Source organism: Oncorhynchus gorbuscha, linkage group LG25, assembly GCF_021184085.1.
Source record: "Oncorhynchus gorbuscha isolate QuinsamMale2020 ecotype Even-year linkage group LG25, OgorEven_v1.0, whole genome shotgun sequence".
Lineage (NCBI taxonomy): Eukaryota > Metazoa > Chordata > Actinopteri > Salmoniformes > Salmonidae > Oncorhynchus > Oncorhynchus gorbuscha.
In genome coordinates this window covers 11,999,174-12,070,578 of record NC_060197.1, presented here as the reverse complement: position 1 = coordinate 12,070,578, position 71,405 = coordinate 11,999,174, and the positions used below count along the sequence as shown (strand labels likewise).

General features: G+C 43.7%; 4 protein-coding genes and 1 long non-coding RNA gene across 5 annotated transcripts in view; 2 read left to right on the top strand and 3 right to left on the bottom strand.

Annotated features, from left to right (window-relative positions):
- The first annotated feature begins 8,489 nt into the window (after positions 1-8,489).
- On the top strand, positions 8,490-9,850 carry LOC124014065. The gene is made up of 3 exons (XR_006834957.1): positions 8,490-8,560; positions 8,982-9,087; positions 9,588-9,850. It is a non-coding gene; the product is annotated as an uncharacterized LOC124014065 (long non-coding RNA).
- Positions 9,851-11,214: 1,364 nt separating this feature from the next.
- On the bottom strand, positions 11,215-28,280 carry LOC124013645 (ethanolamine kinase 1-like). The gene is made up of 8 exons (XM_046328001.1): positions 28,005-28,280; positions 22,937-23,196; positions 22,092-22,232; positions 21,115-21,257; positions 17,559-17,642; positions 17,086-17,246; positions 15,044-15,117; positions 11,215-14,391 (listed from the first exon to the last, which is right to left on the bottom strand). Exons 1-8 carry the CDS (start codon positions 28,149-28,151, stop codon positions 14,319-14,321), a joined length of 1,083 nt encoding a protein of 360 aa, XP_046183957.1. The 5' UTR covers positions 28,152-28,280; the 3' UTR covers positions 11,215-14,318.
- Positions 28,281-40,342: 12,062 nt separating this feature from the next.
- LOC124014522 (NOP protein chaperone 1-like) lies at positions 40,343-43,054 on the top strand. The gene is made up of 4 exons (XM_046329624.1): positions 40,343-40,504; positions 40,770-40,853; positions 41,095-41,228; positions 42,326-43,054. Exons 1-4 carry the CDS (start codon positions 40,420-40,422, stop codon positions 42,512-42,514), a joined length of 492 nt encoding a protein of 163 aa, XP_046185580.1. The 5' UTR covers positions 40,343-40,419; the 3' UTR covers positions 42,515-43,054.
- A 2,178-nt stretch (positions 43,055-45,232) lies between these two features.
- LOC124014283 (mitochondrial 10-formyltetrahydrofolate dehydrogenase-like) lies at positions 45,233-64,902 on the bottom strand. Its single transcript, XM_046329106.1, has 23 exons — positions 64,710-64,902; positions 63,086-63,230; positions 60,005-60,239; positions 58,993-59,158; positions 58,755-58,856; positions 57,790-57,879; positions 57,479-57,613; positions 57,090-57,215; positions 56,834-56,925; positions 54,843-54,990; positions 51,806-51,925; positions 51,453-51,580; positions 51,111-51,261; positions 50,849-50,919; positions 50,565-50,670; positions 50,208-50,295; positions 49,887-49,980; positions 49,697-49,796; positions 49,487-49,585; positions 49,142-49,307; positions 46,893-46,998; positions 46,577-46,776; positions 45,233-46,317 (listed from the first exon to the last, which is right to left on the bottom strand). Exons 1-23 carry the CDS (start codon positions 64,755-64,757, stop codon positions 46,262-46,264), a joined length of 2,772 nt encoding a protein of 923 aa, XP_046185062.1. The 5' UTR covers positions 64,758-64,902; the 3' UTR covers positions 45,233-46,261.
- A 2,079-nt stretch (positions 64,903-66,981) lies between these two features.
- The window catches only part of LOC124013985 (sorting and assembly machinery component 50 homolog B), a 10,220-nt gene continuing 5,796 nt past the window's right edge, over positions 66,982-71,405 (bottom strand). Inside the window, exons 13-15 of the mRNA XM_046328605.1 lie at positions 70,348-70,494; positions 68,492-68,633; positions 66,982-67,676 (exon numbers count right to left, since the gene is read on the bottom strand). Coding sequence (XP_046184561.1) covers positions 67,631-67,676; positions 68,492-68,633; positions 70,348-70,494 — 335 coding nt within the window. The 3' untranslated portion in view covers positions 66,982-67,630. The remainder of the gene's footprint in view (positions 67,677-68,491; positions 68,634-70,347; positions 70,495-71,405) is intronic.

Sequence of the window (71,405 nt, the reverse complement as noted above, 5' to 3'; positions counted from 1 at the left end):
CGTTTGAAAGCGCTTGATGAAAGTACGTGTGTGTGTTGTGGTAACGCAGCTTCCGTGCCTCAATGTTTTTCCTCTCTTTCTTTTTCCCCCTTCCCCCTTTTCAGGAGTCTGATATTTGATATTCCACCTCCCTGGTTTCCTCTACATTTGGAGGGGAATGTTATTTTAATATCGCGCTCTTTTTCAACCTTTCCAACCCGACGAAGCCTGTATATCCGTGTTTGAAAAGGCTTTTGAAACCAGGCCATGCATTCTTCCGAGTGCTGAAAGGAAAAGGCTTCCATTGATCACAGCTGCCGAACAAAACAGCGCTAACAAATGGTAAACAACAGCCTGAGAAGTCTTTCGTGACCGATGGAGATGTCACCGGGCCAAAGAGCAGGCTTCTGAACACACCAGGGATATTCCTCCTGGGTCACAATGGCATCCACATGGAGTCATACTGCCGGAGTCATCACAGGGCCCGAACGTACACACACTCCCACATACACACGCACACACACTTGCACGCTTGCTAGCGTGTACACGCGCGCACACACCCGCAAAAGCCTTCAAGCATTCCACACTTAATTGAAAATTCAGCCAACTGCACCCTGTAAAGTAAACTTCTCAGAGTTGTGCGTCGTCCAATCAACAGCCAAGGCTAGGTCTCTAGGGTTCTGGAGTCCCCGCCCTCTAGAATTGGGCACAGATGACCTATTGTCCCACCAACACTGGGTGCGCACATATACACACACACACACACTCATTCACACACACAGAAGCACATACACACACGAGCACACAGTCACACACACACACACACACACCACTCAAGCAGATGTAGCCTCTCTCTACTCTTCACAGCTCCATAATATTTGGACTTTCCTTACAGCACAGTGTGTGTGACCTTGACACAAGTCATACATATAAATTCAGCCAAAAAAAAAAAAGTCCTCTCACTGTCAACTGCGTTTATTTTCATCAAACTTAACGTGTAAATATTTGTTGGAACATAACAAGATTCAACAACTGAGACATAAACTGAACAAGTTCCACAGACATGTGACTAACAGAAATGGAATAATGTGTCCCTGAACAAAGGGTGGGGGGTCAAAATCAAAAGTAACTGTCAGTATCTAGTATCTAGTATCCACCAGCTGCATTAACTACTGCAGTGCATCTCCTCATGGACTGCACCAGATTTGCCAGTTCTTGCTGTGAGATGTTACCACAGTCTTCCATCAAGGCACGTGCAAGTTATCTGACATTTCTGGGGGGAATTGCTCTAGCCCTGACCCTCCGATCCAACGGGTCCCAGATGTGCTCAATGGGATTGAGATCCGGACTCTTTGCTGGTCATGGCAGAACACTGACATTCCTGTCTTGCAGGAAATCACGCACAGAATGAGCAGTATGGCCGTTGGCCTTGTCATGCTGGAGGATCATGTCAGGATGAGCCTGCAGGAAGGGTACCACATGAGGGAGGAAGATGTCTTCCCTGTAATGCACAGAGTTGAGATTGCCTGCAATGACAACAAGCTCAGTCCGATGATGCTGCGGCACACCGCCCTAGACCTTAACGGACCCTCCACCTCCAAATCGATCCCGCTCCAGAGTACAGGCCTCGGTATAACGATCATTCCTTCGACGATAAACATGAATCCGACCGTCACCCCTGGTGAGACAAAACCGCGGCTCATGAGTGAAGAGCACTTTTTGCCAGTCCTGTCTGGTCCAGCAACGGTGGGTTTGTGCCCATAGGCGACGTTGTTGCCGGTGATGTCTGGTGAGGACCTGCCTTACAACTGGCCTACATACCCTCAGTCCAGCCTCTCTCAGCCTATTGCGTACAGTCTGAGCACTGATGGAGGGATTGTGCGTTCCTGGTGTAACTCGGGCAGTTGTTGTTGCCATCCCGTACCTGTCCCGCAGGTGTGATGTACCGATCCTGTGCAGGTGTTGTTACACGTGGTCTGCCACTGCGTGGACAATCAGCTGTCCGGCCTGTCTCCCTGTAGCGCTGTCTTAGGCGTCTCACAGTGCGGACATTGTAATCTATTGCCCTGGCCACATCTGCAGTCCTCATGCCTCCTTGCAGCATGCCTAAGGCACATTCACACAGATGAGCAGGGACCCTGGGCATCTTTCTTTTGGTGTTTTTCAGAGTCAGTAGAAAGGCCTCTTTAGTATCTAAAGTTTTCATAACTGTGACCTTAATTGCCTACCGTCTGTAAGCTGTTAGTGTCTTAACGACCATTCCAAAGGTGCATGTACATTAATTGTTTATGGTTCATTGAACAAGCATGTGAAAGTGTTTAAACCCTTTACAATGAAGATCTGTGAAGTTATTTGGATTTCTACAAATTGTCTTTGAAAGGCAGGGTCCTGAAAAAGGGAAGTTTATTTCTTTTTTTGCTGAGTTTAGTAAATAACTTGAAAAAATATTTGTTACTGTGCTTTTATTTATTTTCTAGAGAAGGTGGTTTTAAAACGCTAATGCATCACATCGGACTAATAGGAGGAAGACACATTTAGGCAAAAAAAATGTAGTAAAAATTAGAACGTTTACAAAGTGGGTTACTAAGGTTACTGAAATTGATGTTTGTGGATCAGGAATCTTTCAAGCACTCGACACATACAAAATACAAAAACCTTTCTATGTATTTATTAATTATCTATTTTCTTCTCCTCTCTTCTGTAGTCTTCTTTCTCTATATATGTAGACGTTTGAGTACATTCAGACTCAATCAATATCTTTCAATGAAGGGAAAATGATCTTGTTGGAACATAGGAATTACACGATCAAAGAAATGTCAGTGCAGTAATGTATAAATAACATGAACAAATAAATGATGTTATCATTTTAGATGCATTATGTTGATTACAATGACACCTGCCAATCAATGAGCACATATAGTAGCATCTCTCTTATGTTCTGTGTGGAGACCTGTTGTTTTCTCTGCTAGTTAAAGCAGGATAAATGTGTGGTAAAGAACTCACAGACTGACCATAGAGATACAACATAATATGATGTGTACTATCTAATTATACTGAACAACACTGGCTTTGCCTCATAGTATATTTCCCTCCATTTTGTCTGAAACAGAAATGTGCATTTTGGGGTACAATTTCGCACCTGTATTTCAAAGGAATGTCTATAATTATTTCAATGTTCTATTCTATCATATCTGCCATATTGTATTTTGCCCTGTGTTTAGAACTGGTACGATGTTTAAATATATTATCACAATTCTCAGTAAAACAACTCAAAATGAATAGATGAATCTAGGTTGATCCGTTATATTTATAAGCATTTAATCCAGATATTAAAAGCTAAATTGTTAAGAGGATGTGAATTGGAGTTTAATTATTGTAGTGCATTAGCATCTCTCATATCTAACAACTGGAGAATATATTGATTACATTCATGTGGTCTTTTTACTTGTGTTCAAATGTACCAAATTATCAATTGTAAATAAATCGTTTCTCTTGAGGCGATTGTGATATTATGCCGTCAATATTCAGAGGTATCTAGATAAGTGTTCATTAAGGTCTGCCTTAAGATCGATCTCAAGTTTAGTCACATCAGCCAAATGATATGACCTAAACATTTTTGCAAAGCTCATTGCTACCATCTGGCGGAAAAAGTGAGAAATGTACAACTTGTGTGTAGAAAAATAATTCCTTGCGCACTCGGTCAGTGCTCGGTATGAGGTGCAGGAGGCATAATGTTTCTATAGAGATCACTTTTATGTAGGGACTGTGTGTGTGTGTGTGTGTGTGTGTGTGTGTGTGTGTGTGTGTGTGTGTGTGTGTGTGTGTGTGTGTGTGTGTGTGTGTGTGTGTGTGTGTGTGTGTGTGTGTGTGTGTGTGTGTGTGTGTGTGTGTGTGTGTGTGTGTGTGTGTGTGTGTGTGTGTGTGCTTCAGCGGAGGCTGCTGAGTGGAAGAAGGCTCATAATAGTGACTGAAACAGAATAAATGGAATGGCATCAAACACATGGAAACCAGGTGGAATGGATTTAATAACATTCCACCTATACCTCTCCAGTCATTACCATGAGCCCGTCCTCCCCAATTAAGGTGCCACCAACCTCCTGTGGTGTGTGTGTGTGTGTGTGTGTGTGTGTGCATTTTATCAAGCAACTGTTTCCTGCCTTCTGTCTACCTATTCTCCTGTTCCCCGACTCCCACAATGCCCTGCTGTCCATTTGGCCCCCCTCCACTTTGCCAGAATGCTTCTGTGACCTCCTGACGTATCTCACCATCCCAGCTCCTAGGCCACACACACACACACACACACACACACACACACACACACACACACACACACACACACACACACACACACACACACACACACACACACACACACACACACACACACACACACCCCTCTTGGGCCAGACAGACAGGGCAGAGAGAACATGTCGTCTGTGATGTGGATTGTGTTTAATGTAGTCTTGTTGGGTGCAATCTGATTTGTTTCACAGCAGAAGGCCCCACAGTGTCCCCTCCGTAAGTCTGTGTCAACAGGCCTTTCGCTCAGTCCTCACAGGGACTGGAGATATGTCACTCCACAGGAAGTGTGTGTGTGTGTTTGGGGCAGGGTGTGTGTGTATGTGTGTGTGCGTACACACATTCGTGTGTCACTACTAATGATGGCTAGAACACTGGAGGCGTTCAGCGTTGAGTGGCTAGGGAAATTAGTCCCCGAATATGCATGAGCAAAACAATTAAAAAATAAAAACAATTATAGCAAGTTTATCTAATATGAGAGTCACTGGTAACGGATTTTACCAAGCGGTTCTTTTGCTAATACTGTAATTGCGAGGCAGCATTCATATTGGTGATAGGCAGCTCAGGGGCCTTACAATGCATTCATACAATACTAAACCGCTGTTGGCTAAACAATGTAGCTAAACTGGTAATAGTACAAGCTGAGTGTCTTACAATACAGCTATGTTGTTGTTGATGGATCCCACAACAGGGACAAATAAACTCCTGACAAAGGGGTTTAACTTTATTACTCGTCCATCCTCAATAGTGTCAGCACCACACTCTGTCAGTGGTGGTTCTCACAATAGATGCCAGAATAACGGAGTTAAGATTAGCCCCCGAGGCCTGTGAGAGAGGGAGAGAGAGAAAGAGAGAAAGAGAGAGAGAGAGTCTGTGAATGCGAGAAACTGACAGAGCGAGGGAGCGAAAGAGAGATTGAGATAGAGAGTAAGTGGTGAGAGAGTAACAGCTCTGGGAGGCAAAGCCTGTTTGATCCTGAGGGGATCGGAGGGGATGTAAGACGTTTGAAGCTGACAACCCCTTTGTGATGATAACACATGTTTTTATTGTAGCGCTTTATTCTCCCCCCTGCTCTCCTCCATCCCTCCACCGATCCATCTCTCTATTGTATTAAGCCCTTCCAGACGGAAGCCCCCTGTATTGTAACGTCAGTGCTAATCTGAAACGATATCTTTAGCTGTGTGAGTTTATGAACAGCTGTTGGTATTGTAAGAGCCATGTTAATCTGGTTCAGCATCTCTAGCCTGTCATTTAGCGCTTTGATCCTTTCCCATTATGGTGTGGCCTCTGTTTCTCACTCACACACACAGACACACACACACACACACACACACACACACACACACACACACACACACACACACACACACACACACACACACACACACACACACACACACACACACACACACACGATGTCGATCTGTGGTGGAATCTTTCCACATGGATGAAAATAAAATCTCTGTTATCGGCCATCTATTAGCAGATGTAAAATCATCTCTGTTATAGAGATCATAGAGATCTAATGAGCTGTTACACCTTGAGAGCACCATGAGAGCACCAGCTGTTCTGGAACACTGTGTGATCACGCTCTCCGCAGCTGATGTGAGCAAGAGCTTTTAACAGGTCAACATTCATAAGGCCACAGGGCCAGACAGATTACCTGGACGTGTACTGTGAGCATGCTCTGACCAACTGGCAAGTGTCTTCACTGACATTTTCAACCTCTCTCTGTTGTAATACCAACGTTTTAAGTAGACCTCAATAGTGCCTGTGGCCAAGAACACTAAGGTAACCTGCCTAAACGACTATCAACCCGTAGCACTCATGTCTGTAGCCATAAAGTGCTTCAAAAGGCTGGTCATGGCTCACATCAACACCATTTTCCCAGAAGCCCTAGACCCTCTCCAATTTGCATACCGCCCCAAAAGATCCACAGATGATGCAATCTCTATTGCACCCCACACTGCCCTTTCCCACCTGGACAATAGGAACACCTATGTGAGAATGCTATTCATTGACTACAGCTCAGCGGTCAACACCATAGTGGTCTCAAAGCTCATCAATAAGCTAAGGACCCTGGGACTAAACCCCTCCCTCTGCAATTGGATCCTGGACTTCCTGACGGGCTGCTCCCAGCTTGTAAGGGTAGGTAACAACACATCTGCCACGCTGATTCTTAACACAGGGGCCCCTCAGGGGTGCGTGCTTACTCCCTTTCTGTACTCAATGTTCACTCGGGACTGCACGGCCAGGCACCATCATTAAGTTTGCAGATGACACAACAGTGGTAGGCCTGATCACCAACAACGACGAGACAGCCTATAGGGACGAGTACAGAGACCTGACCATGTGGTGCCAGGACAACAACCTCTCCCTCAACGTGATCAAGACAAAGGAGACGATTGTGAACTACAGGAAAAAGAGGACCAAGCACACTCCCATTCTCATTGATGGGGCTGCAGTGGATCAGGTTGAGAGCTTCAAGCTCCTTGGTGTCCACGTCGCCAACAAACTAACATGGTCCAAGCACACCAAGACAGTCGTGAAGAGGGCACGACAAAACCTATTCCCCCTCAAGAGACTGAAAAGATTTGGCATGGTTCCTCAGATCCTCAAAAGATTCTACAGCTGCACCATCGAGAGCATCCTGACTGGTTGCATCACAGCCTGTTATGGCAACTGCTCGGCCTCCGACCACAAGGCACTACAGTGATTAGTGTGAACGGCCAGTACCTCACTGATCCAAGCTTCCTGCCATCCAGGGCATCTATACCAGGCGGTGTCAGATTGTAAAAGAATCCAGCCACCCTAGTCATAGACTGTTCTCCCTGCTATCGCACGGCAAGTGGTACAGGAGCGCCAAGTCTAGGTCCAAGAGGCGTCTAAACAGCTTCTACACCCAAGCCATAAGACTCCTGAACACCTAATCAAATGGCTACCCAGAATATTTGCATCCCCCCCTTTACACCACTGCTACTCTGTTGTTATTATCTATGCATAGTCACTTTAATAACTCTATCTACATGTACATATTACCGCAACTTACCGGTGCCCCCACACATTGACTATGAACCGGTATCCCCCTGTATATAGTCTCGCTATTGTTATTTTACTGCTGCTCTTTAATTACTTTTTTTCTTATTCTTATCAGTTTTTAAAAAACTGCATTGTTGGTTAGGGGCTCATATGTAAGCATTTCACTGTAAAGTAGCATTTCACCTGTTGTGTTCTGTGCATGTGACTAATCAAATTTGATTTGATTTGACCTGGGGTCAAGAGTTGTACACGAGACTGAGGAAGCTGGAAAGTGCAAATGGCTGTAAGTGAAGTGTTCAATTCCAATTCAAGGTCTAATTATACAGAGCAAACCTTTAATCTAAGTCATCTCTGATCTCAGTTAACATCTACTACTATGAGCATAACAATAGAAAACATGTGGTTCCTGTGCCTGATGACAGGCACTGGAACCGTGGAGCAACAAGGCAGGCTGTGTACAATTAACAGAAATATAAATATCACTTCATGGCCTGTGTCCCAAATGGCACCCTATTCTCTGTGCAACACTACTATGGTCACCTCGTAGTGCACTACCTATGGGTTATGGTCAAAAGTAGTGCACTAGGCTGGGAACAGGGTGCCATTTGGGACAATATTTAAGCAGCCATTAATCAGATATAAATAGTGTGAAGCCTTTCGTTGATTAATGAGGTGAGACTTGTGCTAATTACTGTTTCCTGGGCTTGTAATTAGGTTGGCAGAGATAATCAAGATGAATGAACACTCTGACCCCCTTCTCTTCTCCCCTATAAGGCTCCAGGCATTGTTCTCTACTGTTCTGTCTGTTTTGATTCACTGCTGCTGCTGCTGCTCAGTCATGTAGCATGTAGCAGCCCTCACCGTGACACATACAATACTCATAAAGCACCATGCTTATGAAGCCACAGACATTACCTATCTACTGTTGTCCCATCAGAACCATGCATGGCAATAGTCTACTTCAAGTCAGTTCTTCTATGCTGCTCTTATTGTCTATTTAGAGAGTACAGCTCAAATAATGTCTTACAGGTACTATAGAAAACTCTAACATCCCCCTTCCGTGGAGGGGAGCCCGCCCCTTATTGGCCGCCACACACTTTCATCAAATGTAATCAAAAACCCAATAATGACCACCTGGAAAGAGGCGGGACATTCCCAGTAAAGGGTGTTCACCTGCATTCATTAGGCCTCTTTCCACCTACCAAGCCAGTTCAACAGAGTCCTACAAATGCTTGTATAGAAAGTAAGTAATGTATGACTGTGTTCTGGCCAATGTCAAGTATATCCCTATTGTAAATGGAGCCCAAATGTATACATTGTTTGTAACTCAATGTGCTAATTGGAGGCCATATTTAAAGCATGCATTATTGCCACAGCCTGAGTGATGAAAATACTGATTAGCAACAATCAGTATTAAATCAATCAGGCTGTAGCAATAATACATTGTCATTCATCCCCAGATAAACCATGTTTTTCTGGTCATAAAACTATTTTAATAATGTTTTATATAATGTAATAATGTAATAATGTATTGCTTGAAATCCTGTTTTTATAAAAGTACAGTCTCTAACTGTTACAGTTAATAATAATACAATGTAATATGTTTTTATTTATTTGTTAGCCTTATTTAGGTTGTTGACCCACTCTTTCATATTGTGCCTCAGATGTTCCTGGGACTTTAAAATCAAGTGCCTCGGCAGCTTTTTGAGTTGGGCTTTTATTTACATTTTGGGCCCTCAACTGGGAAACCAAATCAACTGGACCCACAAGGTAGATTCCGTGACTGATACGTATAGGTTGCCTACATCACCACTACAAATACTATGAATTTGATTATATTGCTGCACTAGTGGATGTCATTACATTACATTTACATTTACGTCATTTAGCAGACGCTCTTATCCAGAGCGACTTACAAATTGGTGCATTCACCTTATGACATCCAGTGGAACAGTCACTTTACAATAGTGCATCTAAATCTTAAAGGGGGGGTGAAAGGGATTACTTATCCTATCCTAGGTATTCCTTAAAGAGGTGGGGTTTCAGGTGTCTCCGGAAGGTGGTGATTGACTCCAGTCTGACACCAACCTCAACCCCACCCTTGGCTTTCCAGAGGTGGTTATACTAGTTTACTGGGACCACGGTTGGGGAACAACACATTTTTCAATATGAAGGAGACATGTAAATGAACCTTATCAGTCCCAAACCAATATCTGCTTTTTTCACTCATCTGCTTTTTCAGCCTCACATTGAGGTGTTTTTCTTTTCAGGATGGGTCTCATGGATGTTCCCCGGGACCACGATGTGACTTGAGGGCTGCCATAAGGAGAATTTGTTTTTTGTTTTGTTATTTTGGACCAACTTTACTTGTGCTAAATAAATTTAAGTTCTTCATAGTACTATATAATCAACTAATTGTACATCTATGTGCTAAAATGACCCCACTTAATGTACACTAGGTGTAGTTGTAAGACATTATTTGAGATGTCTTCTATACACTTACAACGTAGAGACATGGAGAGCTACTTGCAAATAGTATGAAATAAAGCAGAAGTGTCACTACATTATCCCATGTGCACTTCAGCTTTGGTGTACTTTTTCAGTACTTCAATACAGACTTTCATCAAACTGGTGTCTTTTATATCAGTGCATGAATATGGTATTGCAGTACATTACATTGCAGTGTTATTATACTAAATCACCTTTGTGTGTGTATATATATATATATAACATGTTTGACATATTTACACACTTGTACTGTAGGCCTGAGTGTTTGTCTGTTTAATTGCACTGGGATGACTTCTGGCATTGCACACTCCAAGATTGTTCCAGTTGGAAGTGGTTCTTGTACGTTGACCTTTTGTGTGAAATGAGAACACGTTGACTAGCAGATATTGAATCCACAATGAACGTGTAAATCAGACAAGAGCTGGAGCAATGCTGTAGTTATCGCACCCTGGAACTGCTGCTCACACCAAGACGAGCTGAAGCCATGATCTGCCTGGCTGCTCTCAAAATGATTGTTTGAAAATATTGTGTGCATTTCCATATTGCTGCGTTGTGTAGCCTCCTACACAACTCCTAGCTGTCCTTCTGTAGGGTTCGAGTAGCCCTGGAATAGGATGGATATTCCCCAACTGCTTTTGCGTCAAGGACCGAGGGACCATGTACACAAACTCACGTGATGGATTGTTCATTCAAAATGAGCACCAACAACTTGTACAGAGCAATTAAATACAGGCAACTGCCAAAAGAGAAGAAACAATAGGGCGTTGGGCCACCACGAGATGCCAGAACAGCGTCAACACTCCTTGGCAGAGATTCTACAAAAAGTGGTGGAAAATGTCCCAGGCGCCGCTCCAGAATCGCTCATAAGTGTTCAATTGGGCTGAGATCTGGTGACACACAACCCCTCTTTTTAAAGTCAATGAGATCTCTTCTTCAAGCCACAGTAGCCAAAATAATAACTGGGCATTCTTAAACATGGGATGTTGATTGCTCATTTACCTCAGGAACCACACCCGTTTTCTATATACACTATATTTTAACATTGTCTTATCAGTTAGACACTCTTATCCAGAGCAACTTAAAAGAGTAGTGAGCATATCCATTTTTTATACTGATCCCCTGTGGGAATATAACCCACCACCCAAGTGCAGCAAGAGCCATGTTCTTCCAACTGAGCCACACTTCATATCCCTCATTTACTCGAGTGTTTTTATTTTTGGCAGTTACCTGTACAAACGCAACAAAGCTTGACCTTTCATCTAATGTTTGGCGCCATCTCCTGGTAACCTTGTGGTAAATCTGTAATTAACAGGCAAATACTTCCAGTTTGGAGTAATCGAACAGACTAAATATTACCAGAGGTGCATATATTTAAAAAAAGAAACAGGACCGGCTAATAGACTTTAATCTCCTTTCACAGCACTTGTGTACAGTATTCAAAAGTTAAGATTATTTCACAGTTAAACAAAAGACTACTTGATGTTAAGAGCAAAGTTTAGAAAAAAAACTATGTACAGTCATTCACATTTGACAGTTCAAGCAGAGATATTACATTTGATTTGGAAATGTACATATACACATATGCTACAAATGCCAGAGAAGAAATAAGAGTGGAGCATTTATACAAACTTTAAAGAAGCAGACCAGTATTGAGTAAGGTGAAAGTATGTTTTTTTAGAAATTGTTTTTTTTTAGTGGTCTTTTGTTCATTTCAGAATGAAACTCAACAGGGAACCACAGGGCACTATTTGTGCACCCTGTGTGGTTAAAAACATGGCAAGGTCTGCAGATAAGGACAACACACAAACGCAACCAACTTGAGTCAAGTGTAAAAACAAACCTTTTCATAAATCCATGCACAGATGTCTGTAGAGAACTTTCACAAAAGCGGAGTAACTTAAGAACGCACATCTCTCAAGTTAGGATCTGAACAACAATCGACTTCTGACCCGTCCTCCAGGGAACATACACCTACCATCTCAGACACTGCAGTCATAAACCCAGAAAACAGACATGATTATCAGTCAAACAAAGCCACATCAAAATAAAAGGCATGCTCAAAACAACAAGTGAACACAGAGTTAAGACCGGCATATACCGTAACGCCTGGCTGACTTCCCAGTTGGTGGTTCCTTCGCTATAGTCGACGGGGTTCACTCAACATGTAGAGGGCTGCACAGGTCAGGAGCGCAGGGTATAGGGCGGCGTCGGTCTATAGACTCGCAGCCGCTCCCTGAAAAGGTGCCTTGAAATGCGGTTCTCACAGGTGCTAGCAACCCCGTAGGACCACGGCTGCAGGTCTGCAGACTGATACCGTTGGCATGGAAGTGCCGAGTATGAATGGAAAATACAGTCTAGTCTTCATTCGAAATAGCCCCCTATACACTGCACCACTGTTGACCGGCGCCCCATGTCAAAAAGTAGTGCACGATGTAGGGAATAGGGTGCCATTTCAGCAACCTATCAAGAGGTCTCTTCATCCCGGCGTCTGTGCAGTGACAGCACAGACCTGCCCTGACCAACGTTGAATCTGTTTTAACACACTCCTAACATACTCCAAGAACTCCCAGTCAGAAAACTAATGATCACTTAAATAGGTATAAAACTGCACTTTAAAAAGTAAATATTGTACATTATCAATAGTATTATTTCTAAATGGAAAAATACAATGTGCAATTATGTACAAGCAAAAAAGACCAGCACTTTGGTGTAGGTTGGTTTTTAACTATTAGATGGAACTTTTTGTCGTAAAGAACTTCTAGGGCCAAGCAGCACATACATTATAAACAGATTAAGACATGAACTACTATACTGTTAGAATCTTTCAGTTAAAGATGCATCTCTAAAAGACACTCCCTACCAAAGCCATTGGTCCTCCAATCATAGGTCTTATCTCAGTTGTCTCACAGAGAGTTGCACTAAACCATCTCAGACAACTCACCCTGAATTGAATTACGCTGCTCTATCGATCCCGACATACATGGTCTGAAACTGCCATCCTAGAAGTTGTTTGTGTGACTTCAAAACGAGGGGCATTGTACAAAACAAATTCAACAGCGATTGGTTGGTCTAACAGAATCTAACCAGAGTATCAAAGTGGATAGATAATGTCATCCATGTAGGCCCGACTCTGGGACCAATCAGAACGCTCAGAATGTGTTCACATTCTAGAAATCATCAGGGAGGGAGGCAAATCCAGACTCATTGTGGAGAAGAAACTTCAGTTGGCCGGAGTGATGTGGATGGGTAGCCAGGCAACAATATACCAGCTTAAGCCTATACTCCTGGACCAAAAATCACTTCCAATGGTGACACCATTGAACATCAACTCTCCATTGAAAGTGCCTTTTAGTCCAGGATCAGGCTGAGTCTAGCCAAATACAACTGCCCAATGAGGTTACATGACAAAACAGAAAGTGAATCTAAATTACTTATAATACAGTGAACATAATAGTCATGACTTGGGCTTGGAGGGTTTCCAGACCAGAAGGCCCAGAGTTTCTCCTGGTCAGAGTTTCACCAGGAAATGGTCAGGAAATATTCCTGGCCGTCAGCATGACACATTTCCCATGAATCAAAACCACAGCCTAGTTACGGTAAGGAAGTGGACGTCGTTTCAGTCAGGGGAACAGAATGTAAACAAGATGGATGCACTCCTGTTTGTTACCTAGGAGACAGTACGTAAGTGAGTCTAACCATTTAACCAACAAATATATATATTGGTGACTATACCAAGTGCACCAACACATATTGGTAACTTACTATATAACCTACCATTAAACCAACAGTTATATCAATGACTAAATAATCAGTGGACCAGCGAGCCCAGACAAGAGATGTATATATATATCCAATAGGAATGGCTCAGGGGTGAGCCCACACACACTAATATTCCCAGTCAGTCAGCAGCACAACACAGGAGACAAGTTAGAGTTGGTCCGGGTCTCCTCTGTTGTGAGTTACCCCTGTGGGCGGACACAGACTGGGGTGAGAGATGCTACTGGAATGTCACACTGAATTCGCCATTCTTTACGTGGCACTGTTTTCATTTGGTTGTTCTTAAACAACAACAAAAAGGCCATGACAGTGCTCTTTTGTCCCCTTGCATATTTTGACATTTTGGAGGGCTTTTTAGTCTTTATGAAGAAGTGCATGGTTCGAGGCTTCTATAGCGAGCTAGGTAGGGATCTGTCTGTAGCAGTGATGCTATGGAATTGGCCCTGTGGAGTGTCAATGGATGGTGACTCATGGTTACTAACAGCTACGAGTTCTCAAAGGGTTCTATGAGTTATCATATAGTTCTATAAGCTCCCATAGGGTTCTAGGAGTTCTAATATAGTTCTACAAGTTCCCATCGGGTTCTATGAGTCTCTAGTGAGTGCCGAATTAAATCCACAGGAAGTGTGGACTAGGCTCTCTCCGGGTCTTCTTTCCCGACACCCCCTAGAGGGCACTCTACGGTGGACATGAGGACCAGATAGGGAGGAGGACTTTTATTCTGGAAAGTTCAGCGCTCCAACCTCTGGCTTCATCTTGAAATACTGGCTGAAGCGAAGGACTGCGTATCTGAAATGAGCGAGCCAATGTACGTCAACGTTAGTAACACAATATCAAGTCAGTGACAATATACATAGCCCACCTGTAAACAGCCCATCTAGCTACCTACCTCCTCCCTATACTGTATTTATTTATTTATCTTGCTCCTTCGCACCCCAGTATCTCTACTTGAACATTAATCTTCGGCACATCTACCATTTCAGTGTTTAATTGCTATATTGTAATTACTTCGCCACCATGGCCTATTTAAATAAAGGTGAAATTAAAAATATCATAAGAAAACATGCTGCGTAAGGGCATAACATCAGAAGGTCATTCAGAGTGAAACAAAGTACTCAACATAACATTATCACAGAAACTATGAATATGTTATATCTGCTAGGCTGTAATGTCATGTCTTTGAGAGCTTGAGACTATAACATTCCATCTGCATGTCAGACAACATTTTGTTACTGACAAAGCCTTGTTCTGGTCAATGCTCTCTACCTATATAGTACTCTAAATACCCCAATGCAAGTTGAAATGAATACAACAGAACAATTGCTGACACCGTTCCAACCAACGAGGGTTCGGAACTACACAGCCAATTATCTCAAAAGCATATTTTTGCAGACAGAACCTTACAGTGCCAAGCTCTCGACTCGTCTCTGGATCCACTTACCCCAGGAAGTCAAAATCAATGGTGGAGAACTCGGCCTGAATCAGAGCCCATAGGCCCCAGAAGAAATGAGATGCCTGGAGGGAGGGGGGGGGAAAAGAATGGGGGATAGTCATGTTATTGAATGTGGGTCAGTGTTCATAGTCCTGACTAGAATGGAAATCATTAACACCATGGTCACAGCAAACATGACAAAGCCCATAGTAACAACCAACAAAGGTGTTGTCTACCGCGGAAACCAAGGCTACCACTTCTATCTACAGTAAACACACGTGTAGTTACCAAAGGAGGAGGTAGGGCCTCAGTTTCAGGTGGAGTTGGGATCGTCGCCCAGGGGGGGGGGTGCTACTGTTGACTGTGCATAATCAGAATTCTAGGATCGTCCTGGAAATCTCTAAGGAGCATGCTATTGAGTCTCCCTACTTCAAAACCGGAACAGCAAGCTTCTTTTGGTGTTTGTTTAGCCTATGGATTTGCGGCCCTACCCCCATGTACAGCTAACGTATGGATAATACCCCCAGGGACTCTATTGTCCAGAACAAAGCTTAACTCTTCTCGTTCGTTTTACACACGTTTGCAAGGTCACTTCTCTCTATGTGACATTGTAGAAAAAAAGTCTAGAAAAAAGTCCCTCCTTTGATCTATTGCCATTCAAACGCTTTGGAACTTTCTTCAGCTAAGCTGTCGTGTAAAGTACACTGGTAAGTTAGCAGTGCTGCACTTCCGTTGCACAGCAAACAGTGAGTCAATTAGAAATACTTACAAAGCCATTTATCATGCTTCATTTGTAGGTCTACTATGCATTTCTTTCAAAGTCCTCCTCTGCCTTTCAATTCCCAGGAGACATACCTTCTAGATGTGTCTATGTGTTCAGGGAAACAACCATCTCTGCTAGGTACCAGAGGAGACAACACAATAGACTACACTGCCCTAACCATTGATTAAAAGGCCCAACCAATTAACCTTGAGCGATTGGCCCGAACACACACACACATCCTTGTGCGATTGATTTGTGTTGGGTACATTGTGTCGTTGCTCTGAAAGAAGTGAGCGGGGAAGAGCGACGGGGAGGAAGGAGGAAGGAGGAGGGAAGTTGAAGGGCGCGGGGAAGAGCGACGGGGAGGAAGGAGGAAGAAGGAGGGAAGTTGAAGGGCGCGGGGAGGAAGGAGGAAGAGGAGGGAAGTTGAAGGGCGGGGGAAGGAAGGAAGGAGGAAGAAGGAGGGAAGTTGAAGGGCGCGGGGAAGAGCGACGGGGAGGAAGGAGGAAGAAGGAGGGAAGTTGAAGGGCGCGGGGAAGAGCGACGGGGAGGAAGGAGGAAGAAGGAGGGAAGTTGAAGGGCGCGGGGAAGAGCGACGGGGAGGAAGGAGGAAGAAGGAAGTTGAAGGGCGCGGGGAAGAGCGACGGGGAGGAAGGAGGAAGGGAGGGAAGTTGAAGGAAGAGCGAGGAAGGAGGAAGAAGGAGGGAAGTTGAAGGGAGCGCGGGGAGGAAGGAGGAAGAAGGGGGAAGTTGAGGAAGGAGGGGAGGAAGGAGGAAGGAGGGAAGTTGAAGGGCGCGGGGAAGAGCGACGGGGAGGAAGGAGGAAGAAGGAGGGAAGTTGAAGGGCGGGGGAAGAGCGGGGAGGAAGAGGAAGAAGGGGAGGAAGGAGGAAGAAGGAGGGAAGTTGAAGGGCGCGGGGAAGAGCGACGGGGAGGAAGGAGGAAGAAGGAGGGAAGTTGAAGGGCGCGGGGAAGAGCGACGGGGAGGAAGGAGGAAGAAGGAGGGAAGTTGAAGGGCAGAGCAGTGAACTGAGAACATCAAACAGACGGAGATGACTGGCATTGAAGATTTCCTTTTTGAAAAGCTTCAAAAAGAGCCTTTCAACTTTACCTAGGAATGTTACTGGCTGATTTCCCAGTGTCAAAGTCTCACTAAACATCAGTCTAATACTTCATCTTGTAAACAAATCTCAAATAAAAATGTGACAAATGTACGAAGGTTCGCCGACTTAGTCTTGGGTGGAAAACACAAATCAACTACACTAAAAAAAGGAGAAGAAGTGAACTCACCAGGGAGAAGCGGTTGACCTGCACGTAGAGCACCTCCACCTCTGTCTCAGTGACCTCTGACCCTTGACCTTTGTGTTCCTTATAGGCCTCCAAGTAGGAGCGCAGCCACTGCAGCTGCAAACTCCGCTCTGGGTAGTGGCTGTAGTCCACCTCATTCAGACCTACACAGGACACACACACACACACACACACACACGCTAAGTAAAAGGTCAAACACACAAATGCTTAGTACAATGACCAAACAAGCTTAACACACTGACCATAATATAAGAATAGTAATTTAGCAGATGGTTTTATCCAAAGCAGTCATGAGTGCACATTTTACGAGTGGCCCTTGGAATTGAACCCACTATCCTAGCATTGCAAAGTGCCATGCTTTAGCAACTGAGCTACAGTGGACCACAACCGATACTGTACACACAGAACAATGAGCATTCGCACTTGGCAACGTGACCCAAAACACACACACTCACCTGCAAATTCATTGAAGTGGTTCCCAATGTCATAGGCTTGGTAATTGTACCCAGCGTATTCGTAGTCAATGAACTTGACATTTTCTGAAAGGAGCAGAGAGGAAGGTTTGTTTAGTACAGGACAGAGACCCGTCACATTATTAATGATAAAGCTGTGCATTATTAACCCATTATCATCCCTCTCTCTAGTCTAAGTGGTTCTGATGCCTCACTGACAGCCTACTGGAAATACCGTAGGCCTCTGGGGTTGAGGAGTAAGAGTTTGCATTTTGAAGGGAAGTGAAAATAACAAAGACAAGGAAGTCGATAAAAATGCAGACACATAGAAAGTGGGCAGACAGACATATAGGCCTAATTGATGCAGACATGCAGTTCACCTGGTCCAAAACAGGTAAATGTGCTTTAGCTGATTCCTCTGACTGGCGTGGTCATGAAAGTGGTTGTCATGTTATATAACAGTCAGAGGAGTTAACTAAAAAAAAAAAAATTTAAAAACAGCTGGACCAGCTGCCACCCAGTTTGAATTTCAATGTGCTCTGGAAAAAGTTAACTGATATTTTCAAAATAGAAATCAAAAAGAGATTGATTTTATGTTCTCCTTCTCAGTTTCACTTCCATTTTTTCTGCCATTATATAAAAGAGTGGGGGTGATCGCAATTCCAACGAAGGCTACAGGAACCAGTAATGTGATTGAAAAATGGATTGGATTATCCAATTCAGAAGACAGTCAGTTATCAACTTTTTCCAGGAAATCTCCTGATTGGCTTCGCAAACAAATGAGCTCACAGATGCCATTATACACAGAGGAATAATGTATCATTTTTACATGTTTCGTTTTTGTTGTTTGGTTAGTGAGATGTTAGAAATAAATACACAGAGGAATATGAAAAGGAGTCGAAATGCGTCATTTAAAAAAAGTTTAGAAATCTATATTTACTTTCCACGGCAAGTTTACATTGGGCTAGATTGGTTCATATGCCGTTGTGGAACTTGCAGTGGAATTGGTTGGGTAAAAGGTCATGCGTTGAGGAAGTGATTGTGGTGGAAAGATGGAAAAAGACACACCATGCAGAAGGAATGTGGTGTTGGGAGGTAAAGAGACGCAACACTGCCCTCTAGCGAAAGAAACAGTACACGAGGTGATGTCAACATGCAAAGCCTTACCCCCAAAATCTAACTTGAAAGAGCTGTTTTAGCTCTCTCCCTGACAACAAACATACCCATTCAAATGCTTTTGGGTCTTTATCATTTAATCATTTAATTTACTATGCAGGTCATATTCAAGAGTGCTTGTTGAAGCACCCTAAATTACAAATGTGTTTGTCACAGTACAGTTCCACATACAGTGTGTGTATGAGTGTTTTGGTGTGTGTTTCTGAGGTTGACTTAGTAAAGACACGTGAGATGGTTACCGGACGCCGGGCGGTCCTAGCAGGACACAACAGAACACCTCCAGTCAGTGGCTAGTAGCCCTGTACAGCAGACGAAAAGGTTTGGGCAAACTCACATCCATCACACACACACAGACACAGACACACTCTCTCGCATTCACACACACAACCACGGTCACACAAACTGCAGAAACTGCCACTTCTCTCCTCTCCTTTGGTCTCTCACACTTCCCCCTTTTCGGAACAGGCCCCTTCAAAGTTACACTCTGATTGGTCCACATGGGACCTAATGGCACGACACCTCCCTGCTCTTATGTAAATGAGATAATTGAGTGGCTTCCTGTTGTAAACTAAGCGGCACGGGTTTGAGTCTTGGGGCAGAATTTGACTACTTCTCTCCCTTCATCACCTGACTTGACTGAGAGCAGAAAGATAAACAGAGCGATGGGGCCTTGGGGGAAAAAAAAAAAAAAAAAAGGGAGGACACTTTTTCAGATTAATGAGACAAACAACCCTGCTCTCTTATTGGGTGAACTGAAACGACTCTTGTAAACATCTTAAATCAGTTTAAAGTTTCCCTAATCTTTCAATTTAGTCAGTTTGAGGGTAAATTGCTTTGTTATTGTTGGAAGGAAGAGGCTTCCCTCTGCTCTCACAGAGAGACCGTACTAAAATACTCGCTGAGAGACTGTGGTTGAAAAAGCTGTGTGTGCTCTGCCTACACTTTAACTGTAGTTAGTTATGTTATCAGCTATTTTTTTTTGTTATTGCCAAAGCTTGAGGTTTCCCTCTCCTCCCTCTCATAAAACAGAAAAGAGCTACCCTGTCACCAAGTAAGCCAGCTGTGGTCTAGCACTGGGTTGGATAACAGTACGGTAAAGAGCTAGCACTGGGTTGGATAACAGTATGGTAAAGAGCTAGCACTGGGTTGGATAACAGTACGGTAAAGCGCTAGCACTGGGTTGGATAACAGTACGGTAAAGAGCTAGCACTGGGTTGGATAACAGTACAGTAAAGAGCTAGCACTGGGTTGGATAACAGTACGGTAAAGAGCTAGCACTGCAAGGGCTGTCAGTCACCGAGTGAAAGTACTAAGAGCAAATGGTGCACTGAGCTAGCTAACACAGAGCGGTCAGTCACTGTCTGAGTGAAATGAGTGAGATAGGCCCTACTGCTGCTCTGAGCTGAGGCGTAGAACAGTGTTGTGTTCTGAACTGGGTCCGTCAACCCTCCCTCCCGCTGGCTGGCCAGCCGCTCCCGCCTGTCACTCTTAGGAGAGCTGTGAGATCATCCCGCCCCCTCACCGAACAGATCAGCGAAGGGGTAGACAGCGCTCTCCCCCATTCCCATGTTTTCTCAGGTAAAAACCAGCTGAATCCCTCTCCCCCACCTTAGCCTCAGGTAAGAATGCTCTCCTCCACCACCCTCCGGTGAAAGCACCCCGCCACTCCCTCTGCAACCATTGGCCACCTAGCGGGTACAGTCTGGTCTGAGACCATTTCTACTTGCATCCTCTTTGTACACGGGCGGCCGTTAGTACTGAAGGCATTCACAACACAAACAAAACAGCATTCCCAAAGAACCACAAATAAAAACATGTATTGATAAAAATGTAAAAGGGCTATGGAGCTCCCTCCCTTCCCACCCTTAGCTAGCATGACCATGATGGGCAAAGCCAGTTGGCTCTGGGATGGTAGTTGGCTACACAAGATGCACTAAAGCCAGGGCCCTGTTCAGTTGAGCAAAACAGGAGAAAACACTTTGAAACAAACAAAAATAAGCCAATTTAACAAGTTTGGATACTTCATACCTCCTCTGTTTCAGAATGTTCTCTCAAAATGTTTACCTACTGAACACTATGGTCAGTCCTTCCTGTGGTTTGTGGCTTGTGACTGGGAGAATGCCGTGCAGAGCAGGAGTGCAGTGCCTCAAATCCATTTTTAACTCCAGAACTAAACTAAAATTCAATTTCTCCTCATTTGTCTTCAATGTGGAAAATCAGAATTTCAGTCGACTTCCTGAATCGACTGAATTTAAAAATGGAATTGACCCCAAACTCTGGTGCAGTATATGAAATCAGGCCTACCTGTGACTGGGTAGTGGTGGACAGTGCAATAGTGGCTAGGTGCGGTGCAGTATGTTTGGGCATGCAGGGTAAAACTCACCTCCTTGCTGATTATAGATTATGTTCTTACACAGCAGGTCATTGTGGCAGAGGACTACAGGAGAGCCCAGCACAGACAGACTCTGCTGCATCCACACCATCTCTTCCCTCAGTCGCCTTCGACTAGGCACCTCACTGTTTAACCTGGGGATGGAGGGAGAGGGTGGAGGTAGAAAGGAAAGAGAGAAAAGAGGCAGAGAGACGGGGAGGAGAAGGAGAGATTACCAAAGTACACAGGGAAAGAAGTAGAGGTGTTGCGCAATATCAGAGGTACCGTATTATTGTTCCATATCGAACCAATAAAAGAGGGTTGGAATCTGCTAGAAAACTGACATCAGTCAAGAGTAAACTCATCAACACGTAATCTCAGCTCAATAAACTATGACTGCATAGAGGAGTCTTGTAAAAGGCTTGAAACTCCAAGAATAGTGCATAATCTCCAATCCACATGACTTTATTAAAACGGTCAACATCCCAAACTAAAACCGTACAGTATTTTTTATTTAACTAGGCAACGGTACATATTGTTCCTGAATAGTGGGTGTGGTTTGAGTGACAGAGGGGCTCGTACTCTTCAGGTAAACACACCTGGTGAAGCAATGTGAGGAATGGAAGACACTCACTGTGCAATCGCTCAGGCATGCCAGAGCCCCAGGGAGTTTCCTCATCACTATGTAAACAGACCTTACCTAGAAAAACTCCTGGCCACGTTAATGAGTCATAAAGTAGGAAATAGGTGGAGGCAAAATATTCAAGCATCAATAATAACAGTTTTATACCCTTAAAAAGGTATTGATGAGAAACCTCCAGATTTCAGGTGTCCCGACAAAGATAAGCAGTCCTCCTATCTAGACCTCTATGTCCCAATAGCTCAACTAGCATACTATTCAGTGTGCATGGAATGAATACCTTCATACCCCCGTACCATGCAGGTCTGGATATTGGGACCCAGTTCATTTCCTTATCTACACCACTCACCTCATGTTCATCTCTGGCTCTTGGAAGAACTTGGGCACCAGGGCGAAGTACTTGCCCATTGTCAGCCACAGGTCTGACTGGGGCACCCATCCGTTGTGAGCATGGATGGCATGGTACTTAGCCAGCTGCCTCGCGATGAGCCTGTAGGGTGGTGGAAGCCATGTGAGTCGGCGATAGGGGGTTTTGAGAAGAGGGACCAATTCTTGAGGCCAAGACCGTAAAACTCTTACTTCAGTACTAGCTTATACACTAGAGGCCATATTTGTTAAGAATCCCAAAATTTAATGAAAGTCAGGTCATAGGAGAAACCAAAGACTGCCAACTCACTTAGCTTAAGGTGAGTTCACACCTACGGGTGAGGCTATAGTTGTCTATGTACTTCGGTGTACCCGATATTGGACACTTGTGAACTGAATGCATAGCCCTGGAGCGGTTAGGCTTTAGCTAAAGAATGGTTCCGTAACCAGACCCAGGATGAGCTTTCAAACACACTCCTGACCTGTAGCTATCTATCTATGGCCCATGTTTCCACTGTTAGTAATGTTCCTCAAGGGAACAAGTCACATTACCTTACCATGCGGACTCACCCATATATTAGGTTCACAGAAGCACCACACCTTACATGACAATGCCGAAGATTATGGAAGCTGTAAAGTGCAGGTGTACTGTGGTTTCACCTGAACATGAATTCAAAAGGTGTGGTGTACGTAGAGCACTGCCTGTTTTATGTGGGAGTAGTTCTTCTACGATTAGAGCATGGTAGGATAGCTCAGAGTCTCTACTCTTTTCTATCCAAACCTAAGGGGGGGGTTGTACTCAGCGCGGTGGGCTATCTGTCGCCGTACCTGGACGTGGGCAGGCTGCGGATGTGTTCGGGTTCCAGCGCCTGGCCCTGCAGGAACTCATAGCAGAGGCCGTTGTTGAAGGTACAGTAGAGACGAGGGGCGCAGCGGTGTGCGTGGAGCGTCCGGAAACTCTTCACCTCGTTCTCCCGGTCCACAAACAGCTCTGTCTTGTTGCCATAGATACGCACCAGGACCACATCCTGCATGACCCCGCCCACGTAGCAGCCCAGCAACTTATTGGTGATTCCATCTGTGAAGAACTGAGAGAAAATGATGATTGGAAGACAAATTATTGCAATCGGGCATCATCGCATCCATTGCATCAGGACAAAATACATATATTTAGGACAATTGACTCAGTTATTCATAGGCTTATGTCAAGTCTTGCAGGATTTCATAACAGGGATGGCTATAGACCCCTATTAAATAGCTTATTTACTATAGGTACCCTATACTACAGGTAAGGTAGACTTCCTGTCAGGTAGGCTACAGCTTTATCATGTTTCGTTTAATACTACGGACGAGGACATTTCTAAAATACGAATATGTCTGCAAGCGCGGCCCTCTACCATTCACACACAGTATCCTACCACCTACTGCAGTATCGTTTTCATCCTGGGACTGAATTCTATGGTTCCTTTTATAGGTTGTCAATTGATTTTGGATCCGATGGAAAAACAAAAAGGACCCCAGAATGCATTGACGGAAAAGAGGAATTGTCTGGGGGGGGTTTAAACCCAATGGTTGTTTTCATCCCCAATGAACACTGGAACATTTCTGTGTGTGTGTGTGTGGGGGGGGCAGGCATTCCACCCCTGATCGTATACACCATCAGGGATTGACCATGAGCGTAGAGGCATGTCCGGAATTTTATTTTGCAGGAGGATACCAAGGCTGGCATGTGCTGAGTCCTTGCTTTGTGAATGAAAAGAGGCAGGGTGATTGCGTGTATGTCTACCCTGCCCACAACACTCCCCCTAGAGCTGTGTTTACATAGAGAAACCACACCCCCATTCTGTGTTCATCAAGACGACCACCCAGTTGTTTTTATTTAGGATGCGGAAACTGAAATTGCCCCAATCGTGACGCTCTTGTATGGTCACTAGTCTGACGATACCGCCCGTTTAACAATCAGCATGCATGACAGACTTCTACTTGTTTACATAAGCTAGGTGGTGTAAACCTGTGTGGTGGGTTAGTAAAGGTTTGCCAAGAACAAACCACATGACTTGTGGGTGATAAGACCGGTTAATGGAAAACTATGTCCCGATGCAAATTAACCAACTAGGTTATGTCTCCTTTCTCAAAAGTGTGTTTACCATTTAGACAAGTCCAACTTTAAATCACAGAGCCCAGGAGAAACTCAGATTGGATTAAGTCGTTTTTTCCTCTCATCAATCTACACACAACACCCCATTAATAAAGCAAAAACATGTTTACAACATTTTTTGCAAATATATTATATATATATTTTTTTAATCTCACCTTTACATAAGTATTCAGACCCTTTACTCAGTACCTTGTTGAAGCACCTTTGTAGGCGATGATATCCTCGAGTCTTCTTGGGTATGACGTTACAACATTGACACACCTGTATTTGGGGAGTTTCTCCGATTCTTCTCTGCAGATCCTCTCAAGCTCTGTCAGGTTGGATGGGGAGTGTTGCTTCACAGTTATTTTCAGGTCTCTCCAGAGATGTTCGATCTGGTTCAAGTCCGGCGTCTGGCTGGGCCACTTAATTATGGACATTCAGAGACTTGTCCCGAAGCCACTCCTGCGTTGTCTTGGCTGTGTGCTTAGGGTCGTTGTCCTGTTAGAAGGTGAACCTTCTCACCAAACTGAGGTCCTGAGCACTCTGGAACAGGTTTCCATCAAAGATCTCTGCACTTTACTCTATTCATCTTTCCCTCGATTAACGATCGGGCTATTCTGACTAGTCTCCCAGTCCCTGCTGCTGAAAAACATCCCCACAGCATGATGCTGCCACCACCATATTTCGCTGTAGGGACGCTGCCAGGTTTCTTCCAGACGAGACACTTGGCATTCAGGCCAAAGAGTTCAATTTTGGTTTCATCAGACCAGATAATCTTGTTTCTCATGGTCTGAGAGTCCTTTAGCGGGCTGTCATGTGCCTTTTACTGAGGAGTGGCTTCCGTCTGGCCACTCTACCATAAAGGCCTGATTGGTGGAGTGCTGCAGAGATGGTTGTCCGGTCCCAGAAGGACAACCATCTTTGGAAGAACCATCTCTGTGGAGATGGAACTCTGCAGCTCTGTCCGAGTGACCATCGGGTTCTTGGTCACCTCCCTGACCTAGGTCCTTCTCTCCCGATTGCTCAGTTTGGCCGGCGGCCAGCTCTAGGAAGAGTCTTGGTGGTTCCAAACTTCTCCCATTTCAGAATGATGGAGGCCACTGTGTTCTTGGGACCTTCAATGCTGTGGAAATGTTTTGGTAACCTCCCCCAGAGCTGTCCCTCGACACAATCCTGTCTCGGAGCTCTACGGACAATTCCTTTAACCACATGGATTAGTTTTTGCTCTGACATGCACTGTCAACTGTGGGAATGTTATATAGACAGGCGTGTGCCTTTCCAAATCATGTCCAATCAATTGAATTTCCCACAGGTGGACTCCAATCAAGTTGGAGAAACATCTCAAGAAAGATCAATGGAAACAGGATGTACCGGAGCTCAATTTTGAGTATCATAGCAAAGGGTTGAATACTTATGTAAATCAGGTATTTATTTTAAATTATAAATTAGCACAAATTTCTAAAAACCTGTTTTCGCTTTGTCATTGTGGGTTATTGTGTGTAAAAAATATTTTATACATTTTGGAATACGGCTGTAACGTAACAATGTGGAAAAGGGGAAGGGGTCTGAATACTTTCCGAATGCACCATGTGAAAATTGTGCATTTCTACATTTTGTAGTAAAAAAATAGTTATATAGGAAGATGTGTTCCAATGAGGACAACTAATTAGTAGACAATGCCTACTCATAATTGGTGATGGGGTGGTGTTGGAGATGATGAATATGAAGTGGAAAAAATTGACATTTTCCTTTAATCGCTCCACCCTTTTCCTAGTTGCTAAAAATCGAATAATTCACTTAATGTGACAAAACAAGCACGTATAGTGTCGAGTCATTGTACCATCTAAACCGCTGTGAAATATATTTTCCATTACCAAAATATATTTGGTATTTATTTTCAGCTGGTATACAAAACTGAAAGTAAAATAATCACAAACCAAACTTATCAGGAAGCCTGGAAAAAAAATGCACTTTCAATGAGAATAACAGATGCAAAGAACTCACATTTCTATGTGAATTTAGTCAGGTTGCCCAAAAAGTGACATATTGCAACTTTAAGAGAGTGATTTTAGGTTGTCATTACATTGTTGGTTTAAGTCTGCACACTATTGATAAAAACATTTGCCCACTTTATAATGTAATAATCAATGCATAATGAGCCAAAACTATTACTTTGTGTTAAGCATATTTATTAAATGATCAACATTACATTATAAATGTAAAAGTTATACAATTATTAGGATACCATTACTTTATTGGCAGTTATTACATTATCAGTTGCTACAGGGTTTAAAATTTTGCATTTTTGAAGTATCGATGCATCAAAGTATCAAAAGAGTCAGAGGTTAATAAAAAATAAAACTTACCTCATTCATAGATATTGATAGGTGAAGTTTTGCTGCAATATTCAACTTTTTGGGCGACCTACACAGAATGTGCGTTATAGATCTATCAGTCTTATTGAAAGCAAGTCTAAGAAGCGGTAGATATGTTCTGTGTGCGCTATTTCTATGCTTCCGTTTTTTCCCCTTTGTACACCAATATATTTCAAAGCGGTTCAGAAGGTTCAAAGACTCTACGTGCTTGTTTTGTCAACAACCAGGCAATGGCAGAGCGATTTCTGCATAGAGCCCCAACTCTTACTCTAAACAATAACATGCAGTTCACTGCGGTACTGTTTTGGAAAGATGAGGAACGTATCTTTCATATCAGCAAGTACTGAATATAGATAAATTACGACACCTTTATAGGGTTAGTGTACCCACACGGTCATATCTATGCACACATGATTGTAAGTCGCTTTGGATAAAAGCGTCTGCTAAATGGCATATATTATTATTATTATTATTATATCTCCATGTTACAGCGCTTGTTTACGCAGGACAGACGGAAGACGTAGACACCTGTGCTAATTAGTCATCTAGCGTGCACCGAATACCAGTGTGTAAGCTAACAGGAGAAGAACTGTAGTTCGTCACCTGGAGGCAAGCATTGAATGGACTTGTGCAAAACTGCTACATCAAGTAGCAATCGTTTTTATTTTAACGTTTATATCTCGCTGACAAAGACAAGGGGTATATCACAATGTTTCGAAACCGATGGTTGACGTTTGTAAACGTTAAAACACAGCGTCGGAATTGTAGTTTACACCGGCGCCAAATGTGGGCGAATGTAATGTGGCTGCAGGGTTTTCGAGATCTAGTCTGCGCTCAGCTCCTTGTTGGAGTTGAGTTAACGTTACTTGGCAACCAATCCCACTACTCATGATCATAGATTCCTTGAAGTTGTCTTGAACTGGCACTTAATATTACAAAGACATGCGAAGATTGGCACCAGATCAAATGCATATAGCTAGCTATTTGTCAACTACTAAACCTGGCCAATTGTGTTTTGTGCCTGATGACGCCTATAATAGCCTTGAATTTGATAGATGCTTTGTTGCAATCTCTTGATGTGATACAGGACGCATAGTGAGTTACTTACTGATCTTACTAGATCATGCAAACTACGTCAAGCAAAGAGGCCTATGAATTCCACTGCCTCTTTTCATCCGTCAATCGGCTGGCTTGAATGCTACACTGTTGCTAGCTAGCAAGTTGACGCAGCTTCTATTTAAAAAGGCGCAACACTCCAGTTTCAGAATTATGTAATAGCTGCCTGGTAAGCAGTATGCCACAGATGACGACTGACTAGTCTCTTACGGTCATCGTAGAAAAATATTATTAATTAATACGTCGAATGTGACAAATGTAATACCTTCATTTTGACCTCGGATGGTTTCCAGAACGGTCTCAGTTCCTTGATCAGTCTCAATGCACCAGATCTGTAATCGTTCTCGTCTAACGTGACATCTATTTTGGGTACAGCGGGCGCCTCGTCGGGTACATGAATGTAGTTGGCCATAATGAAAGGTTCGGGTTAAATTGACAAGAAGTTCACTGTAGGCGGCTGCAAATGCGTTTGTATGAACAATTGCTTGGCTGCGGAGGTTAAAAGTCTACTCGCTTATAGTGCGGCAACGCCTCTCGGAAAATCCAACCCATAAAAATAACTGTTTTTCAGTGCATGCTGGGAAATTCGTGACTCACCAATCGCCATCAACCTTATGATAGTCTAAAAGGTCAGCCATTTTGGTAAGGGAGTTAGTCAACCATGGTTCGCCACTGCTGTGATAATATTTTTTATTTTACCTTTATTTTATTGTGTAAAACAATGAATTTGAACCTTATCTGCACTGCATGTTTGTTAGAGGAATGTTTTAGAGACAAAATTCCATATTTTGTATTATTATTTTTTTCACCTTTATTCAACCAGGCCAGTTGAGAACAAGTTCTCATTTACAACTGGGACCTGACCAAGATAAAGCAAAGCAGTGCGACAAAAGCAAACAACACAGAGTTACACATAATCAAACTCGCAGTCAATAACACAATATAAAAAATATATGTACAGTGTGTGCAAATGTAGAAGAGTAGGGACGTAGGCAATAAATGGGCCATAGTGAATAAATAATTACAATTTAGCATTAACACTGGAGTGATGGATGTGCAGATGATGATGTGCAAGTAGAGATACTGGGGTGCAAAAGAGCAAGAGGGTAAGTAATAATATGGGGGTGAGGTAGTTGGGTGTGCTATTTACAGATTGGCTGTGTACAGGTTCAGTGATCGGTAAGCTGCTCTGACAGCTGATGCTTACATTTACATTTACATTTAAGTCATTTAGCAGACGCTCTTATCCAGAGCGACTTACAAATTGGTGCATTCACCTTATGACATCCAGTGGAACAGTCACTTTACAATAGTGCATCTAAATCTTAAAGGGGGGTGAGAGGGATTACTTATCCTATCCTAGGTATTCCTTAAAGAGGTGGGGTTTCAGGTGTCTCCGGAAGGTGGTGATTGACTCCGCTGTCCTGGCGTCGTGAGGGAGTTTGTTCCACCATTGGGGGCCAGCGCAGCGAACAGTTTTGACTGGGCTGAGCGGGAGCTGTACTTCCTCAGTGGTAGGGAGGCGAGCAGGCCAGAGGTGGATGAACGCAGTGCCCTTGTTTGGGTGTAGGGCCTGATCAGAGCCTGGAGGTACTGAGGTGCCGTTCCCCTCACAGCTCCGTAGGCAAGCACCATGGTCTTGTAGCGGATGCGAGCTTCAACTGGAAGCCAGTGGAGAGAACGGAGGAGCGGGGTGACGTGAGAGAACTTGGGAAGGTTGAACACCAGACGGGCTGCGGCGTTCTGGATGAGTTGAAGGGGTTTAATGGCACAGGCAGGGAGCCCAGCCAACAGCGAGTTGCAGTAATCCAGACGGGAGATGACAAGTGCCTGGATTAGGACCTGCGCCGCTTCCTGTGTGAGGCAGGGTCGTACTCTGCGGATGTTGTAGAGCATGAACCTACAGGAACGGGCCACCGCCTTGATGTTGGTTGAGAACGACAGGGTGTTGTCCAGGATCACGCCAAGGTTCTTGGCGCTCTGGGAGGAGGACACAATGGAGTTGTCAACCATTATGGCGAGATCATGGAACGGGCAGTCCTTCCCCGGGAGGAAGAGCAGCTCCGTCTTGCCGAGGTTCAGCTTGAGGTGGTGATCCGTCATCCACACTGATATGTCTGCCAGACATGCAGAGATGCGATTCGCCACCTGGTCGTCAGAAGGGGGAAAGGAGAAGATTAATTGTGTGTCGTCTGCATAGCAATGATAGGAGAGACCATGTGAGGTTATGACAGAGCCAAGTGACTTGGTGTATAGCGAGAATAGGAGAGGGCCAAGAACAGAGCCCTGGGGGACACCAGTGGTGAGAGCGCGTGGTGAGGAGACAGATTCTCGCCACGCCACCTGGTAGGAGCGGCCTGTCAGGTAGGACGCAATCCAAGCGTGGGCCGCGCCGGAGATGCCCAACTCGGAGAGGGTGGAGAGGAGGATCTGATGGTTCACAGTATCGAAGGCAGCCGATAGATCTAGAAGGATGAGAGCAGAGGAGAGAGAGTTAGCTTTAGCAGTGCGGAGCGCCTCCGTGATACAGAGGAGAGCAGTCTCAGTTGAATGACTAGTCTTGAAACCTGACTGATTTGTATCAAGAAGGTCATTCAGAGAGAGATAGCGGGAGAGCTGGCCAAGGACGGCACGTTCAAGAGTTTTGGAGAGAAAAGAAAGAAGGGATACTGGTCTGTAATTGTTGACATCGGAGGGATCGAGTGTAGGTTTTTTCAGAAGGGGTGCAACTCTCGCTCTCTTGAAGACGGAAGGGACGTAGCCAGCGGTCAGGGATGAGTTGATGAGCGAGGTGAGGTAAGGGAGAAGGTCTCCGGAAATGGTCTGGAGAAGAGAGGAGGGGATAGGGTCAAGCGGGCAGGTTGTTGGGCGGCCGGCCGTCACAAGACGCGAGATTTCATCTGGAGAGAGAGGGAGAAAGAGATCAGAGCACAGGGTAGGGCAGTGTGAGCAGAACCAGCGGTGTCGTTTGACTTAGCAAACGAGGATCGGATGTCGTCGACCTTCTTTTCAAAATGGTTGACGAAGTCATCTGCAGAGAGGGAGGAGGGGGGGGAGGATTCAGGAGGGAGGAGAAGGTGGCAAAGAGCTTCCTAGGGTTAGAGGCAGATGCTTGGAATTTAGCGTGGTAGAAAGTGGCTTTAGCAGCAGAGACAGAGGAGGAAAATGTAGAGAGGAGGGAGTGAAAGGATGCCAGGTCCGCAGGGAGGTGAGTTTTCCTCCATTTCCGCTCGGCTGCCCGGAGCCCTGTTCTGTGAGCTCGCAATGAGTCATCGAGCCACGGAGCGGGAGGGGAGGACCGAGCCGGCCTGGAGGATAGGGGACATAGAGAGTCAAAGGATGCAGAGAGGGAGGAGAGGAGGGTTGAGGAGGCAGAATCAGGAGATAGGTTGGAGAAGGTTTGAGCGGAGGGAAGAGATGATAGGATGGAAGAGGAGAGAGTAGCGGGGGAGAGAGAGCGAAGGTTGGGACGGCGCGATACCATCCGAGTAGGGGCAGTGTGGGAGGTGTTGGATGAGAGCGAGAGGGAAAAGGATACAAGGTAGTGGTCGGAGACTTGGAGGGGAGTTGCAATGAGGTTAGTGGAAGAACAGCATCTAGTAAAGATGAGGTGCTTAAAGTTAGAGAGGGAGATATAAGACTCCAGCTCCAGTGTTTTTTGCAATTCGTTACAGTCATTGGCACCAGAGAACTGGGAGGAAAGGCAGCCAAATGAAGTATTGGCTTTTGGGATGACCAGTGAAACATACCTGCTGGAGGGCATGCTATCGGTGGGTGTTGCTATGGTGACCAGTGAGCTGAGATAAGGTGGGGCATTACCTAGCATAGACTTATAGATGACCTGGAGCCAGTGGGTTTGGTCACGAATATGTAGTGAGGGCCAGCCAACGAGAGCGTACAGGTTGCAGTGGTGGGTGTATATGGGGCTTTAGTGACAAAACTGATGGCACTGTGATAGACTGCATCCAATTAGCTGAGTAGCATGTTGGAGGCTATTTTGTAAATGACATCACCGAAGTCGAGGATTGGTAGGATAGTCAGTTTTGCGAGGGTATGTTTGGCAGCATGAGTGAAGGAGGCTTTGTTTTTGCGAAATCGGAAGCCGATTCTAGATTTAATTTTGGATTGGAGATACTTAATGTGAGACTGGAAGGAGAGTTTACAGTCTAGCCAGACACCTAGGTATTTGTAGTTGTTCACATATATGTCCACATAAGTCAGAACTGTGCAGAGTAGTGATGCTACTCGGGCGGGAGGGTGTGGGCAGCGATCGGTTGAAGAGCATGCACTTAGTTTTACTTGCATTTAAAAGCAGTTGGAGGCCTCGAAAGGAGTGTTGTATGGCATTGAAGATCGTTTGGAGGTTTGTTAGCACAGTCTCCAATGAAGGGCCAGATGTATACAGAATTGTGTCGCCTGCGTAGAGGTGGATCAGAGAATCACCAGCAGCAAGAGCGACATCATTGATGTATACAGAGAAAAGAGTCAGCCCAAGAATTGAACCTTGTGGCACCCCCATAGAGACTGCCAGAGGTCCGGACAACAGGTCCTCCGATTTGACACACTGAACTATCTGAGATGTAGTAGGTGAACCAGGCGAGGCAGTCATTTGAGAAGCCAAGGCTGTTGAGTCTGCCAATAAGAGTGTGGTGATTGACAGAGTCGAAAGCCTTGGCCAGGTCGATGAAGACGGCTGTACAGTACTGTCTTTTATTGATGGCGGTTATGATATCGTTTAGGACCTTGAGCGTGGCTGAGGTGCACCCATGACTAGCTCTGAAACCAGATCTCATAGTGGAGAAGGTACGATGGGATTCGAAATGGTCTGTTTGTTAACTTGACTTTCAAAGATTTTAGTAAGGCAGGGCAGGATGGATATAGGTGTAACGAACTTCGTCTGTTGTTTGAAGAGAGTCAGACCGAAATGCAGCGTGTAGGTTACTCATGACTTTTAATGAAGATAATGCGGTACATGAAATAACTGAAAATACAAAAAACAACAAACGAGTGAAACTAATTACAGCCTATCTGGTGACTAACACAGAGACAGGTACAATCACCCACGAAATACAACGCGCACTCAGGCTACCTAAATACGGTTCCCAATCCGAGACAAGGAGAATCAGCTGACTCCAATTAGGAATCGCCTCAGGCAGCCAAGCCTAACTAGACACACCCCTAATAATACACACTCCCAATTAATACAAACCCAATACGAAATACAACATATAAACCCATGTCACACCCTGGCCTACCCAAACATAATACAAAAACACAAGATACAATGACCAAGGCGTGACAATAGGTCTATAACAGTTTGGGTCTAGAGTATCTCCCCCTTTCAAGAGGGGGATGTCTGTGGCAGCTATCAAATCTTTTTTAATCTCAGACGATACGAAAGAGAGGTTGAATAGGCTAGTAATAGGGGTTGCAACAATTTCGGTGGATCATTTTAGAAAGAGTGGGTCCAGATTGTATAGCCCAGCTGATTTGTTAGGGATCCAGATTCTTTAGCTCTTTCAGAACATCAGCTTTGGGTGAAGGAGAAGCTGCTAATTAACTGCCAATATGCCAGCATTCCGTTTAAATAATGCAGTAAATCCTCAGCCATTCACTGTCTGAAATTACATTTACATTTTAGCCATTTAGCAGACGCTCTTATCCAGAGCGACTTACAGTAGTGAGTGTACACATTTTAATACTGCTTTTCATACTTGTCTCCCGTGGGAATCGAACGCTGCAAGTGCCATGCTCTACCAACTGAGATAAATCAGTTGATGAAAGGCCCACTGATATTGTATCATATAATAACACTCACAGCTTCTCAAGAAAACACCATTTTAGAAATGTGTGTTCTGTTTACTTACATTTTAGAGACTATTTATGCAGAACATGTGTATTAAAGCTTCATCACTGTATTTATAATTATGCAACAATATTTTGGGGTGACAATGTTTTTAATACACAATTTCTGATATATTACATGCCTTTTATTTTCCTGCATAAGTAAAAGCAGGAAATGTATCACCTAATGCCTCTACTGCCATTCATTCTTTTTAGACTGGTTTGGATTTCTCTCAGACCAAAATGGCTGCCATTTTCACTCCATTCTGGAATTTTAAAGGATTATGACATAGCATATAGCCCCTCTAGTAATTTAGGAGGATCTCTATGCCCACCGCCCACTGACTTTGGAGACAGTGGCGATTTTAGCATGTAAATCATGGTGGGGCAAAAAAATAAAAAATAAACGTGGGATGCATGCCAGCAAAGCCACAACGCCACACAACACTAAACAATTCATTAATTGACAAACGGGGCCCACAAACGGCCTAGATAAAGCTGTCCCAACAGCAGTCACAACATCTTACCACTGCTACACCTGGCTATCAGTGGAGCCTTGTCTGGCAGCGAAACAGTTTCACCAGCTCTTACAATATTCAATGATTACATTTCTCTAAAACAGGTTATAGGCTACATGTGCACCACCAAATCAGAACAGGAGGCGAAGTGAAGAGGGGTAAATAGACCAAATTATTAGGGTGATGCACATGAGCTACTAACATCTTACTACACAACATACATATTATATTACATACATATTACTTTCTTAGCTTACAGGATACATATCTCATTGGCATATTACATCATTTATGCAGCAGCATACAATGCATTTTTGGACTCAACTTGTTGTGCTGGGCTCACTTGAACAGGAAGGTGAACAACAAAGTCTGGCATTCTCTGGATTTATGGTGCTTTCAAAACAACTGGGAACTCAGAAAAAAACAAGGTCGAATCAAGATGACGTCATTGATCTTCAGATCGTAGGTCTAGAAAGAAGCCAGATTTAAAATTCCGAGTTGAATGACCATACAAAAGTATTTTCAAATCAAATCAAACTGTATTTGTCACATGCGCCGAATACAACATGTGTAAACCTTACTGTGAAATGCTTACTTACAAGCCCTTAAACAACAGTGCAGTTCAAGAAAGAGTTAAGAAAATGTTTAGCAAATAAACTAAAGTCAAAAATAATAAAAAGTATCACAACAAAATAACAATAACAAGGCTGTATACAGGGGGTACCGGCACCGAGTCAATGTGCGGGGATACAGGTTAGTCGAGGTAATTTGTACATGTAGGTAGGGGTGAAGTGACTATGCGTAGATAATAAACAGCAAGTATCAGCAGTGTAAAAAACAAATGGATGGGGGGGGGGGTGGTCAATGTAAATAATCCATTTGGCTAAAAGTTCTGCAGTCTTATGGCTTGGGGGTAGAAGCTGTTAAGGAGCCTTTTGGTCCTATACTTGGCGCTCTGGTACCGTTTAACGTGCAGTAGCAGAGAAAGCAATCTATGACTTGGGTGACTGGAGTCTTTGACAATTTTTGGGCTTTCCTCTGACACCTCCTAGTATGTAGGTCCTGGATGGCAGGAAGCTGGGCCCCAGTGATGTACTGGGCCATACCCACTACCCTCTGTAGAGCCTTACGGTCAGATGTCGAACAGTTACCATACCAGGCGGTGATGCAACCGGTCAGGATGCTCTCGATGGTGCAGCTGTAGAACCTTTTGAGGATCTGGGGACCCATGCCAAATCTTTTCAGTCTCTTGAGGAGATCTAGGTGTTGTCGTGCCCCCTTCCCGACTGTTTTGGTGTGTTTGGACCATGATAGTTCGTTGGTGATTTGGACACCAAGGAACTTGAAGCTCTCCACCCGCTCCACTACAGCCTTGTCGATGTTAATGGGGGCCTGTTCGGCCCGCCTTTTCCTGTAGTCCACTATCAGCTCCTTTGTCTTGCTCACATTGAGGGAGAGGTTGTTGTCCTGGAAGCACACTGCCAGGTCTCTGACCTCCTCCCTATAGGCTGTCTCATCGTTGTAGTTAATGAACACTGAGCTGTAGTTAATGAACAGCATTTTCACATAGGTGTTCCTTTTGTCCAGGTGGGAAAGGGCATTGTGGAGTGCGATTGAGATCTGCGTCATCTGTGGATCTGTTGGGGTGGTATGCGAATTGGTGTGGGTCTAGAGTATCCAGGAGGATGCTGTTGATGTGTGCATGACCAGCCTTTCAAAGCACTTCATGGCTACTGATATGAGTACTACGGGCGGTAATCATTTAGGCAGGTTACCTTCGCTTCCTTGGGCACAGGGACTATGGTGGTCTCCTTGAATCATGGAGGTATTATAGACTCAGTTAGGGAGAAGATGAAAATGTCAGTGAAGAAACTTGGCAATTGGTACGTGCGTGCTTTGAGTACACGTCCTGGTAATCCGTCTAGCCCCTCGGATTTGTGAATGTTGATCTGTTTAAAGCTCATGCTCATATCTGCTACCGAGAGCGTTATCACACAGTCGTCCAGAACAGCTGGTGCTCTCATGCATGCTTCAGTGTTGCTTGTTTATTCACGACTTCCCTGTTGCCTTGAACTCACTGATGTCAAGTTTTCGCAGTTATTAGTTAACAGTCGTTTTGAGCGCCGCACAACTCATGCTTCATTCACAGCATGGCCTTTGTTAAATGTTTATAGTTTTAAACTTGGAAAAGAGCACCTTAATCCCAGATTTGGAACCACACAGCCAATCCACTGAATAGCAGGCTAGTGATTTATTTGCAATACTTGCAGTTAGCCACTGTTACTGATACCTTCAAAACCACGCATTGTTGAATTTACGATTTCCAACTTGTTGTGTAATGTTTATGTGCAATGGTTGATGAGCACCGATAAGTTTTATTTATATTTTTTCTTATTTTTTTCTCTCTTCCTATGTCAAGGATTAAAAAGGATTTGCCAGTAGAATGTCGACTTAATTCATGATGATGACTGCTAGCTAAGATTTTGAAAGTATGATGTTGACATGATCAGTCCAATCAAAGCTACTGTACATATAACATGATTTGATGTCATTTTATCTGTGACCTTGAGCCATCTTGGATGGGCACTTCTAATGAAACTCTATGGCAGCACCCAAGGGGCTAGAATTTTCTATCTCTACCCTGTCACGACATTGCCCTCTTTCGGTACAGCAAGCCCCACCCCCCTCTCCCTGCCTCCTTCAACTAGGCTGCTGTGGTCAGAGAGAGGTCGTAAATTCCTGAGGAGAAGACCTGCCTCATGGCCACAGAGTATAAGAGACAGAGTGAATTTTCATAGAGAACAAAGGGATTTCTTTCCACCTCACAGAACTTGAGGTCCGAACAAATTTCAGGTATAAAAGATCGGTGAAGAATCCAGCTACGAACTGGTCCGTTTGTTACAACTTGGGGAAGCTCATGGGAGACGGTGTGGCCACATTACCATAACACTGTTTATATAATATCCTCAGATATGAGGTTTACATCTAATTGTTGTGTAAGATGAATGAGTGAGTATGATACTTTTTTTTTTGTTTACACAATTTTACAATGTGATTTTGGACTGTTTAATAAAGGAAACTCCAAATCCCTTTTGAGTTTAACTAAATCAGAGGACCGCCCCTGAACTCAGTAGGGTCAGGCATCCTGGGACAGCCCCTTTTCTGCAATTCTGAATAAAACCCAACTTTGAGAAGTTATCACCAGACCATGTTTCTCTCAATCACGGGAGTAGAAAGGTTGTAGACCATTGCTGAATCTTTTAACCATACCACGTGGTTAAACTCTTAGACTATCGATACCGACAGAATAAGAACAAGTCTTTGATATGAATTACTAGTCTGCAACTAGGAATTCGGTATCATTGACCGCGAAGAACGACAACCGCCGAAACATCCATCCTATAATGAATGAATGTCACTCTGAACAATCCACTCTAACAGACGACAGACAGAGAGAGCGAGAGAGAGACGGACAATTCTACAAAAGAAACAAACTTTTCAACAGCGATGAAGACGACACACTGAGCGTAAATATATATATATCGATTGCAATTGTTCCCAAATGAGTGAGTGTTCATGTGTAAAGGATTAGCATTTCAATTGTTATAATTATTAACTCTGTAGTGACTTCTCAGCTGACCCCCACTCCCCGTTTTGTCCACCAAGCCGCGATGCCGGTTTAGCCCACTAGGGCACATTCTCCTATCATTTCTTGTAACCATATTGACTTTGTTTGTTTGTTTATGCATTTCTGTGAATTACTTAGTTTGTAATAAATAAATGATTTAAGACAATTGATGTATGGATGACTCATAGTGAAGACTGGGTTAGTGCAGTTAACCAACAATTTACAACGTTTGGAATGAGACTAAAGTGAGGTAAAGTAAATAATTCATTAATCAGAAGACTATATGATCAGATATAAAATATCTGAAAAGTTATTTTAGGAAATGATAACTTTGTAATCTGAATATTTTCCTTGGTGCCCCGACTTCCAAGTTAATTACAATTACATGATTAATCCGTTTGATCTCGTAATACTCATTACAGAGAATCTTTGATAAACTAATTATTCAATTTAATGATAGTAAAGACAGGACAACCCTTAGACTTGGCGGTGACCCCATGAGTGACAGAACAGTGAGCCAATCACAGCGCAACGTCCGTATTTTCTGCAGGCTTGCCGCACCACCACAGAAGCACTGAGCTAGGCTGAAACACCTGCATTTTGGAGCTGCCTTACGACAGGAAACAAAAAAGACACCATATTTGTATGCGACTTTATTAACTCAACGATATATATATATTTTTATTGTTTGCAAACTGATATGTGACACGTATTAATGCCAAAATAACAAAGAGACAAGCCCCCCCCCCCCAAAAAAATAATATTGATATTTGGTTTTTTTTGCTTAAAATGTGGGGCTCAAAATGAATGACAGGTTGCCACTGGTTGGTGATAATTCCTCGGATCATTTGATCGTATGTCAGAACACTTTACTTAATGTACAAGCTGTGTTTTCGCCCCCTTGGTTTTGTGCCCCCTCTGGCTCGTGGAGGAGATCTTCGTAGGCTATACTTAGCCTTGTCTTAGGGTAGTAAGTTGGTGGTCTGTTGATATCCCTCTAGTGGTGTGGGGGCTGTGCTTTGGCAAATTGAGTGGGTTTATATCCTGCCTGGTTGGCAATGTCCGGGAGTATTGTCGGACGGGGCCACTGTGTCCCCAGACGCCCCCGTCTCAGCCTCCAGTACCTATGCTGCAATAGTGTATGTGCCAGGGGGATAGGGTAGGTCTGTTATATCTGGTGTAATTCTCTTGTCTTATCTGGTGTCCTGCGTGAATTTAATTCCCTCTCTCTTCCTCCCCTCCCGGAGGACCTGAGCCCTAGGACCATGCCTCAGGACTACCTGGCCTGATGACTTCTGGCTGTCCACAGTCCACCTGGCCGTGCAGCTGCTCCAGGTTCAATTGTTCTGCTTGCGGCTATGGAACCCTGACCTGTTCACCGGACGTGTTACCTTGTCCTGGACCTGCTGTTTTTCACTCTCTCTCTCTCCACCTACTGCAACTGCTGTCTCGAACACTGAATGCTAGGCTATGAAAAGCCAACTGACATTTACTCCTGAGGTACTGACCTGTTGCACCCTCTACAACGACTGTGATTATTATTTGACCCTGCTGGTCATCTATGGACATTTGTTCTTCAAGATGTTCAATCTGGCCTTAATGGCCATTTACTCTTTTAATCTCCACCCGGCACAGCCAGAAGAGGACTGGCCACCCCTCAGAGCCTGGTTCCTCTCTAGGTTTCTTCCTAGGTTCCTGCCTTTCTAGGGAGTTTTTCCGAGCCACCTTGCTTCTACATCTGCATTGCTTGCTGTTTGGGGTTTTAGGCTGGGTTTCTGTAACACTTTGTGACATGTGCTGATGTAAAAAGGACTTTATAAATACATTTGATTTGTTTGCCAGAACCTCCTTAGCCTGTTATGTTATTTACAACATCATAAAGCTCCAAATGCTTTCTTTGTACAAACTGCACCACTCACACTCCTGTCATAGGTTTCATAAAGCATGTTAGTTCCATCAGTATTAAATGTAGCACATTATAATAATAGTATTCATGATATAGATAAATACAATCAGTAGTGACCAATCATTTGGAGTCTAATACAATTAATCAAATCGTATCACCAGAAAAAATAAACTTAAAAAAGTAGTTGACAAATTGCACAATGATAGCTATTTAATTTGACCATCAATGTCATGATCTTGACCATGAAATTAGAACAGGGATAAATATTCCTTAAACAAAACAATATTTATTTATATTTTTTAAATACTTTTTTTATTGACAAATGATTAAAGTCAGGCAAGAACACATATAAAATATATATTTTTAAAGATGACAGACCACAACTTAATACATCAAATATTGCATTATAATATTATTCTAAAGTACAGATGCTTTTTCTGTTCTTATGTAATTTGAGGGAATGTAATACATTTTGTTGGCAAATTAATGTCAACAGTTGATTTTTTTTTTTTTTTTGCCTTTTATCTAACCCTAATCCAAACCCATGAATAGCATAGCCGGAAGTGCAAGGCACTTTACCCAAATGTGTTCCAGGGGCACCATACTACTGTACTATGGCTGACGCTGTGTAATAACAGAACATTTCACTGCACCAAACCCGTTCATGTGACATCCAATTCCTGCTACGAAACATTGACTTTTATTTTGAAACGTCGTCGGCGTTCATGACACCGGAAGTAGACTCTCACGTTACGGAAGCAAGCAAAAAACAGCGGCAGCACACATGTTGAATCATCATACAACGAAAATGGAATTACATTTGAACAAGAAAACAAGCTCACAAGACTTGCTCGCGTGTGGCAACGGAGGTTTGATCCCTTTTCCGAAACTGCTTAATCAACTGATTTGACTGAGGAGTTGTTTAGCCTGTTAGCTACATGCACCAACTCTTAACAACACTGTGTTCCAGTGGAGGCTGCTGAGGGGAGGGTGGCTCATAATGTCTGGAGTGGAAAAACCATGTGTTTGACACCATTCTGGACATTATTATGACCCGACCTTCTCTCAGCAGCATCCACTGTGTTCATACTATCAGTTTGGTCAGATGTAACATTTCGGTGTCCTTGTACATAGGTCTTCATGACAAGCTTCTCCTCAAGTCGAAGGGTCCCAAGGCTGGCAGTTCTTTGCAAACCGAGAGGGTCCCAAGAAGCAGTGGTGAGTTAAACATTTCTAGCGTTTGTTTGTAGATGTGGCTATTTGTAGATTCTAGCCCATCTCCTGCCAGGGTATGCTGTTATTCCGTTTCAGGTCATTACCCTGACAGAAACAGAATAATAACAGCACACTATGGCTTTTTGCAGATTCTAGTCCATCGCAATGTGTGTATAGCTCGCTAAATATGTTAAGTAGATTACTACGTGTGTAGTTAGTTGTATGTACATGTGTCGTGTTTCAGTTATGGACCGACTGCAGAACTTCCTACCCCAGATGGCCCAGGCCAATGAGAAGCTCAAGTTGCAGATGGAGCAGGCACCTGAGGGCCACTATGACATAGAGAGGGTGGAGGAGTCTGGAAAGGTCATAGAGATGGTGAGTCTAGTGTGGCTGACTTTTATAGCGAGGGGAAGTGTGACTTCGGAACACTACTACGGTCAGGCCTATCATATTGTGTAGCCTGAACAGCCGCTAGTGGTAGCTGTTTATGTCTTTTCACGGTCCCACTCCAAAAGGTGGGTAAACAGCGACCACTAGCGGCTGTTCGGGCCACATTTTGTGGAACAACTGAGCAGAGAAAGGGTCCTTACAGTTTCCATCAGCTCAATTAAACTGAGACATGACATTGCCACAATTAACAGGTTGAACCACAGATGAGTGCAGCAATACAATGTGCTTGTGCACGGATGGGTTTTTTGTCATTCTCCTGCAACATTATAGATCCCGGGGCAACAACCGTGACATTTAGCCTTGTGCTTCGCACTCATAGTTTTTTCAGAATTCTTCCATATTCTGCTGTTTACTTTGCACATTGCTGACACTGTCCTTAAACTGCAGACGTTGTGCGAGTTCGAGCCGATCACTTTTGTGAAGTCGGGGACCATCGTTGGTCACCGTCTTTCAGTGTGTTGCATTATCAGGATAAAATTAGTCCGACTTGCACCTATATGTCGACTGCATGATCTTCACAAAAATCATGTGATTAAAGGTCATCAAGTTTTGACTGAGTTTCTGCAGTTGCTCTTCACCAACTTCCCCCTGCAGCCATCACCTGCATTGTGGGAGGCTCTATTGTCAACCAATCATTAGGCTGTTTATGTTTGAACCCCATGAACCTGACCAAGGAGAAGGAGGTGATTGAAACAGGAACCAACTTTGCTGCAATTCATGTATACAGTGGATATGAACAAATTGAATGTGATCCGAGTCTTTCTTACCAATTGATTGTACAATGTACGCATACATTTTCAGTTTGTGAGTGTGATATGTGGGTTGGAGACCTGTTTATTTTTGAAATAAAGAAAAACGTATCGAAAAAATGGTAACGCTGCTATGTTGCACTGAGCCCTGCTGTTGGAAAACTACATCAGTGTCCGACTTTCGGCCCACCATTCAAATGAGCCCATTATGTTGATGGGATAAATTGTGTTATGTCGTTGATGATGACATTGATTCCCTTGTCTCTCTATCAGGATGTGTCGCTGGTGGAGCTCAGTAGTTCGGACAGCGACTCGGACAGAGAGTCTTCACAGGACAACGGCGCCAACTCAGACTCTGAGGAGGAGAGCGAGCTCACAGAGGAGAACCTCAAACTGCCTGGCAACAGCCAGAGGCAGATAAAGAAGGTTCATATCCAAGTCCTGGAGAAACAAGTGGATTAGGCTGTTATAGGCCTCTAAAGAGACTACTGGGACAGTTGCAGTGTAGAATATTGACATGCGTTGGTAAAACTAATCAACTGACGTGGGATCAGTTCTCCTTCTCCAAGCCCTTTTCATAACCATTATGAGTGAAGGAATAAGAACTTACCGTAGGTCCTGGAGGGCTAATGGATTAACAGTGGATGGAGACCTGCTGCAGTGAGGGATAAAGGGGACAAATATCATGTGTCAACAGTGCTATTTGGGCTATAATGAGATGGGGAGTGATTGCCTTCTCAAGCATGTGCAGTAAGAATGTGCCTTACATAATTTCCTGTTTATCTGATGTAGGATACACTTAAGGTTAAAGTTCATAGTGGCTTGATGGTTCATTGATGGCAGAGAAAGAAATTACGCCTATCTGTATTCAATCCATTTTTTTTACCCCTTTTTTACCTCCCCAATTTCATGGTATCCAATTGTTTTTAGTAGCTACTATCGTGTCTCATCGCTACATCTCCCATACGGGCTCGGGAGAGAGACGAAGGTTGAAAATCGTGCGTCCTCCGATACCCAACCAAGCTGCACTGCTTCTTAACACAGCGCACATCCAACCTGGAAGCCAGCCGCACCAATGTATTGGAGGAAACACTGTGCACCTGGCAACCTTGGTTAGTGCGCACTGCGCCTGGCCCGCCACAGGAGTCGCTGGTGCGCAATGAGACAAGGACATCCCATCCCGACGCTAGGCTAATTGTGCGTCGCCCCACGGACCTCCCGGTCGCGACAGAGCCTGTGCGCGAACCCAGAGTCTCTGATGGCACAGCTGGCGGTGCAGTACAGCGCCCTTAACCACTGTGCCACCCGGGAGGCCCCCATTTTCAATAGAACATTTTCATATTGTTTGTGTACATTTTTAAATATGATTTATCACTAGCATAGATAGTCAAGGCTACATTTGAATTATTTAAGCAGAACTGTTTGACTGAATTTCTCATCTTCAACAAATGCTTTATATCTGTCTGCGTTGTTTTATGAATAGTCCTAGTTCCACCATTATGTTTCGGTTGGTCACAAGGTTTGTGAGCTGTGAAGTTTTTCCCAGGTAAATTCTTTCCTGAAACAAAAAGTACCGAAACCATGTACTGTATTTCATAAGTGTATGAAATCCAAGATTGTTGTGTAGTTGTGAATGACACAGCATACACAAACGCTCATGTTTAAAAGGAAAAATGGAAGTATAGACCATGACATCGGATAAATAAGAAACGAGTATTCACCATTGTTTGACATTTACACTACCGTTCAAGTTTAGGGTCACTCAGAACGGTCCTTGTTTTTTGAAAGAAAAGCCTTTTTTTTTTTTGTCCATTAAAATAATTGATCAGAAATTCAGTGTAGACATGTTAATGTTGTAAATGACTATTGTAGCTGGAAACGTCTGATTTAAAAAGAAAATTGAATATCTTCATAGTTATACGGAGGCCCAACCATCACTCCTGTGTTCCAATGTGTGTTCCAAAGTTGATCAATTTAAAAGGCTAATTGATCATTAGTAAACCCTTTTGCAATTATGTTAGCACAGCTGAAAACTGTTCTCATTAAAATAGCAGTAAAACTGGCCTTTAGACTAGTTGAGTATCTGGAGCATCAGCATTTATGGTTTTGATTACTGGCTCAAAATGTCCAGAAACTGTCTCTATAGTACCCGCAAAACACCAGTCTCAAAGTCAACAGTGAAGAGGGGACTCTGGGATGCTGGCCTTCTAGGCAGAGTTGTAAAGAAAAAGCCATATCTCAGAGTGGCCAATAAAAAGAAAAGATTAAGATGGGCAAAAGAACACAGACACTGGACAGATGAACTCTGCATAGAAGGCCAGCATCCCGGAGTCGACTTTTCACTGTTGACATTGAGACTGGTGTTTTGCGGGTACAATTTAATGACTTGTGAGGCTTCTGTATCTCAAACTAGACACTCTAATGTACTTGTCCTCTTCTTCCGGTGTGCACCGGGGCTTCCCATTTTTAAAAATTCTGGTTAGAGCCAGTTTGCGCTGTTCTGTGAAGGGAGTAGTACACAGCGTTCCACAAAGATCTTCAGTTTCTTGGCAATTTCTCACATGGAATATCCTTCATTTCTCAGAACAAGAATAGACTGACGAGTTTCAGAAGAAATGTCTTTGTTTCTGGCCATTGTTGCTTTAATCAGCACAGCAGTTTTCAGCTGTGCTAACATAATTGCAAAAGGGTTTACTAATGATCAATTAGCCTTTTAAAATTATAAACTTGGATTAGCTAACACAACGTGCCATTGGAACACAGGAATGATGGTTGCTGATAATAGGCCTCTGTACGCCTATGTAGCTATTCCATTAAAAATCAGCCGTTTCCAGCTACGGTAGTCATTTACAACATTAACAATGTCTACACTGTATTTCGGATCAATTTGATGTTATTATAATGGACAAAAGATGTGCTTTTTTTTCAAAAACAAGGACATTTCTAAGTGACCCTAAACTTTTGAATGGTAGTACATGTTGGAAGACAAACAATACTGTATGTACCGGGGCTGGTTTTTGCACAAGGTTCGGAGGAGAATAGTCTCTCACATCTCCATAGAGACCAGATTTCCCTGTAGTTTTCAAAATGCTAATTGAAAATGGCACATACAATGAAAATATATTCTTGAACGTATACTTTCTTAGTGTTACCTGTTGTATTGGTATATCAACACTAGTCTTTCAAAGGTAGTTTATTTAATATCGTATTTCAATTAATATATATTATTTACTAAAAACTTAGGTACAATCTGCAGTTTCTACATATATTTTTTGACTTAAATTGATATTGATGCTTGAATATGCTTAATGAGCTTAGTTGAACTGTCGTACCCCATCATAACCCCAAATATAAGCTTTTTCTACTTCATTTTTTGTGAACAAAGTAAACTACATAGCCTCAAATCATGGTTAAAACTATAATGTTGATGTCATGGAAGGTCAGTCCTTGCATCCATAGCTCTGTCTATACATTTGAGAGTAGTTACATTTCTCCAGTCCCATCCCTCAGTTATTTACCAAAACAGGGGCAGGTAGGTTGGTGTGCTTTAAAAATGCATAATCTAGTGTTGTAACCTACATTGCTCCTTTTCTGACAGAAATACAATGTCAAAAAAATAGATCCAATTATTCAGTGTGTTTTCTTTTGTTATAAAATATTTACAAATACAAATTTAACTAAGGGAGTTGTGGATATCTTCAGCAGAAGTGTGGCACCTAACATTGCTGAGCAGAAATGACATACGACTTTGAACCTGCATGCTTGAGTTAAAATTAAATGTTGCAAAAGAGCAGGAGGAGATTGCCTGAAGCGCTCGGCTTTTGAAAAGCAAAATGTTCTTTCATGATGAGTGGAGGAACCGAAACCTTAAACTCAAAGTGAAGGGGTGTTGATCCAGTCAAATCCACCTTGGCTCTGGAATACTGAAATCCACCTCTGCGTTTGATATGTGCATTTCCCTTTTGTAACTTTGGGGAAAACCACCTGTATCCATGATGTGTCCGTAATGCAAGTTTTCGACCAGAATGCTCAAACTGTAGGCACCTTGAGACGAGGTCGTGGCAGAGGGTAGGCTACACATTAAAGGTCTCCTCTCTCACACACACCTGCTGTTAGGAAAGCGGAGCTGGACTCCTGATCAAGACTGACTGGTGAGTCGTGATCAGGTGGATTGAGTGTTCAGTCGTTGTTACAGTTTATTAGGCTGCCTCAGTACTCCACAGTCACTGCTTTGGTCCTGAGGTATTCGTTAAGAGCATCCTCTCCTGCCGACAGAACCGAAGCACAGTTAATCAGTCAAACGCAAATCAAGCATGTTGGGCTCACAAGGCTATTCAAAGCTCCTAGGCCCATTGTGTTTGAACTATGTTTCAAGAAAAAGATAAACAATGGAAAATACATGGATATCTATTTATGACAAACCAACAAAAACAATCAGCATAAGATATGATCCACATTCCAATATGACAGTATCCAACATGAAACCCCTTGCCTAAATGATTACATGATTAACCCCAGACTCACCAAGGTCTTTCCCGAAGCCCGACTGTTTGAAACCACCGAACGGCGAGGCCACGTCGGTCTTGTTGTAAGTGTTGACGAACACGGTCCCGGCGTCCAGCCTCTCGCTCACGTACATGGCCTTGTTGATGTCGCGCGTGAACACACCGGACGCCAGGCCGAACTCTGTGTCGTTGGCTCTGTTTAGCACGCCATCTATGTCACTGCAGGTCAGAAGGGGGGAAAAGGGACGTTGGTCAGGGTTGGGAACCACAAACCGCTCTATTACTTGGGTCTGTGGTGAGGAAAGGTTGTCTCTTTAAAGACTGAGGAGACGTACCCGTCTTTGAACTTGGACACCACCATGATGGGACCAAAGGACTCCTCTTTGGCGATGAACATGTGATCCTCCACGTCTGTGAACAGTGTGGGCTCCATGAAGAACCCTGGAGGGAAACCACATCACAGTGTAGTTAGCAATGATGATGAAGATGGTTGGCTGAAACGTTGCATTACAGTGGCCTCCAATTGTGTTGTACTGTATCATCAGTATTCACTGACCAGTCTTATGTTACCAACTATTCAACTATTGTGGTCCTACGTATTCTTCAGATATACTACATATTCTATCCACATACTGTTCATAATGTCTATACATTTCATCATATATATACAGTGGGGCAAAAAAGTATTTAGTCAGCCACCAATTGTGCAAGTTCTCCAACTTAAAAAGATGAGCGAGGCCTGTAATTTTCATAATAGGTACACTTCAACTATGACAGACAAAATGAGAAAAAAATCCAGAAAATCACATTTTTAAAATGAATTTATTTGCAAATTATGGTGGAAAATAAGTATTTGGTCAATAACAAAAGTTTATCTCAATACTTTGTCATTGCCAACAAAGGGTATATAACAGAGGTCAAACGTTTTCTGTAAGTCTTCACATGGTTTTCAAACACTGTTGCTGGTATTTTGGCCCATTCCTCCATGCAGATCTCCTCTAGAGCAGTGATGTTTTGGGGCTGTTGCTGGGCAACACAGACTTTCAACTCCCTCCAAAGATTTTCTATGGGGTTGAGATCTGGAGACTGGCAAGACCACTCCATGACCTTGAAATGCTTCCTTCGTTGCCCGGGCGGTGTGTTTGGGATCATTGTCATGCTGAAAGGCCCAGCCACGTTTCATCTTCAATGCCCTTGCTGATGGAAGTAGGTTTTCACTCAAAATCTCACGATACATGGCCCCATTCATTCTTTCCTTTACACGGATCAGTCATCCTGGTCCCTTTGCAGAAAAACAGCCTCAAAGCATGATGTTTCCACCCCCCATGCTTCACAGTAGGTATGGTGTTCTTTGGATGCAACTCAGCATTCTTTGTCCTCCAAACACGACGAGTTGAGTTTTTACCAAAAAGTTATATTTTGGTTTCATCTGACCATATGAAATTCACCCAATCTTCTTCTGGATCATCCAAATGCTCTCTAGCAAACTTCAGACGGGCCTGGACATGTACTGGCTTAAGCAGGGGGACACGTCTGGCACTGCAGGATTTGAGTCCCTGCCGGCGTAGTGTGTTACTGATGGTAGGCTTTGTTACTTTGGTCCCAGCTCTCAGCAGGTAATTCACTAGGACCCCCCGTGTGGTTCTGGGATTTTTGCTCACCGTTCTTGTGATAATTTTGACCCCACGGTGTGAGATCTTGCGTGGAGCCCCAGATCGAGGGAGATTATCAGTGGTCTTGTATCTCTTTCATTTCCTAATAATTGCTCCCACAGATGATTTCTTCAAACCAAGCTGCTTACCTATTGCAGATTCAGTCTTCCCAACCTGGTGCAGGTCTACAATTTTGTTTCTGGTGTCCTTTGACAGCTCTTTGGTCTTGGCCATAGTGGAGTTTGGAGTGTGACTGTTTGAGGTTGTGGACAGGTGTCTTTTATACTGATAACAAGTTCGAACAGGTGCCATTAATACAGGTAATGAGTGGAGGACAGAGGAGCCTCTTAAAGAAGAAGTTACAGGTCTGTGAGAGCCAGGAATCTTGCTTGTTTGTAGGTGACCAAATACTTATTTTCCACCATAATTAGCAAATAAAATAAATAAAAAATCATACAATGTGATTTTCTAGATTTTCTTTTCTAATTTTGTCTGTCATAGTTGAAGTGTACCTATGATGAAAATTACAGGCCTCTCATCTTTTTAAATGGGAGAACTTACACAATTGGTGGCTGACTAAATACTTTTTTGCCCCACTGTATATATATATATATATTATGTATTTATTTATTTATACTCTGGACTATGACAATGTTAATATTTCTATATTCCTTAATTCCATTATTTTACTTTTAGATTTGTGTGTATTGTTGTGAACTGTAAGATAATACTGCACTGTTGGAGCTAGGAACACAAGCAATTCGCTACACCTGCAATAACATCAACTAAATACTGTATGTGTATGTGACTAAAACAACTTGATTTGATTTTAAACACAGGTTATTCTACTATAGCTACTTTGGTAGGACTGCATACTGTGATACTAAGAGAGACCTATAGTATTGAAAAGACACTGCTTCAAAAGTGTTTACCTGGCCTGTCCACCTGTTTGCCCCCATACACCAGCGTGGCGCCCTCCTTCACGCCCACCTCACAGTACTCCACCAGCTTATCCATGTGGGCCTTGTGGTTCTGGGGCCCGTGGTCCGTGGAGCGGTCCAGAGGATCACCCACCTTCATCTTCTTTATCTCCTCCAACTGATGGGATGAAGAGGAGGGTAGACGGAGGAAGAGGAGGAATGCAAAGGCGATCATGAGGAAAAGGATCTTGAGAGACCCTTGAGCAACGCTACAAGGAGAATCAGTTGATGTGGGGGGGAAAGAGGAGAAGTGTAGTGTGCATTTTGGACTGGTGTGGGAAGATTCAGGATACTCACCACTCTCCTGATGTACTCGTCATGTATGGACTCCTCCACGAACAGGCGTCCAGCAGCGATGCAGTTCTCTCCTTTGTTGAAGAACACAGAACTCATACCCTGCAGAACGGGAGATGGAGGGGAAGGGAATATGACAAAAATAAGAGCAGGTTCTCCTCTTTTCCTTCTGTTTTAGTTACTCTCTCTCTCTTCTTTCCCTCCCTCTCTCACCATGCGCACAGCCTTGTCCATGTCACAGTCGCTGAAGATGATGAGTGGAGACTTCCCTCCCAGCTCCAGAGAAACCTTCTTCAGGTTACTCAGCGCACAGCTGCAACAGGAAATGACACGTGAGCCTGAGCAGGAAGTAGCCCAATATCAGCATATCAGGAATAACTGGGGTCCCAGCCCCCAACTGTACCTTTTCATGATCTGTTTTCCGATAGGGGTGGAGCCTGTGAAGCCCAGTTTACGGATGTCAGGGTGGTCAGACAAGCGCTGTCCCACCATCCCACCTATTAGAGAGATGGTGGATAGGGAGGTAGAGAGAAAGGGGTGAGGACGGCAGGGGGAGAAAGGGTAGTAGAGATGAGGGAGAGAGGGTGGTGGATGGGGAGATGGAGTGAGAGAAACAGAAGAATAAAGATTAGAATCAAAAACCTTATCTAATAAGATCTCACAGATCTCCTGGGGGACCTCTCCCTTCCCACAAGCTCTTGCTCCCTCCCTTGTGTCCTGTTACCTGAGCCAGGTATGATATTGATGACTCCCTTGGGAATGCCAGCCTTCACAGTCAGCTCAGCAAACTTCAGGGCTGACAGAGGAGTTACCTTTTGGACGAGAGCAGAAAGTGAGTGAAACATGTTCCTTGCTGTGGACACGGGGAAACTCTTCAAGTGAGTCAAATGACATCTGATATTCACATATGTGGTTCAGCAATGTGCCGTGCTAGAGAGGCTATTTTAACACGTTGGCCTGCAGAGAAAGGTTACGTTAGGTCGAGTCGAGTGTGACTGCCGTGTTACATAAGTTGTTCACCTGCTGGTATAAAATCTACGACTGAATCTGTCGTAATGTATGCAGGTGTGTGTGTTCTCACCTGTGCAGGTTTCAGGACCAGTGTGTTTCCAGCAGCGAGGCAAGCGGCACTCTTCCATGCCAGCATCATGAGTGGGTAGTTCCAGGGAATGATGATGGCACACACACTGGCACCCAGTAAACACACAACACTCACCGTGAACATGTGCCACAGGTCAGCCAACTGCAGTGGTTGCTACAACCAATACTCATACTAAAACCACTACTCATGAATCATGTTCATATCTAAATGCATATTGCTATTTCCTCGTAGAGTTGTATCACATGTGAACTCTGACCCCTTACCCCAGAGGTTCCTTCTTGGTGAAGGTCAGGTTGCGATTGGGCCTGGCCTGGTTGATGGGTATCGTCTTGCCCTGTAGCAGACAGGATATAATAGAATATATCCTTAGACTACTAGATTACTGAAAAATATCAAGACAACTAGGTCAGGATGTGGCAACAGGGAAATGTGAATGAAAAAGAAGTGGAGCCAGTTTCATCATACAAAAACACCTCCAAACATCTTTATATTTCACATATCTGGTCCATGCAGGTGAAGCTGTACCTGGATCTTGTCGCACCAGCCGGCGAAGTAGCGGAAGGTCTGGATGGACATGCCTACGTGGGTCTTCAGGGCCAGGGTGTAGACAGCTCCAGAGTCTATGGACTCTATGGTGGCCAACTCCTCCTGGTGCTCCTCCATCAGGTCAGCCAGCCTGGTAGGGAGGGGAGGTCAACAAGAGAGAGGGTCCACTGGCAGTCTTTGTCCTCAAAATATATTATTGTTGTATAAGTGGATATAAATCTGCACTATATAAACAAGTTCCCTGATAGTAACTATACTCCATAATGAGTCGAGGCAGATCTCCACCAGGCCTCTAGGAGGCGCTGTAGGCTTGGTGCTCACTTGTACAGCAGGGTGCCACGATCTCTAGGGTTCATCCTGCCCCAGGGACCAACCTCAAAGGCCTCTTTGGCTGCTGCTACTGCCCGGTCCACATCTCCCACTGACGCGTAGGCTACCTTACAGATCACCTAGGGAAAAGGGTTCACATTTAATGAAGTACCAATACAATAATGTCCACACGTATATCAGAGTGTATATCCTAGTATGATAGATGAGTAATAGTAGGATGTGTGTGTGTGTGTGTGTGTGTGTGTGTGTGTGTGTGTGTGTGTGTGTGTGTGTGTGTGTGTGTGTGTGTGTGTGTGTGTGTGTGTGTGTTCAGGCGTATCTGTTTGTATAGCATGACAACTCACAGAGCCATCAGCAGGGTTTATAGTATTGGCGGTCTTGCCGTTCTCTGCGTCCTCAAACTTGCCATTGATGAAACACTGCCAAGGCATCTTCACCGTCATGTTGTTGACGTCTTTAGTTGCCTGGGAACCAAACCATGACAGTGGCATAACATTACACGTCAAAGACAAATTACAGATCCAGCTGTGTCTTATAAACACGTGTATTTGTGTATAAGTGTCATATGAACGCTTGAAAATATAAGTGGAAAGTGAGTGGGAACCAGTATGTTTCTCATCATCATCAATAGTAACACCATTTCAAATCAAACTTTATTTGTCACATGTGCCGAATACAAGTGTAGACTTTACCTTGAAATGCTTACTTACAAGCCTTTAACCAACAATACAGATCAAGAAGAGAAGAAAAATATTTACCAAGTAACACAATAAGAATAACAATAACGAGGCTATATACAGGTGGCACCGGTACCGAGTCAGTGTGCAGGGGTACAGGTTAGCTGATATAATTTGTACATGTAGGTGGGGGTGAAGTGACTATGCATAGATAATAAACAGCGAGTAGCAGCAGTGTACAAAAGGGAGGGGTGGGGGGTAGAAGCTGTTGAGGAGCCTTTTGGTCCTAGACTTGGTGCTCTGGTACCGCTTGCCACATGGTAGCAGAGAGAACAGTCTTTTACTTGGGTGACTGGAGTCTGACAATTTTATGGGCTTTCCTCTGATACCGCCTATTGTATAGGTCCTGGATGGCAGAGAGCTTGGCCCCAGTGATGTACTGGGCCATTCGCACTACCTTCTGTTGCTCATTATGGTCAGATGCCGAGCAGTTGCCATACCAGGCGGTGATGCAACTGGTCAGGATGCTCTCGATGGTGCAGCTGTAGAACTTTGAGGATCTGAGGACCCATGACAAATCTTTTCAGTCTCCTGAGGGGGAAAAGGTTTTGTTGTGCCCTCTTCACAACTGTCTTGGTATGTTTGGACCATGATAGATTGTTGGTAATGTGGACACCAAGGAACTATAAACTGTCAACCCACTCTACTACAGCACCATCGATGTTAATGGTGGCCTGTTCAGCCCACCTTTTCCTGTAGTCCACGATCAGCTCCTTTGTCTTGCTCACATTGAGGGAGAGGTTGTTGTCCTGGAACCACACTGCCAGTTCTCTGACCTCCTCCCTATAGGCCGTCTCATCATTGTCTGTGATCAGGCCTACCACTGTTGTGTCATCAGAAAACTTAATGATGGTGTTTGAGTCGTGTTTGGCCACGCAGTCGTGGCCTGAGGGGCCCCAGTGTTAAGGATCAGTGTGGAAGATGTGTTGTTGCCTACCTTACCACCTGGGAGGTGTTTAGACCCAGAGTCCTTAGCTTTTAGTGATGAGCTTCGTGGGCACATAGGTGTTCCTTTTGTCCAAGTGAGAAAGGGGAGTGTGATTGAGATTGCGTCATCTGTGGATCTGTTGCGGCAGTATGCGAATTGGAGTGGGTCTAGGGTGTCCAGGAGGATGCTGTTGATGTGAGCCATGACCAGCCTTTCAAAGCACTTCATGGCTACTGACGTGAGTGCCACGGTGTGGTAATCATTGAGGCAGGTTACCTTTGCTTCCTTGGGCACAGGGACTGTGGTGGTCTGCTTGAAACATAGGGATTACAGACTTGGTCAGGGAGGGGTTGAAAATGTCAGTGAAGACACTTGCCAGTTGGGCCGCGTATGCTTTGAGTACACATCCTGGTAATCCATCTGGCCCAGCGGCTTTGTGAATGTTGACCTGTTTAAAGGTTTTGTTCACATTGGCTACCGAGAGCGTTATCACAGTCATCCAGAATAGCTGGTGCTCTTGTGCATGCTTCAGTGTTGCTTGCCTCGAAGCGAGCATAAAAAGGCATTTAGTTCGTCAGGAGGATAGAATTATGGTCAGATTTGCCAAATGGAGGGCGGGGTAGAGCTTTGTAGGCATCTCTGTGTGTGGAGTAAAGGTGGTCTAGGATTTATTTTTCTCTGGTTGCACATGTGACATGCTGGTAAAAATTTGGTAAAACTGATTTAAGTTTTTCTGCATTAAAGTCTCCCGCCACGAGGAGCGCCATTTCTGGGTGAGCATTTTCTTCTTTGCTTATGGTCTTTTAGAGTTGGTTGAGAGCGGTCTTCGTGCCAGCTTTGTTCTGTGGTGGTAAATAGATGGCTACGAATAATATAGATGAGAACTCTCTTGGTAGTGTGGTCTACAGCTTATCATAAGGTACTCAAGGCTTCTTTAATATCAGACATCGTGCACCAGCTGTTATCGACAAATAGATACACACCCCCACCCCTCGTCTTACCAGAGGTAGCGTCTCTGTTCTGACGGTGCATGGAAAATCCTGCTAGCTCTATATTGTCCGTATCATCGTTTAGCCACGTCTCGGTGAAACATAGATGTTACAGTTTTTGATGTCCCGTTGAAGGGATAATCTTAATCGTAGGTCATACATTTTATTTTACAATGATTGCACGTTAGCAAGAAGAACGGATGACAGTGTGAGTTTCTCGCTCACCTACGGATTCTCAGAAGGCTGCCCAATCTGTGGCCCCTTTTCCTGAGTCTTTTCTTCACACAAAAGCTGTGGATCTGGGCCTGTTTCAGTGAAAGCAGGATATTCTTCTCTCGGCCTCGTTAAAGGAAAAGGTTTCTTACAGTCCTCTGTCAGTAATCTCAGTTCTGATGTCCAGAAGTTATTTTTGGTCATAAGAGATGGTAACATTATGTACACAATAATTTAAAAATAAGTTACACAACACACAAAAAAACTAACGAAATAGCACAATTGGTTGGGAGAATGTAAAACGTCAGCCATGTTCTTCGGCACCATCTGTGCTCTGTATGACTAGCCTGGTCCCAGATCAGTTTGTACTGTCTTGCCAACTCCTTTGGTCATTAATTGTGGTGTCTTGCCAACTCCTAAGATCATTTTTGCACAACTGACCATAGGAGTTGGCAAGACAGCACAAACTGATCTGGGACCAGGCTACTGTATGACAGTTGTTTGTCTGACTCACATAGTCGATGACCATCTCCTCCTCCTGGTCCTCCCCCCTCAGCCTTCTCACAAACATCTGGATGAAGTCCTGGAAGGTGGTGGCCATGTACACGTCCTCATTCTGCAGCTGCAACCCTGCACACCTCTGCTTGATCTCCTCCACCAGCCTGGGGAGAAGATGGGGTTATAGCAGGGTCATAGTGAAGTTATGTCAGGTCATAGGAGAATATGTCACTCAGGTACAATGGGGTCAACTAGAGTCACCATGATGATTAAAAGCTGATCACTGCTAATAGAATACAGTGCCTTGCGAAAGTATTCTGCCCCCTTGAACTTTGCGACCTTTTGCCACATTTCAGGCTTCAAACAAAGATATAAAACTGTATTTTTTGTGAAGAATCAACAACAAGTGGGACACAATCATGAAGTTGAACGACATTTATTGGATATTTCAAACTTTTTTAACAAATCAAAAACTGAAAAATTGGGCATGCAAAATTATTCAGCCCCTTTACTTTCAGTGCAGCAAACTCTCTCCAGAAGTTCAGTGAGGATCTCTGAATGATCGAATGTTGACCTAAATGACTAATGATGATAAATACAATCCACCTGTGTGTAATCAAGTCTCCGTATAAATGCACATGCACTGTGATAGTCTCAGAGGTCCGTTAAATGCGCAGAGAGCATCATGAAGAACAAGGAACACACCAGGCAGTTCCGAGATACTGTTGTGAAGAAGTTTAAAGCCGGATTTGGATACAAAAATATTTCCCAAGCTTTAAACATCCCAAGGAGCACTGTGCAAACGATAATATTGAAATGGAAGGAGTATCAGACCACTGCAAATCTACCAAGACCTGGCCGTCCCTCTAAACTTTCAGCTCATACAAGGAGAGGACTGATCAGAGATGCAGCCAAGAGGCCCATGATCACTCTGGATGAACTGCAGATATCTACAGCTGAGGTAGGAGACTCTGTCCATAGGACAACAATCAGTCGTATATTGCACAAATCTGGCCTTTATGGAAGAGTGGCAAGAAGAAAGCCATTTCTTAAAGATATCCATAAAAAGTGTTGTTTAAAGTTTGCCACAAGCCACCTGGGAGACACACCAAACATGTGGAAGAAGGTGCTCTGGTCAGATGAAACCAAAATTGAACTTTTTGGCAACAATGCAAAACGTTATGTTTGGCGTAAAAGCAACACAGCTCATCACCCTGAACACAACATCCCCACTGTCAAACATGGTGGTGGCAGCATCATGGTTTGGGCCTGCTTTTCTTCAGCAGGGACAGGGAAGATGGTTAAAATTGATGGGAAGATGGATGGAGCCAAATACAGGACCATTCTGGAAGAAAACCTGATGGAGTCTGCAAAAGACCTGAGACTGGGACAGAGATTTGTCTTCCAACAAGACAATGATCCAAAACATAAAGAGAATTCTACAATGGAATGGTTCAAAAATAAACATATCCAGGTGTTAGAATGGCCAAGTCAAAGTCCAGACCTGAATCCAATTGAGAATCTGTGGAAAGAACTGAAAACTGCTGTTCACAAATGCTCTCCATCCAACCTCACTGAGCTCGAGCTGTTTTGCAAGGAGGAATGGGAAAAAAATTCAGTCTCTCGATGTGCAAAACTGATAGAGATATACATACCCCAAGCGATTTACAGCTGTAATCGCAGCAAAAGGTGGCGCTACAAAGTATTAACTTAAGGGGGCTGAATAATTTTGCACGCCCAATTTTTCCATTTTTGATTTGTTAAAAAAGTTTGAAATATCCAATAAATGTCGTTCCACTTCAAGATTGTGTTCCACTTGTTGTTGATTCTTCACAAAAAAAGACAGTTTTATATCTTCATGTTTGAATCCTGAAATGTGGCAAAAGGTCGCGAAGTTCAAGGGGGCCGAATACTTTCGCAAGGCACTGTATATAACAAAAAACTCTAGGTCAAGTGAGGGAAATGAAGGGTGAAACCAGGCCAATGCCAGTGAAAGCATACACTCACCTGACCACGTCCATAGAAGCAGCTCCTGACTTGAAGAAGTCTGTGGTTTCCTCAATGGCAGCAACATTGCTCAAAATGCCTTTCCAGATGTCCTGGAGTGACAACACACTGAATCAGTGGTGCTAATTGAACAGCTTCTATCTGAATCATGCGTTTACAACATGGCGGCATACTAAGTAACAGATTATGTTGTAGTAGTGTCAAACTATCACACGTGGCTATGTGGAAGCCTTCAGAGACACAATGAGAAACGTACTCGTATCTCCTCTGCCATCTTCTTCTCGTCATCAGTCAGCTCCACGCGGGCGGTGTCTCCTGAAGAGAAGTACTTAGCAGCAGAGATCATCTTCCCATCCTCATACTGCAGGTTCTTCACCATCAGCTGTGGAGGAACCAGAGGAGGAAGAGGGTGAGGAGAGGGAGAGGGAGAAGAGGCAACAAATAGTTAGGGTTAGGCCTGAGCTATGTCTTAATGACTAAACTGGAGAAATCATTACACAAAATGAACATTAGAAGGCATCGGAGGTTGATAGATATAGTGCTCTATGTTACAGCACAGGTAATACAGTTAACAGGGTTGCCACTAGACACTTGCTTGTACATTTCCCTATTCGTTTCCCATTGATCTCATTTTCTGTGACTCACCGCTTTGCTATCTGACCCGTACAGAACCAGGCCGTTCTTGGTGACGACACCAGGCTGGGACGCCCCCTCTATCTCCAGGGGCTGACCGGCTGGCACCGACTCCCCCAGCATGGACGACCCGTACAGAGTCACAGTCTAAGAAGAGAGAGGACATGGGGTCGATTGACATACTGCCAATGAGATAGACAGACACACACACACACGGTAATAAAGAAACAGAACATTAGACACGACGGTACAGTTCACACATACATTGTAAATGTAAGTGTGTGTGTGTGTGTGTGTGCAAGTGTGTGTTTTAGGGAACGCACCTGACCACCAATGACCGCCCACGCCCCGGGGACTTTGTCGTGGCCACGGATCCAGTTGTGGATAGCCTCTGCCGGCTGGGCGAGGTTGACCTGGAGGAGAGGAAGAAGATGGGTGAGGAAGAAAACCTTCCTTTTCAGACACTACTTTCCTTGGTTTCTAGGAACCAGGGGGAGGACAAACAGTTGGCTGCCTATTATGCAGCACTTAGAAGAGGGACCTTAAAAATAACCCCTCACTCCCTCCTCGCCTTAAGAATGTTGGCCACTGCTATAGGCTCTCGTAAGTTAACACTCCCCACCCACCTCAAACCCTACCCCCCTCCTTATACAACCTCTCATCCCATTACTGGCCCTAGTATACTACCCTCTTGTTAAACAGGACTATTCCAAACTGAGTAATGAATGGACGTAATGTGGAATTAAATCGCTACAAATGGAACAACATCAAACTGCCATAAGAATTTCAGCAGAAAAGTGACAGGACAGGACATTTTTTTAATGTTTATTTCCTAACATGATATTTGACTTAGTTTCCTTCATTCCCTACAAACAGCCTTAACCAGGTGACCCTGTTTCACAGCCACATTCGGTATCTCTGTAACGGTTCCCCTCGTCATCGGAGGAAGAGTAGTCAAGATCGGACCAAAATGCAGCGTGGTATGTGTCCATGTTAATATTTAATAAATCAACTGAACACTGAATAACAAAACAACAAAGAGAGTGAATGAAACAGTCCTGTAAGGTGCAACAACACAAAACTACCCACAAATCAAGTGGGAAAAACAGGCTACCTAAGTATGATTCTCAATCAGAGACAACGATTGACAGCTCTGATTGAGAACCATACCAGGCCAAACACATAGAAAACCAAAACAGCACATAGAATGCCCACCCCAACTCACGCCCTGACCAACCTAAACAAGAAACATAACAAAGGAACTAAGGTCAGGACGTGACAATCTCACCTTGGAGTTGGACTTCTTCTGGATACCCTCGTAGCTGGCCCCCTCCTCTGTCTGAGCGACTCGTGGGGCCTTCCCATCAGCGATCAGCTGCACTGACTCCACCTGCACCACAGGAATACACCAGCCCCCAAGCGATGTCAGTGTGTTACGTGTTACAGCAGTGGGACTGTGATATGTTTTATCCTGATTGTGATCCGAGGATGGACAGATGGAGATGGTGGTGCATTGCTATGGTTACCATGGCCTTGATGCCCTCTGGAAAGAGGAAGCGATTGTAGAGGGAGTCCACCGTGTCGTTGGGTTCCACATGACACTCTCTCTGGAGCAGGATGGGACCGGTGTCCAGACCATCATCAGCCCAGAAGATGGAGAACCCCGCCTTCTTATCCCCTTGGATCAGAGTCCTGAGGACACAGGACCAGGTCAGACACAGAACCAACGTCAAGCATAGAACCACGGTCATACATAAAAACAGGGATGTATCCAGAAACAGGGTCATACATGGAACCATATGGAGAAGGCCACTCATGGAATCAGTTAATGCATAAAACCAGGAACTAAATTGTGACAAAGCTATTAGCTGGGAAAAAGTAGGCTACATGAAAAGTGCAGTAATGTTAATATAACCGTGTATGTGTGCGCAGGTTTTCAGTGAATTTATGTCAATCACGAAGCTCATCTGCATTTCCTGCAGAGCAGGATAATTCTCAGCAACAAAAGAAAGAGTGATCAAATTAAGATTCTACATCTGTAGTACAGAGCGAGAGAAAGCCAGCCTTTTCCATAGAGCCCACTCACAAGTAAAAAGAGCCAAGTCAGACACAGATCAGTGTCAAATATAGGCTAAATCCACATAGCTGTTCACACACAGACGTACATAGACTCACACACACACACACACACACACCTGAACACAGATAACAGGAACCGAGAATAGATTAGGGTAGGAAAAAGATAAGGCAAACTGTACTCAGCCAAACACATTACAAACAGTTCATCCCCAAACCAGACCGGTTAGATAGCACCTCTCACTCCTACTCAGCTCTCCAGCAGGTGTTTAACTATATGGGCAAGGCACACACTAACGACCTTACACTGGTCATGGCTACGTATTGACAACAGCTGAAATGACCACATGTGCCTCTGCACTTGACCGTCTCCATTCACCACACACACACCCTACCCCACACGCCTATAAACCTTAATCCTCACACTATCTTAACCCTTTCTTTCTCCCCTCCCTCCCTCACCAGTTGATGGCGGAGGCCCCGCGGTGCAGGGGCAGGATGGAGGGGTGGTAGATGATGGAACCGTGGGCCGGGTGGTCGATCACGTTCATGGGGATGAACTGGGAGCAGAAGGGCATGACGTTGAGCTCAGCCCCCACCGCCTTGTAGGCCTCCACCACTTCCGTGATGGGCTCCCCTTTGACACGCCACCGCGGGAACTTAAAGACTGGCGTCCCGTCCTTCTCCGCCACTACCGCTGGGGGGAGAGAAAGGTGTGGGGGGGACAGAACATTTATAGATTTTCTCTCTTAATTTAAAAACTAGTTTTTACTTTTGTACAGTATGTGACTGTGTATCTCAGTTTATCTGTGTGACCGTTATCTGTGTGAGCTGGGTGTGCGTCAGGGTTAATTATGAATTGAGTTGCGAGTTGCTCTTTCATTTCAATTAAATTCTTGAATTTGAATTGGCCACACCCAACATGAAGCAGAATTTGAATAGAATTTGAATGAAAGGAAGTAGAATTTATTTAAATGAAATTCAAATGGATTATTTATTCTACACATTACCATAGTAATGTTTATTTTGATGTCATGCATGGTTGGTTACCAGTACCATAAGGTTGAAACATTTCATTTTTAAACTCATTCTCAGCCATTTCAAATAATTAGTGGCCTGGACAAATTATAAGATCATGTTGTGGGTTGGGTTGTCTATAATAATTCATAATTCCCTTAGTGTTTTTAAATATAAAAAAAAAAACATTGCATTTGATCAAACGCTGCAGTATGGAAGGGAACATCTCATGACAATGACAAATACTGTTTGACATCTTTTGAGTTGTAATCAAACTAATATTTGAAATGGTATGTGAATTCTTTGCATTAATAATTAGCATATCCTGTTGATAAAAGACTTCTCATATGAATGAGACTTTCATGTTTCACGTCTCAGTTGAATTGCTTTGAATTCAAATCTAATCCAATTCTGCTTCCTGTGGTGTGTGGCCAATTCAAATTCAATTCCAATTCACTGTTTGAATTGAATTCAATTCTGAAATTCCGAATTGACACCAACTCTGGTGTGCGTGGGGGTTCCGGTCTTCCCCAGTTCCAACCAGTTCCAGGGCACAGACTGCTCTACTACCCTACTAGGGTTATGGTTACATGAAACCCACACTTTGGCCCCACCTGCTCCACACAAATTAAATTACACACAAATGCCGATGGGAGGGGTGGGACAGGATAGGGGGCTGGCCTGGGGAAACACGGTCCGTCTCAGAGTGAGTGTGTGCACCGGTGTGTGTGTGTGTTAAAGGCCACATTGAGCTGTTGGCCTCATCCAGCCAGCTATGCTAATCTGGGTGCTAAGCATGATAGTAGCCTCGTAGTAATGCTTTATAAGAAGGCCATGCTTTATGTCATGACAATAAGTGAAGTGTTAGAGGCTGTTTGACTCACAGACAGTTAGGCTAATAGAGACCGTTTCTGTTTACCATCCAACGCTATGTTAGAGTGATGTGCCGGCATCCCAACATCAAAAAGCTCTGTAGCAGGATAGCTAAAGCTGATGTCGGGACCTTAACAAACTTAAAAGCGAGTGAGTGATGACCATGAAAACACACAGGACTGGTGGCTATAGCTATTTTCAACAAGTATATTATTCTTCTGGCCTTATCGAACTCTATTGTTCATATTTGACCTTGACTTGCTAGCTTGCTTGTTAACTTGTACAAGCTGAAGTTGCATGGGATCATATCCACTGCTAGGTAAACAAAGAGCTTTCTGATGATGAACTGTGCATGCAACTTTTCATGACGTGGGAAATGGGTCTATAGATGTGACATTACATCATCATTACATTGTCAAGTAAACAGTTACACGGTAGGCAAAAAAATACCCACAATCAAACCATCTGCTCGGTAAATACTTTGCCTCAGGCTAATAACAGGAAAATCAAATGTGAAACAATGTTTTACTTAAATGTTTGACCATATTGTGTAACAAGGTTTCCTTTACAGTACCTGTGTCCAGCAATTCAGGCCCCGACAGGTCTCTGGACCAGAGGTCCTCTGCCAGATCAACTCAACGGGAATTGTATTTTTTTACAGGGATGCCCCAAAAAAAGCAGAGCAGAGGAGGCTGGTAGGACGAGCTATAGGAGGTCGGGCTCATTGTAATAGTTGGAATGGAATAAATGGAAGAGTTAAACATGTGGTTTCAACATGTTTGCTGTGTTTGATACCGTTCCATTCCAGCCATTACAATGAGCCTGTCCTATAGTTTCTCCCACCAGCCTCTTCTGCTGCAGTCAGGCTGAACTGAAGTTAGGCTAAATCAGGGTAATTGGGACTAACAGGGTTTGGTCAGAGGTGTGTATCTCCCCTGTGTGTTGTTGTTTGTTTGCCTAGCAAGGACGCGGTGGCGTTAAACTACGGATATTGTCCCATCTAGTCAGTTATCCTCTCTATAGAGAGAGAAGATAACGCAGAGATAGAATGAAGAAAGAGAGAGGGGGAGAAGCACAGAACAGGGACCCTTGCCATCCCAGCTGATGCATGCTGGGTAAAAATAATTTGCATCATATCAAACCAGGGCCTCTCCCTACTAAAGCAATTGGCCCACAGTCCTAATGCTAGGCCTGTCTTTTTTTTCTTTTTTTTTTTACAGAGTCAACACAGATCTACCTCCCTCACTGACAGGGACAGTCAGTCCTCTCCTGACCCAGAGAGACCCAGGGCTAATGGGGCTTCCGCCTCAGATTATCAGGGTAACCACTGAAGCCATTACATCTCATTTAGAAAACTGACTGGGAGCAATCATTGACACAAACTCCACTAACTCAGTTAGACCGTGGGAGTCTAGGAGAGGACGGACTGGATCATGACTGAGGCCGTGCAGACGGTAACAATGTAAAGAGGTGGCCATGCTCTGGTGAGGATGTAAGCATACCACTTCCATAAATGTTTTGCTGCAATATTCATTCACTGAGTCATGATAACTTGTGTACCCCTCCAAAAAAGAGGGCATGATGAAGAGAAGGAAATCATGGAGAAGAGAGAGAGACTCTCCCTCCAGTCATCACCAGTGTGTCAATACTTACCCAGAGGGTCTGCCTTGCCATCCCTATCTGGCACAGTGAACACGCCCACCACCCTATGGCCCTGCTTCCGTAGGTTGGTGTACACTTCCTGTCCAAACAGGCTCTGGCCAATCAGAGCCAGTCTCAGCTTATTTTGGTAATAATTCTGGAGGAGACAGGAGAGAAGAAAGAGCATGTGAGTTTGAGTGGTAAAAACTCTTTCTGACACATAAGAATAGCCTATACTGTACTGGTGAGCTTTAAGATCAAAACACATATATTTCCCCCATATCCTTCAGGCTTTGAACCAATATGACAGAATACGGATGGAGACAAACTCAAACTTTCAATTGGACCATACTCATGTCCATGGCCAATGTTCATTTTCACTTCTAACATCCCTCGTGTTGAGTATACATAGGCATTTTATAACATTGAAAAGCATTTATACTCTTCCCTCTCCATTGCCAAGTATTTTTTTAGGAGTTTCTGGCAGCCAGGCTGGCTCAATGGGCAATACATCTTGGTCCTCTGGGACAGAGGGTGGTCTGAAATGCTATTGACTGCAGAGAGTACAACCTGCTCCTCCAACTAGAATGAATGCTCAAATAAGTTCAAATGAGGCTACTTCAATCAGTGTCTGCCTGGAAGTTCATGTGAAAATGGAAAGTGTCAAGTGTCCTATGCCGAAATAGACTAGGAATAAAGTAAACACTATAGCTGTTCATGTGTAATAACGTAATACACATTAAGATAATGTAATAACCACATAATACATGTTATGACAATGTGTTATTCAATTGTTATAGCCTAATGCAAACAGCTCCTGTGAACGCTTTACACCCAGACAGGCATGGTAGGCGAACATTTTCCAGCACTGAGTGACTACCTACCTATCAGCCAGCTAAAACGGCAATGATAAGAGACACATTTCTGCCGTGACATTGTAACCACCTACAGTAGCAGTTTGATATGGGCCGGTGTTGTTTACACAACAACTACAAAACCATATCGTATCAGTCCCTTTTCCTTGTTAATATCCTGACAGTAACTTCAATGTCAGTCGAATTATAGGCAGTTCGTTGCGTGTATGTGGATTTCTGGATAGAGTGTATGTGGGTTTCTGGATAGTGTGTTGCTAAGCCGCTCTGTTCAGCTGTCTGTGGTCTCTCGTTCAGCTGATGCAACTCCCCACGAACTGTACAATGGAAGTAATTCGTGCAGCGATGGAGACAACGTGCATAACGTGGTAACTGGCATGTCTTTCTTTGTATGGTTGTTAGAATACAAATACATAGTACATAATATGAATTCGCCTTTATAGTAATAAACGTTACTAATGTTGCATATCAGATATCAAAGAAGAGAACTGTCAAGCAAGCATCGTATTTCGATTAGATTGTAGGCTACTGTGAGTGTGCACTGTGCACACCCAGGCATTGACGGATCTGAGACCCGAGTCATTCAGTCATTGTAACATAATGAAGATGACTCGATTTTAACCTGATATATATTCATGCATTAGAACAACAATGACAACATCGTGTGAATCAGCTGGCAAGCAATTAGGATTCTCCATAGCGACACAAGGAGGGCGGGGGGAGACACAGGGGATAGCGGATGCAACATAAACAATGTTACTTACAGAGCTGGTAGAGAATTTCCTAATGATTCTGTTCGCTGTCCACAACATGATGGCTGTATTAATTAACACAAATTAAAAAACAACAGAATTAGTCCAACGTGGTCTGGGGACGTGTATGAGCTCCTGATGACACACACACCTGCCACGCAATGACAGCGGTTCGAGCTAGCCACAGCCAGCTCACACCCGACAACCGGCGTGCGCGCGGGGTACTGTCGACGTGTGCGCCCACGAATCCTACTACTTCCTTCAATGAGGCACGCTTGTATTTTACATTTGACAGTCTTACTGGCGTTATTGTAAGAATTGCTTTTCGCAATAAATTGTGCGTGCTGCCAGTGGAATATCTATGTAATTTTATCAAAAGACCACGAAACCGGCCGGACACGAAGACGCAACATTGATCATGTAAAAAAACAAAAACGCTTAACCTTCATCTAGCGCCCCTCTTGAATGGGTTATGACGAGTAGGCTACATTTACATTGTAATTCCATTGTGATCAAATATAAATAGCAGCCATTATGTACTATTTTAGATTGGTGCATTTTATACAAAATTATCTGTATTAGTTTATTTCAATGTTTATCATAATAATAAAATAAATCCACACACGCACATCAGTATCATAACAGACCATGTGAAACTTTGTGATTGTTTGGTCATTCATTTAATTTCATCCATTCGGCTACAGGCCCAGGTTTGGACAGCTTTTCCATCAGGAAAACCATCCATGTGTAAACACACCTCTGACCTCTGCTGAACACCCTGATGAAAAACTAGAGCAGGGCAGCTCTCTGGATAGTAGTGGAAGGAATCCCAAACATTCACAACAAGGTGCTTTAAACACTCCACAGTTATGCCCTCTCCTGAGTGGAAATTGTGTAACATGAGGAATTATGCATTTGTATTGTTTATGAGGGAGGACAATCGTATCTGTATCAAGGTGATTTGTTCTGTAATTCAGATTCAAGTTTGTAAAGCAGAATCAATCATAAGTCTCCATTTCAACATAAAGTATATTATATCTTCCATTGTAGGCAGACTCAGTTGGTTCAATGTTCACCTGTTAGAACACACCAGTACCTACTCTCTGTGTTGCCAAGCTATATCAGAGAACACACCAGCTGCTCTGATCAAACATTCTACCCCGATCCACACTGAACTGCTTGGCACAGGTTCCCCCATGCCAAGGTCAACAGGGTTACTTCTCAGTATGAAGACATGTGCAAGCAAGGATGAACCCCCCACACACACACACAAGATGTCTACTGATATCACTGTGGTCATCTTGGCAGTGTTATTGCCTTTGACCCCTAGTGCTCCCTATAAGCCTGCTGATTTCCAAAGAGATACTTACTGTATTACTGGTTTGTATCCATGTCATAGTCATGACAACAGTGTACTACTGTCCATTCCCATTTTGTAAATAATCTTAGTACCCCAATCTGACATGTCTTGTTTGCCTACAATGTATCCTCGTGTCAAAGTTTAAAATATCATGGGGGAAATACAAGGCATTCCTCCGTAGCACCCATGCTCAACATAAAGGGCAATGTATCAGTGGGATTGTTTTTTTTACAAAAATGAAGCCATCACAAAAGAACAGTGTTTAGAAGGACAAATTAAACAATGCATGCAACAATTCCATCATGACATTTTAAACTTTGACACAAGGCTACATGGTAGGCACAGATCAGTGAGTCAGTCTCCCCTACTATTTAAATATAGAATTGGTTAGTTATTGTCGGTGTAACTGATGTGAAATGGTTAACTAGTTAGCGGTGGTGCGCGCTAATTGTTCCCCTTGCTCTGCAAGGGCCAAGGCTTTTGTGGTGCGATGGGTAACGCTGCTTCAAGGGTGGCTGTTGTTGATGTGTGCAGAAGGTCCCTGGTTCGGGGCGAGGGAAGGAAGCTATACTGTTACATCGGTACAAACTGGATGGATTACCATGAGATTATACTTTATATGTTATAATTACAATGTAAGTCAAATGTTGACTATGCAGTGAAGTTCACTAGTTGCAATTGGACATGCTTTGGATATCTGCATGCTGCAGTTAAGTGTAGACCGTTGACTTATATACACCAATAGTGTGACTTAATAACTGCAGGCTGATAAAAACTGGCTAGTGAGATTTAACCCTTCCTGTATGTGACACACTGTGTGTTGTAACTTCTGTCATTAATGCAGGTCTGAGGGTGTTTTAGAACTTTGGATCTGAATAAAGTATTGCAAATGTGTGTCTGTGTATGAGACACCACAAAAAAAGATTACGGGGAACAAATGTGATTTATTGTGTAACTTAGACAACATTAAAAAGAAGACTAACAGTAAGAGCACTGGTGGTGGGTCACACTTGGGATTCCCAACTCCGATTCACAGGGGCTGCTGTGGAGAGGGGGAGTCAACTCTCAATTTTACACGTCAAATAGCAGAACTGACCGTTTTGACATGAGTTGTCAATTCCCTTCCATGGGCTAAGTGAGTTGTCATCAAAACAAAGTGCTGGTTATATGCTCTCCCATTAAATTTGATCCCTTCTGTTGCATCAACATATTGGCATGTACCGGATTCTATTGACAAATCAGTTGGCAAGAGTTCTAACACAGTAAAATAAATCTAGAACCAAAACCAATAGTCACGTCCCTATGGATAGGGCATTCAGCAGTCCTGGAAGGCAGGGGAGATATACACCCAAATCTCTTTGGTCAGAAATGTAATTGGTTGGTGGAAAAGTAACACAGCAAACATAGTGGATATCATTGGTTAATATCAAAAAGGGGGCGGGGCACTCCAGGACTGTGCATTCTGGTAGGCTCCCACAGCTAGCGTTATACTCAACGGATAACAAATGACAATGCTCTTCTCCCTTTCCCATCGTGCTCTCTGCTGCTGGACCCGGGCGGCAAGGTGATGACGTCACAGGAAACGGATTCCTGCTCCAAACTGGACGCCGTCGCATATCCTGAGGCAGGGTCGGAAAGAGAGGGAAGATGAGCCAAAGAAAAAAGTTAGGACCTATGTGCCGCACCTGGTGTACGTGTATAGCTAGGTGTTATGGCTTGTGTGTCTGTTTATTCACAGCATATATGAGCAGTATGGCATTGCAGCAATAACGCCGCTCTTCTCTCATCTCTTGTTCTAGCATCTCTGCAGTGGTGGGAAAAGAACCCAATTGTCATACTTGAGTAAAAGTAAAGATACCTTAATAGAAAATGACTCAAGTAAAAGCAAGTCACCCAATAAAATAAAACTTTAGTAAAAGTATTTGGTTTTAAATATACTTAAGTATCAAAGTATAAATCACTTAAAATTCCTTATATTAAGCAAACCAGATGGCACAATTTATGTTTCTTGAAATTTACGGAGAGCCAGGTGCAAACTCCAACACCATTTACAAATAGGGATGATCAGCGATGTTCTCAACTGTGTGAATTTGACCATTTTCCTGTCCTGCTAAGCAATCAAAATGTAACAAGTACTTGTGGGTGTCAGGGAAAATCTATGGAGCAAAGTGGAAGTAAAAGTCTAAATAGTAAAGTACAGATACCCCCAAAAACAACTTAAGTAGTACTTTCAAGTATTTTTTTACTTAAGTACTTAACACTACTGCATCTCTGTGAGTGTATGAGTCTTCTCTCACACTCTTTTCTAGAGCACTATATTTATTTTTAATTCACCTTTATTTAACCAGGTTGGGAACAAGTTCTCATTTACAACTGCGACCTGGCCTACAGGAGTTGAGTCTGACCTGCTCCTCCAAATGTCTGTGTGTTGTACCTGTCTCCACTCTGAACCCCCATGGGAATGCAGTAGTTGAGCTCCAGCCTGGCGATGTTCCCGAGACGCAACACGATGCCTGCTCCATACGACCAGCGGATACACTCCGCCAGCCTCTGTAGGTGTGCTCTTGGACCCTCTCCTGGGGACAGGAAACACTTACCCGTAAGAAGAGGCACAAAAAGAGGCAGAATGCACACAGATGCACAAACAGACAATTGAACATTTATTTGCAGTATGTACTATAAGTACAGTTGAAGTCGGAAAATCACATACACCTTAGCCAAATACATTTAAACTCTTTTTTACAATTCCTGACATTAAATCCTAGTAAAAATTCCCTCTCTTAGGTCAGTTAGGATCACCACTTTATAATTAAGAATGTGAAATGTCAGAATAATAGTAGAGAGAATTATTTATTTCAGTTTTATTTTTTTAATCACATTCCCAGTGTGTCAGAAGTTTCACATACACTCAATTAGTATTTGGTAGCATTGCCTTTACATTTTTAACTTGGGTCAAACATTTCTGGTAGCCTTCCACAATAAATTGAGTGAATTTTGGCCCATTCCTCCTGACAGAGCTGGTGTAACGGAGTCGGGTTTGTAGGCTTCCTTGCTCACACACACTTTCTATAGGATTGAGGTCAGGGCTTTGTGATGGCCACCCCAATACCTTGACTTAGTTGTCCTTAAGCAATTTTACCACAACTTTGGAAATATGCTTGGGGGTATTGTCCACGTGGAAGACCCATTTGCGACCAAGCTTTAACTTCCTGACTGACGTTTTGAGATGTTGCTTCAATGTATCCACATAATTTTCCTAACTCATGATGCCATCTATTTTGTTGATTGCACCAGTCCCTCCTGCAGCAAAGCACCCCCACAACATGATGCTGCCGCCCCTGTGCTTCATGGTTGGGATGGTGTTCTTCGGCTTGCAAGCCTGGCCCTTTTTACTCCATAAATAACAATGGTCATTATGGCCAAACAGTTCTATTTTTGTTTCATCAGACCAGAGGACATTTCTCCAAGAAGTCCAATCTTTGTCCCCATGTGCAGTTGCAAACTGTAGTCTGGCTTTTTTATGGCGGTTTTGGAGCAGTGGCTTCTTCCTTGCTGAGCAGGTTATGTCGATATAGGGCTTGTTTTACTGTGGATATAGATACTTTTGTACCCGTTTCCTCCAGCATCTTCACAAGGTCCTTTGCTGTTGTTCTGGGATTGATTTGCACTTTTCGCAAACAAAGTACATTAATCTCTAGGAGACAGAGCGAGTCTCCTTCCTGAGCGGTATGACGGCTGCGTGGTCCCATGGTGCTTATACTTGCGTACTATTTGTTTGTACAGATGAATGTGGTACCTTCAGGCGTTTGGAAAATACTCCCAAGGAGGAACCAGACTTGGAGGTCTACAATGTTTTTCAAGCAAAGAGGCACAGAGTTTGAAGGTACACCTCCAATTGACTCAAATAATGTCAATTAGCCTATCAGAAGCTTCTAAAGTCATGACATAATTTTCTGGAATTTTCCAAGCTGTTTAAAGCGACAGTCAAATTAGTGCATGTAAACAAATCAAATCATCTGACCCACTGGAATTGTGATACAGTGAATTATAAATGAAATGATCTGTCTAAACAATTGTTGGAAAAATGACTTGTGTCATGCACAAAGTAGATGACCCAACCAACTTGCCAAAATTTTAGTTTGTCAACAAGAAATTTGTGGAGTGGTTGAAAAACAAGTTTTAATACAACCAAAGTGTATGTAAACTTCCGACTTCAACTGTAACTCATCATTAGTTAATGGGGTCAATGAAAAATAGAACATGGACTAATATGAAATTCAGGGTTCCCACCGTAGTTGAGGTTGCACAGGTTCCCAGCGTTGAGGAAGAAGTGTGTCCTGAAGAGGTCTCCGAAGCCACCCCGGCCCGGACGGAAGGGCAGAGGAGTGTACAGGTGGAGCCCACCTGCCCAATACGCCTCTCCCCCCAGGTAGTCACCTGCAGTAACACAAGTAAACCCTTACATTTCATCATCATGACTCTGGGCAACTTTTTTATTTTTTTATTTAAACTTTATTTAACCAGGTAGGCTAGTTGAGAACAAGTTCTCATTTACAACTGCAACCTGGCCAAGATAAAGCAAAGCAGTGTGACAAACAACAGAGTTATACATGAAATAAACAAACATAATCAACAATACAATAGAAAAAGTATATATATAGTGTGTGAAAATGAGGTAAGACAAGGGAGGTAAGGCTATAAATAGGCCATGGTGGCGAAGTAATTACAATATAGCAATTAAACACTGGAATGGTAGATCTGCAGAAGATGAATGTGCAAGTAGATACACTGGGGAGCAAGATAAATACATAAATAACAGTATGGGGATGAGGTAGTTGGATGGGCTATTTACAGATGGGCTATGTACAGGTGCAGTGATATGTGAGCTGCTCTGACAGCTGGTGCTTAAAGCTAGTGAGGGAGATATGAGTCTCCAACTTCAGTAATTTTTGCAGTTCTTTCCAGTCATTGGCAGCAGAGAACTGGAAGGAAAGGCTGCCAAAGGAGGAATTGGCTTTGGGGGTGACCAGTGAGATATACCTGCTGGAGCGCATGCTACGGGTGGGTGCTGCTATGGTGACCAGTGAGCTGAGATAAGGCGGGACTTTACCTAGCGAGGACCTGAAGCCAGTGGGTTTAGCAACGAGTATGAAGCGAGGGCTAGCCAACGAGAGCGTACAGGTCGCAGTGGTGGGTAGTATATGGGGCTTTGGTGACAAAACGGATGGCACTGTGATAGACTGCATCCAATTTGTCGAGTAGCGTGTCGGAGGATATTTTGTAAATGACATCGCCGAAGTCGAGGATCGGTAGGATGGTCAGTTTTACGAGGGTATGTTTGGCTGAAA

What these genes read in the sequence shown, in the direction of transcription:
- LOC124013645 (XM_046328001.1), bottom strand. Translation starts at nt 28,151, where the DNA reads ATGGCCAACTACATTCATGTACCCGACGAGGCGCCCGCTGTACCCAAA. An exon ending in CGCAGCCTGCCCACGTCCAG is followed by an intron (nt 22,233 to 22,936) that starts GTACGGCGACAG and finishes ACCACCCTACAG; the next exon opens with GCTCATCGCGAGGCAGCTGG. An exon ending in AGGTCAACCGCTTCTCCCTG is followed by an intron (nt 15,118 to 17,085) that starts GTGAGTTCACTT and finishes CCCTCCCTCCAG; the next exon opens with GCATCTCATTTCTTCTGGGG.
- LOC124014522 (XM_046329624.1), top strand. Translation starts at nt 40,420, where the DNA reads ATGTTGAATCATCATACAACGAAAATGGAATTACATTTGAACAAGAAA. An exon ending in GCTCGCGTGTGGCAACGGAG is followed by an intron (nt 40,505 to 40,769) that starts GTTTGATCCCTT and finishes CCTTGTACATAG; the next exon opens with GTCTTCATGACAAGCTTCTC. An exon ending in GAGGGTCCCAAGAAGCAGTG is followed by an intron (nt 40,854 to 41,094) that starts GTGAGTTAAACA and finishes GTCGTGTTTCAG; the next exon opens with TTATGGACCGACTGCAGAAC.
- LOC124014283 (XM_046329106.1), bottom strand. Translation starts at nt 64,757, where the DNA reads ATGTTGTGGACAGCGAACAGAATCATTAGGAAATTCTCTACCAGCTCT. An exon ending in AGATGGCAGAGGAGATACGA is followed by an intron (nt 56,926 to 57,089) that starts GTACGTTTCTCA and finishes TTGTCACTCCAG; the next exon opens with GACATCTGGAAAGGCATTTT. An exon ending in TGGACAAGGCTGTGCGCATG is followed by an intron (nt 49,586 to 49,696) that starts GTGAGAGAGGGA and finishes CCCGTTCTGCAG; the next exon opens with GGTATGAGTTCTGTGTTCTT.